The sequence below is a fragment of the Petromyzon marinus genome, unplaced genomic scaffold (assembly GCF_048934315.1).
Source record: "Petromyzon marinus isolate PM22_M1 ecotype Great Lakes invasive population unplaced genomic scaffold, UKy_Petmar_22M1.pri1.0 PM_G_Scaffold_1, whole genome shotgun sequence".
NCBI lineage: Eukaryota > Metazoa > Chordata > Hyperoartia > Petromyzontiformes > Petromyzontidae > Petromyzon > Petromyzon marinus.
In genome coordinates this window covers 2,094,952-2,167,040 of record NW_027422650.1, presented here as the reverse complement: position 1 = coordinate 2,167,040, position 72,089 = coordinate 2,094,952, and positions in this window count along the sequence as shown.

Here is a 72,089-nt window from a genome sequence, read left to right as displayed (position 1 = left end):
TTAATAAGCCTTTTAATAAGCCTATTTAATAAGTCTTTTTAATAAGTTTATTTAATAAGCCTATTTAATAAGTATTTAATGAGCCTATTTAATAAGCCTATTTATTGAGCCTATTTAATAAGCCTATTTTTTGAGCCTATTAATAAGCCTATTTATTGAGCCTATTTAATAAGCCTAATTATTGAGCCTATTTCATAAGACTATTTAATAAGTCTATTTAATAAGCCTAATTAATAAGCCTATTTAATAAGCCTATTCAATAACTCTATTTAATAAGTCTATTTAATAAGCCTATTTAATAAGTATTTAATGAGCCTATTTAAAAAGCCTATTTATTGAGCCTATTTAATAAGCCTATTTATTGAGCCTATTTAATAAGCCTATTTAATAAGCCTATTTATTGAGCCTATTTAATAAGTCTATTTAATAAGCCTATTTAATAAGCCTATTTATTGAGCCTATTTAATAAGCCTATTTAATAAGTCTATTTAATAAGGCGATTTAATAAGCCTATTTAATAAGCCTATTTATTGAGCCTATTTAATAAGTCTATTTAATAAGCCTATTTAATAAGCCTATTTATTGAGCCTATTTAATAAGCCTATTTAATAAGTCTATTTAATAAGGCGATTTAATAAGCCTATTTAATAAGCCTATTTAATAAGCCTATTTATTGAGCCTATTTAATAAGTCAATTTAATAAGCCTATTTAATAAGCCTATTTAATAGATATTTAATGAGCCTATTTAATAAGTCTATTTAATAAGCCTATTTAATAAGCCTATTTAATCAGCATAAGTTGCTGAAATAAGCCTATTTAATAAGCCCAAGTTGCTGAAATAAGCCTATTTAATAAGGCTATTTAATACGCCTAAGTTGCTGAAATAAGCCTATTTAATAAGAGAAAGTTGCTGAAATACGGCTATTTAATAAGCCTAAGTTGCTGAAATAAGCCTATTTAATAAGCCTAAGTTGCTGAAATAAGCCTATTTAATAAGGCTATTTAATAAGCCTATTTAATAAGCCTATTTAATACGCCTATTTAATAAACCTATTTAATAAGTATTTAATGAGCCTATTTAATACGTCTATTTAATAAGCCTTTTTAATAAGCCTATTTAATAAGTCTATTTAATAAGCCTATTTAATAAGCCTATTTATTGAGCCTATTTAATAAGTCAATTTAATAAGCCTATTTAATAAGCCTATTTAATATATATTTAATGAGCCTATTTAATAAGTCTATTTAATAACCCTATTTATTGAGCCTATTTAATAAATCTATTTAATAAGCATATTTAATAAGCCTATTTATTGAGCCTATTTAATAAGTCTATTTATTAAGTCTATTTAATAAGCCTATTTATTAAGCCTATTTAATAAGCCTATTTAATAAACCTATTTATTGAGCCTATTTAATAAGTCTATTTTAATAAGCCTATTTAATGAGTATTTTTTGAGCCTATTTAATAAGTCTATTTAATAAGCCTATTTAATAGGCCTATTTAATAAGTCTAAGTTGCTGAAATAAGACTATTTAATAAGCCTAAGTTGCTGAATAAGCCTATTTCATAAGCCTAAGTTGCTGAAATAAGCCTTTTTAATAAGTCTAAGTTGCTGAAATAAGCCTATTTAATAAGCCTAAGTTGCTGAAATTAGCCTATTTAATAAAGCTATTTAATAAGCCTAAGTTGCTGAATAAGTCTATTTAATAAGTCTAAGTTGCTGAAATAAGGCTATTTAATAAGCCTAAGTTGCTGAAATAAGGCTATTTAATAATTCTAAGTTGCTGAAATAAGCCTATTTAATAAGCCTAAGTTGCTGAAATAAGCCTGTTTAATAAGCCTAAGTTGCTGAAATAAGGCTATTTAATAATTCTAAGTTGCTGAAATAAGCCTATTTAATAAGCCTAAGTTGCTAAAATAAGCCTATTTAATGAGGATATTTAATAAGTCTATTTAATAAGCCTATTTAATAAGCCTATTTAATAAGCCTATTTAATAAGTCTAATTCATAAATCTATTTAATAAGCCTATTTAATAAGTATTTAATGTGCCTATTTAATAAGCCTATTTATTGAGCCTATTTAATAAGCCTATTTATTGAGCCTATTAAATAAGCCTATTTATTGAGCCTATTTAATAAGCCTATTTAGTAAGCCTATTTAATGAGCCTATTTAATAAGCCTATTTAATAAGCCTATTTATTGAGCCTATTTAATAAGCCTATTTAATACGCCTATTTAATAAACCTATTTAATAAGTATTTAATGAGCCTATTTAATAAGTCTATTTAATAAGCCTTTTTAATAAGCCTATTTAATAAGTCTATTTAATAAGCCTATTTAATAAGTCTATTTAATAAGTCTATTTAATAAGCCTATTCAATAAGTATTTAATGAGCCTATTTAATAAGCCTATTTATTGAGCCTATTTAATAAGTCTATTTAATGAGCCTATTTAATTAGCCTATTTATTGAGCCTATTTAACAAGCCTATTTAATAAGTCTATTTAATACGCCTATTTAATAAGCCTATTTAATAAGCCGATTAAATAAGCCTATTTATGAAGCCTATTTAATAAGTCTAATTAATAAATCTATTTAATAAGCCTATTTAATAAGTATTTAATGAGCAAATTTAATAAGCCTATTTATTGAGCCTATTTAATAAGCCTATTTATTGAGCCTATTTAATAAGCCTATTTTTGAGCCTATTTAATAAGCCTATTTATTAAGCCTATTTAATGAGCCTATTTAATAAGCCTATTAAATAAGCCTATTTATTGAGCCTATTTAATAAGCCTATTTAATACACCTATTTAATAAACCTATTTAATAAGTATTTATTGAGCCTATTTAATAAGTCTATTTAATAAGCCTTTTTAATAAGCCTATTTAATAAGTCTATTTAATAAGCCTATTTAATACGTCTATTTAATAAGTCTATTTAATAAGCCTATTTAATAAGTATTTAATGATCCTATTTAATAAGCCTATTTATTGAGCCTATTTAATAAGCCTATTTATTGAGCCTATTTAATTAGCCTATTTATTGAGCCTATTTAATAAACCTATTTAATAAGTATTTAATGAGCCTATTTAATAAGTCTATTTAATAAGCCTTTTTAATAAGCCTATTTAATAAATCTATTTAATAAGCCTATTTAATAAGTCTATTTAATAAGTCTATTTAATAAGCCTATTCAATAAGTATTTAATGAGCCTATTTAATAAGCCTATTTATTGAGCCTATTTAATAAGTCTATTTAATGAGCCTATTTAATTAGCCTATTTATTGAACCTATTTAATAAGCCTATTTATTGAGCCTATTTAACAAGCCTATTTAATAAGTCTATTTAATACGCCTATTTAATAAGCCTATTTAATAAGCCGATTAAATAAGCCTATTTATGAAGCCTATTTAATGAGCCTATTTAATAAGCCTATTTATTGAGCCTATTTAATAAGTCCATTTAATAAGCCTGTTTAATAAACCTATTTAATAAGTATTTAATGAGCCTATTTAATAAGCCTAAGTTGCTGAATAAGCCTATTTAATAAGCCAAAGTTGCTGAAGTAAGCCTATTTAATAAGCCAATTTAATAAGCCTAAGTTGCTGAATAAACCTATTTAATAAGCCTAAGTTGCTGAAATAAGGCTATTTAATAAGCCTAAGTTGCTGAAATAAGCCTATTTAATATGGCTATTTAATAAGTCTAAGTTGCTGAAATAAACCTATTTAATAAGCCTAAGTTGCTAAAATAAGCTTATTTAATGAGGCTATTTAATAAGTCTATTTAATAAGCCTATTTCATAAGCCTATTTAATAAGCCTATTTAATAAGCCTATTTAATACGCCTATTTAATAAACCTATTTAATAAGTATTTAATGAGCCTATTTAATAAGTCTATTTAATAAGCCTTTTAATAAGCCTATTTAATAAGTCTATTTAATAAGTTTATTTAATAAGCCTATTTAATACGTATTTAATGAGCCTATTTAATAAGCCTATTTATTGAGCCTATTTAATAAGCCTATTTTTTGAGCCTATTAATAAGCCTATTTATTGAGCCTATTTAATAAGCCTAATTATTGAGCCTATTTCATGAGACTATTTAATAAGTCTATTTAATAAGCCTAATTAATAAGCCTATTTAATAAGCCTATTCAATAACTCTATTTAATAAGTCTATTTAATAAGCCTATTTAATAAGTATTTAATGAGCCTATTTAAAAAGCCTATTTATTGAGCCTATTTAATAAGCCTATTTATTGAGCCTATTTAATAAGCCTATTTAATAAGCCTATTTATTGAGCCTATTTAATAAGTCTATTTAATAAGCCTATTTAATAAGCCTATTTATTGAGCCTATTTAATAAGCCTATTTAATAAGTCTATTTAATAAGGCGATTTAATAAGCCTATTTAATAAGCCTATTTATTGAGCCTATTTAATAAGTCTATTTAATAAGCCTATTTAATAAGCCTATTTATTGAGCCTATTTAATAAGCCTATTTAATAAGTCTATTTAATAAGGCGATTTAATAAGCCTATTTAATAAGCCTATTTAATAAGCCTATTTATTGAGCCTATTTAATAAGTCAATTTAATAAGCCTATTTAATAAGCCTATTTAATAGATATTTAATGAGCCTATTTAATAAGTCTATTTAATAAGCCTATTTAATAAGCCTATTTAATCAGCGTAAGTTGCTGAAATAAGCCTATTTAATAAGCCCAAGTTGCTGAAATAAGCCTATTTAATAAGGCTATTTAATACGCCTAAGTTGCTGAAATACGGCTATTTAATAAGCCTAAGTTGCTGAAATAAGCCTATTTAATACGCCTAAGTTGCTGAAATAAGCCTATTTAATAAGGCTATTTAATAAGTCTATTTAATAAGCCTATTTAATAAGCCTATTTAATAAGCCTATTTAATAAGCCTATTTAATACGCCTATTTAATTAACCTATTTAATAAGTATTTAATGAGCCTATTTAATACGTCTATTTAATAAGCCTTTTTAATAAGCCTATTTAATAAGTCTATTTAATAAGCCTATTTAATAAGCCTATTTATTGAGCCTATTTAATAAGTCAATTTAATAAGCCTATTTAATAAGCCTATTTAATAGATATTTAATGAGCCTATTTAATAAGTCTATTTAATAAGCCTATTTATTGAGCCTATTTAATAAATCTATTTAATAAGCATATTTAATAAGCCTATTTATTGAGCCTATTTAATAAGTCTATTTATTAAGTCTATTTAATAAGCCTATTTATTAAGCCTATTTAATAAGCCTATTTAATAAACATATTCATTGAGCCTATTTAATAAGTCTATTTTAATAAGCCTATTTAATGAGTATTTTTTGAGCCTATTTAATAAGTCTATTTAATAAGCCTATTTAATAGGCCTATTTAATAAGTCTAAGTTGCTGAAATAAGACTATTTAATAAGCCTAAGTTGCTGAATAAGCCTATTTCATAAGCCTAAGTTGCTGAAATAAGCCTTTTTAATAAGTCTAAGTCGCTGAAATAAGCCTATTTAATAAGCCTAAGTTGCTGAAATTAGCCTATTTAATAAAGCTATTTAATAAGCCTAAGTTGCTGAATAAGTCTATTTAATAAGTCTAAGTTGCTGAAATAATGCTATTTAATAAGCCTAAGTTGCTGAAATAAGGCTATTTAATAATTCTAAGTTGCTGAAATAAGCCTATTTAATAAGCCTAAGTTGCTGAAATAAGCCTGTTTAATAAGCCTAAGTTGCTGAAATAAGGCTATTTAATAATTCTAAGTTGCTGAAATAAGCCTATTTAATAAGCCTAAGTTGCTAAAATAAGCCTATTTAATGAGGATATTTAATAAGTCTATTTAATAAGCCTATTTAATAAGCCTATTTAATAAGCCTATTTAATAATTCTAATTCATAAATCTATTTAATAAGCCTATTTAATAAGTATTTAATGTGCCTATTTAATAAGCCTATTTATTGAGCCTATTTAATAAGCCTATTTATTGAGCCTATTAAATAAGCCTATTTATTGAGCCTATTTAATAAGCCTATTTAGTAAGCCTATTTAATGAGCCTATTTAATAAGCCTATTTAATAAGCCTATTTATTGAGCCTATTTAATAAGCCTATTTAATACGCCTATTTAATAAACCTATTTAATAAGTATTTAATGAGCCTATTCAATAAGTATTTAATGAGCCTATTTAATAAGCCTATTTATTGAGCCTATTTAATAAGTCTATTTAATGAGCCTATTTAATTAGCCTATTTATTGAGCCTATTTAACAAGCCTATTTAATAAGTCTATTTAATACGCCTATTTAATAAGCCTATTTAATAAGCCGATTAAATAAGCCTATTTATGAAGCCTATTTAATAAGTCTAATTAATAAATCTATTTAATAAGCCTATTTAATAAGTATTTAATGAGCAAATTTAATAAGCCTATTTATTGAGCCTATTTAATAAGCCTATTTATTGAGCCTATTTAATAAGCCTATTTTTGAGCCTATTTAATAAGCCTATTTATTAAGCCTATTTAATACGCCTATTTAATAAGCCGATTAAATAAGCCTATTTATGAAGCCTATTTAATGAGCCTATTTAATAAGCCTATTTATTGAGCCTATTTAATAAGTCCATTTAATAAGCCTGTTTAATAAACCTATTTAATAAGTATTTAATGAGCCTATTTGATAAGCCTAAGTTGCTGAATAAGCCTATTTAATAAGCCAAAGTTGCTGAAGTAAGCCTATTTAATAAGCCTAAGTTGCTAAAATAAGCTTATTTAATGAGGCTATTTAATAAGTCTATTTAATAAGCCTATTTCATAAGCCTATTTAATAAGCCTATTTAATAAGCCTATTTAATATGCCTATTTAATAAAGCTATTTAATAAGCCTATTTATTGAGCCTATTTAATAAGCCTATTTATTGAGCCTATTAAATAAGCCTATTTATTGAGCCTATTTAATAAGCCTATTTAGTAAGCCTATTTAATGAGCCTATTTAATAAGCCTATTTAATAAGCCTATTTATTGAGCCTATTTAATAAGCCTATTTAATACGCCTATTTAATAAACCTATTTAATAAGTATTTAATGAGCCTATTTAATAAGTCTATTTAATAAGCCTTTTTAATAAGCCTATTTAATAAGTCTATTTAATAAGCCTATTTAATAAGTCTATTTAATAAGTCTATTTAATAAGCCTATTCAATAAGTATTTAATGAGCCTATTTAATAAGCCTATTTATTGAGCCTATTTAATAAGTCTATTTAATGAGCCTATTTAATTAGCCTATTTATTGAACCTATTTAATAAGCCTATTTATTGAGCCTATTTAACAAGCCTATTTAATAAGTCTATTTAATACGCCTATTTAATAAGCCTATTTAATAAGCCGATTAAATAAGCCTATTTATGAAGCCTATTTAATGAGCCTATTTAATAAGCCTATTTATTGAGCCTATTTAATAAGTCCATTTAATAAGCCTGTTTAATAAACTTATTTAATAAGTATTTAATGAGCCTATTTAATAAGCCTAAGTTGCTGAATAAGCCTATTTAATAAGCCAAAGTAGCTGAAGTAAGCCTATTTAATAAGCCTAAGTTGCTGAATAAACCTATTTAATAAGCCTAAGTTGCTGAAATAAGGCTATTTAATAAGCCTAAGTTGCTGAAATAAGCCTATTTAATATGGCTATTTAATAAGTCTAAGTTGCTGAAATAAACCTATTTAATAAGCCTAAGTTGCTAAAATAAGCTTATTTAATGAGGCTATTTAATAATTCTATTTAATAAGCCTATTTCATAAGCCTATTTATTAAGCCTATTTAATAAGCCTATTTAATATGCCTATTTAATAAACCTATTTAATAAGTATTTAATGAGCCTATTTAATAAGTCTATTTAATAAGCCTTTTAATAAGCCTATTTAATAAGTCTATTTAATAAGTTTATTTAATAAGCCTATTTAATAAGTATTTAATGAGCCTATTTAATAAGCCTATTTATTGAGCCTATTTAATAAGCCTATTTTTTGAGCCTATTAATAAGCCTATTTATTGAGCCTATTTAATAAGCCTAATTATTGAGCCTATTTCATAAGACTATTTAATAAGCCTAATTAATAAGCCTATTTAATAAGCCTATTCAATAACTCTATTTAATAAGTCTATTTAATAAGCCTATTTAATAAGTATTTAATGAGCCTATTTAAAAAGCCTATTTATTGAGCCTATTTAATAAGCCTATTTATTGAGCCTATTTAATAAGCCTATTTAATAAGCCTATTTATTGAGCCTATTTAATAAGTCTATTTAATAAGCCTATTTAATAAGCCTATTTATTGAGCCTATTTAATAAGCCTATTTAATAAGTCTATTTAATAAGGCGATTTAATAAGCCTATTTAATAAGCCTATTTATTGAGCCTATTTAATAAGTCTATTTAATAAGCCTATTTAATAAGCCTATTTATTGAGCCTATTTAATAAGCCTATTTAATAAGTCTATTTAATAAGGCGATTTAATAAGCCTATTTAATAAGCCTATTTAATAAGCCTATTTATTGAGCCTATTTAATAAGTCAATTTAATAAGCCTATTTAATAAGCCTATTTAATAGATATTTAATGAGCCTATTTAATAAGTCTATTTAATAAGCCTATTTAATAAGCCTATTTAATCAGCGTAAGTTGCTGAAATAAGCCTATTTAATAAGCCCAAGTTGCTGAAATAAGCCTATTTAATAAGGCTATTTAATACGCCTAAGTTGCTGAAATAAGCCTATTTAATAAGAGAAAGTTGCTGAAATACGGCTATTTAATAAGCCTAAGTTGCTGAAATAAGCCTATTTAATAAGCCTAAGTTGCTGAAATAAGCCTATTTAATAAGGCTATTTAATAAGGCTATTTAATAAGCCTATTTAATACGCCTATTTAATAAACCTATTTAATAAGTATTTAATGAGCCTATTTAATACGTCTATTTAATAAGCCTTTTTAATAAGCCTATTTAATAAGTCTATTTAATAAGCCTATTTAATAAGCCTATTTAATACGCCTATTTAATAAACCTATTTAATAAGTATTTAATGAGCCTATTTAATACGTCTATTTAATAAGCCTTTTTAATAAGCCTATTTAATAAGTCTATTTAATAAGCCTATTTAATAAGCCTATTTAATAAGCCTATTTAATAAGCCTATTTATTGAGCCTATTTAATAAGCCTATTTATTAAGCCTATTTAATAAGCCTATTTAATAAGCCTATTTAATAAGTCTATTTAATACGCCTATTTAATAAGCCTTTTTAGTAAGCATATTTGATGAGCCTATTTAATAAGCCTATTTATTGAGCCTATTTAATAAGTCTATTTAATAAGCCTGTTTAATAAGCCTATTTAATAAGTATTTATTGAGCCTATTTAATAAGCCTGAGTTGCTGAATAAGCCTATTTAATAAGCCTGAGTTGCTGAAATAAGCCTATTTAATAAGCCTATTTAATGAGCCTAAGTTGCTGAATAAGCCTATTTAATAAGCCTGAGTTGCTGATATAAGCCTATTTAATAAGCCTATTTAATAAGCCTAAGTTGCTGAAATGAGGCTAATTAATAAGTCTAAGTTGCTGAAATGAGCCTATTTAATAAGCCTAAGTTGCTGAAATAAGGCTATTTAATAAGTCTAAGTTGCTGAAATAAGGCTATTTAATAAGCTTAAGTTGCTGAAATGAGCCTATTTAATAAGCCTAAGTTGCTGAAATAAGCTATTTGATAAGTCTAAGTTGCTGAAATAAGCCTATTTAATAAGCCTATTTAATAAGCCTAAGTTGCTGAAATAAGCCTATTTAATAAGCCTATTTAATAAGCCTAAGTTGCTGAATAAGCCTATTTAATAAGCCTGAGTTGCTGAAATAAGCCTATTTAATAAGCCTATTTAATAAGCCTAAGTTGCTGAATAAGCCTATTTAATGAGCCTGAGTTGCTGAAATAAGCCTATTTAATAAGCCTATTTAATAAGCCTAAGTTGCTGAAATGAGCCTATTTAATCAGCGTAAGTTGCTGAAATAAGCCTATTTAATAAGCCCAAGTTGCTGAAATAAGCCTATTTAATAAGGCTATTTAATAAGCCTAAGTTGCTGAAATAAGCCTATTTAATAAGCCTATTTAATAAGCCTAAGTTGCTGAATAAGCCTATTTAATAAGGCTATTTAATAAGCCTAAGTTGCTGAAATAAGCCTATTTAATAAGCCTATTTAATAAGCCTGAGTTGCTGATATAAGCCTATTTAATAAGCCTATTTAATAAGCCTAAGTTGCTGAAATGAGGCTAATTAATAAGTCTAAGTTGCTGAAATGAGCCTATTTAATAAGCCTAAGTTGCTGAAATAAGGCTATTTAATAAGTTTAAGTTGCTGAAATGAGCCTATTTAATAAGCCTAAGTTGCTGAAATAAGCTATTTGATAAGTCTAAGTTGCTGAAATAAGCCTATTTAATAAGCCTATTTAATAAGCCTAAGTTGCTGAAATAAGCCTATTTAATAAGGCTATTTCATAAGCCTAAGTTGCTGAAATAAGGCTATTTAATACGCTTAAGTTGCTGAAATGAGCCTATTTAATAAGCCTAAGTTGCTGAAATAAGCTATTTGATAAGTCTAAGTTGCTGAAATAAGCCTATTTAATAAGCCTAAGTTGCTAAAATAAGCCTATTTAAAGAGGCTATTTAATAAGTCTATTTAATAAGCCTATTTAATAAGCCTATTTAATGAGGCTATTTAATAAGTCTATTTAATAAGCCTATTTAATAAGCCTATTTAATAAGCCTATTTAATATGCCTATTTAATAAGTCTATTTAATAAGTCTATTTAATACGCCTATTTAATAAGTATTTAATGAGCCTATTTAATAAGCCTATTTATTGAGCCTATTTAATGAGCCTATTTATTAATCCTATTTAATAAGCCTATTTAATAAGCCTATTTAATAAGTCTATTTAATACGCCTATTTAATAAGCCTTTTTATTAAGCATATTTGATGAGCCTATTTAATAAGCCTATTTATTGAGCCTATTTAATAAGTCTATTTAATAAGCCTGTTTAATAAGCCTATTTAATAAGTATTTAATGAGCCTATTTAATAAGCCTGAGTTGCTGAATAAGCCTATTTAATAAGCCTGAGTTGCTGAAATGAGGCTAATTAATAAGTCTAAGTTGCTGAAATGAGCCTATTTAATAAGCCTAAGTTGCTGAAATAAGGCTATTTAATAAGTCTAAGTTGCTGAAATAAGGCTATTTAATAAGCTTAAGTTGCTGAAATGAGCCTATTTAATAAGCCTAAGTTGCTGAAATAAGCTATTTGATAAGTCTAAGTTGCTGAAATAAGCCTATTTAATAAGCCTATTTAATAAGTCTAAGTTGCTGAAATGAGCCTATTTAATAAGCCTAAGTTGCTGAAATAAGGCTATTTAATAAGTCTAAGTTGCTGAAATAAGGCTATTTAATACGCTTAAGTTGCTGAAATGAGCCTATTTAATAAGCCTAAGTTGCTGAAATAAGCTATTTGATAAGTCTAAGTTGCTGAAATAAGCCTATTTAATAAGCCTAAGTTGCTAAAATAAGCCTATTTAAAGAGGCTATTTAATAAGTCTATTTAATAAGCCTATTTAATAAGCCTATTTAATGAGGCTATTTAATAAGTCTATTTAATAAGCCTATTTAATAAGCCTATTTATTGAGCCTATTTAATAAGTCTATTTAATAAGCCTGTTTAATAAGCCTATTTAATAAGTATTTAATGAGCCTATTTAATAAGCCTGAGTTGCTGAATAAGCCTATTTAATAAGCCTGAGTTGCTGAAATAAGCCTATTTAATAAGCCTATTTAATAAGCCTAAGTTGCTGAATAAGCCTATTTAATAAGCCTGAGTTGCTGATATAAGCCTATTTAATAAGCCTATTTAATAAGCCTAAGTTGCTGAAATGAGGGTAATTAATAAGTCTAAGTTGCTGAAATGAGCCTATTTAATAAGCCTAAGTTGCTGAAATAAGGCTATTTAATAAGTCTAAGTTGCTGAAATAAGGCTATTTAATAAGCTTAAGTTGCTGAAATGAGCCTATTTAATAAGCCTAAGTTGCTGAAATAAGCCTATTTAATAAGCCTATTTAATAAGCCTAAGTTGCTGAAATAAGCCTATTTAATAAGGCTATTTCATAAGCCTAAGTTGCTGAAATAAGCCTATTTAATAAGTCTAAGTTGCTGAAATGAGCGTATTTAATAAGCCTAAGTTGCTGAAATAAGGCTATTTAATAAGTCTAAGTTGCTGAAATAAGGCTATTTAATACGCTTAAGTTGCTGAAATGAGCCTATTTAATAAGCCTAAGTTGCTGAAATAAGCTATTTGATAAGTCTAAGTTGCTGAAATAAGCCTATTTAATAAGCCTAAGTTGCTAGAATAAGCCTATTTAAAGAGGCTATTTAATAAGTCTATTTAATAAGCCTATTTAATAAGCCTATTTAATATGCCTATTTAATATGCCTATTTAATAAGTCTATTTAATAAGTCTATTTAATACGCCTATTTAATAAGTATTTAATGAGCCTATTTAATAAGCCTATTTATTGAGCCTATTTAATGAGCCTATTTATTAAGCCTATTTAATAAGCCTATTTAATAAGCCTATTTAATGAGTCTATTTAATAAGCCTACTTAATAAGCCTATTTAATAAGCCTATTAAATAAGCCTATTTATTAAGCATATTTGATGAGCCTATTTAATAAGCCTATTTATTGAGCCTATTTAATAAGTCTATTTAATAAGCCTGTTTAATAAGCCTATTTAATAAGTATTTAATGAGCCTATTTAATAAGCCTAAGTTGCTGAATAAGCCTATTTAATAAGCCTGAGTTGCTGAAATAAGCCTATTTAATAAGCCTATTTAATAAGCCTAAGTTGCTGAATAAGCCTATTTAATAAGCCTGAGTTGCTGAAATAAGCCTATTTAATAAGCCTATTTAATAAGCCTAAGTTGCTGAAATGAGGCTAATTAATAAGTCTAAGTTGCTGAAATGAGCCTATTTAATAAGCCTAAGTTGCTGAAATAAGGCTATTTAATAAGTCTAAGTTGCTGAAATAAGGCTATTTAATAAGCTTAAGTTGCTGAAATGAGCCTATTTAATAAGCCTAAGTTGCTGAAATAAGCTATTTGATAAGTCTAAGTTGCTGAAATAAGCCTATTTAATAAGCCTATTTAATAAGCCTAAGTTGCTGAAATAAGCCTATTTAATAAGCCCAAGTTGCTGAAATAAGCCTATTTAATAAGGCTATTTCATAAGCCTAAGTTGCTGAAATAAGCCTATTTAATAAGTCTAAGTTGCTGAAATGAGCCTATTTAATAAGCCTAAGTTGCTGAAATAAGGCTATTTAATAAGTCTAAGTTGCTGAAATAAGGCTATTTAATAAGCTTAAGTTGCTGAAATGAGCCTATTTAATAAGCCTAAGTTGCTGAAATAAGCTATTTGATAAGTCTAAGTTGCTGAAATAAGCCTATTTAATAAGCCTAAGTTGCTAAAATAAGCCTATTTAATGAGGCTATTTAATATGTCTATTTAATAAGCCTATTTAATAAGCCTATTTAATGAGGCTATTTAATAAGTCTATTTAATAAGCCTATTTAATAAGCCTATTTAATAAGCCTATTTAATATGCCTATTTAATAAGTCTATTTAATAAGTCTATTTAATACGCCTATTTAATAAGTATTTAATGAGCCTATTTAATAAGCCTATTTATTGAGCCTATTTAATAAGCCTATTTATTAAGCCTATTTAATAAGCCTATTTAATAAGCCTATTTAATAAGTCTATTTAATAAGCCTACTTAATAAGCCTATTTAATAAGCCTATTAAATAAGCCTATTTATTAAGCATATTTGATGAGCCTATTTAATAAGCCTATTTATTGAGCCTATTTAATAAGTCTATTTAATAAGCCTGTTTAATAAGCCTATTTAATAAGTATTTAATGAGCCTATTTATTAAGCCTAAGTTGCTGAATAAGCCTATTTAAAAAGCCTGAGTTGCTGAAATAAGCCTATGTAATAAGCCTATTTAATAAGCCTAAGTTGCTGAATAAGCCTATTTAATAAGCCTGAGTTGCTGAAATAAGCCTATTTAATAAGCCTATTTAATAAGCCGAAGTTGCTGAAATGAGCCTATTTAATCAGCGTAAGTTGCTGAAATAAGCCTATTTAATAAGCCCAAGTTGCTGAAATAAGCCTATTTAATAAGGCTATTTAATAAGCCTAAGTTGCTGAAATAAGCCTATTTAATAAGTCTAAGTTGCTGAAATGAGCCTATTTAATAAGCCTAAGTTGCTGAAATAAGGCTATTTAATAAGTCTAAGTTGCTGAAATAAGGCTATTTAATAAGTATAAGTTGCTGAAATAAGCCTATTTAAAAAGCCTAAGTTGCTAAAATAAGCCTATTTAATGAGGCTATTTAATAAGTCTATTTAATAAGCCTATTTAATAAGCCTATTTAATAAGCCTATTTAATATGCCTATTTAATAAGTCTATTTAATAAGTCTATTTAATACGCCTATTTAATAAGTATTTAATGAGCCTATTTAATAAGCCTATTTATTGAGCCTATTTAATAAGCCTATTTATTAAGCCTATTTAATAAGCCTATTTAATAAGTCTATTTATTACACCTATTTAATAAGCCTATTTATTAAGCATATTTGATGAGCCTATTTAATAAGCCTATTTATTGAGCCTATTTAATTAGTCTATTTAATAAGCCTGTTTAATAAGCCTATTTAATAAGTATTTAATGAGCCTATTTAATAAGCCTGAGTTGCTGAATAAGCCTATTTAATAAGCCTATTTAATAAGCCTGAGTTGCTGAATAAGCCTATTTAATAAGCCTGAGTTGCTGAAATAAGCCTATTTAATAAGCCTATTTAATAAGTCTAAGTTGCTGAAATAAGGCTATTTAATAAGCTTAAGTTGCTGAAATGAGCCTATTTAATAAGCCTAAGTTGCTGAAATAAGCTATTTGATAAGTCTAAGTTGCTGAAATAAGCCTATTTAATAAGCCTATTTAATAAGCCTAAGTTGCTGAAATAAGCCTATTTAATAAGCCCAAGTTTCTGAAATAAGCCTATTTAATAAGGCTATTTAATAAGCCTAAGTTGCTGAAATAAGCCTATTTAATAAGTCTAAGTTGCTAAAATGAGCCTATTTAATGAGGCTATTTAATAAGTCTATTTAATAAGCCTATTTAATAAGCCTATTTAATAAGCCTATTTAATATGCCTATTTAATAAGTCTATTTAATAAGTCTATTTAATACGCCTATTTAATAAGTATTTAATGAGCCTATTTAATAAGCCTATTTATTGAGCCTATTTAATAAGCCTATTTATTAAGCCTATTTAATAAGCCTATTTAATAAGCCTATTTATTAAGCATATTTGATGAGCCTATTTAATAAGCCTATTTATTGAGCCAATTTAATATGTCTATTTAATAAGCCTGTTTTATAAGCCTATTTAATAAGTATTTAATTAGCCTATTTAATAAGCCTAAGTTGCTTAAAAAGCCTATTTAATAAGCCTAAGTTTCTGAACTAAGCCTATTTAAAAAGGTATATTTAATAAGTCTAAGTTTCTGAAATAAACCTATTTAAAAATGCTATTTAATAAGCCTAAGTTGCTGAAATAAACCTGTTTAATAAGGCTATTTAATAAGCATAAGTTGCTGAAATAAGCTTATTTAATAAGCCTAAGTTGCTGAAATAAGCCTATTTAATAAGGCTATTTAATAAGTCTAAGTTGCTGAAATAAACGTATTTAATAAGCCTAAGTTGCTCAAATAAGCCTATTTAATGAGGCTATTTAATAAGTCCATTTAATAAGCCTATTTAATAAGCCTATTTAATACGCCTATTTAATAAGCCTTTTTAATTAGCCTATTTAATAAAGTCTATTTAAAAAGCCTATTTAATAAGTCTATTTAATAAGTCTATTTAATAAGACTATTTAATAAGTATTTAGTGAGCCTATTTAATAAGCCAATTTATTGAGCCTATTTAATAAGCCTATTTATTGAGCCTATTTAATAAGCCTATTTATTGAGCCTATTTAGTAAGCCTATTTATTGAGCCTATTTAATAAGCCTATTTAATAAGCCTATTTAATACGCCTATTTAATAAGCCTATTTAATAAGCCTATTTATTGAGCCTATTTAATAAGTCTATTTAATAAGCCTATTTATTGAGCCTATTTAATAAGTATTTAATGAGCCTATTTAATAAGTCTATTTAATAAGCCTATTTAATAGGCCTATTTAATAAGTCTAAGTTGCTGAAATAAGCTTATTTAATAAGCCTAAGTTGCTGAAATAAGCCTATATAATAAGGCTATTTAATAAGCATAAGTTGCTGAATTAAGCCTATTTAATAAGCCTATTTAATAAGTCTATTTAATAAGCCTATTTAATAAGCCTATTTAATAAGTATTTAATGAGCCTATTTAATAAGTCTATTTAATAAGCCTATTTAAAGAATATTCAATGAGCCTATTTATTAAGCCTATTTATTGAGCCTATTTAATAAGCCTATTTATTAAGCCTATTTAATAAGCCTATTTAATAAGCCTATTTAACAAGTCTATTTAATAAGCCTATTTAATAAGCCTATTTAATAAACATGTTTAATAAGCCTATTTATTAAGCCGATTTAATGAGCCTATTTAATAAGCCTATTTATTGAGCCTATTTAATAAGTCTATTTAATAAGCCTGTTTAATAAGCCTATTTAATATGTATTTAATGAGCCTATTTAATATAAGTTGCTGAATAAGCCTATTTAATAAGCCTAAGTTGCTGAATACGCCTATTTGATAAGCCTAAGTTGCTGAATACGCCTATTTAATAAGCCTAAGTTGCTGAAATAAGCCTATTTAATAAGCCTGAGTTGCTGAAATAAGCCTATTTAATAAGCCTATTTAATAAGCCTAAGTTGCTGAAATGAGGCTATTTAATAAGTCTAAGTTGCTGAAATGAGCCTATTTAATAAGCCTAAGTTGCTGAAATAAGGCTATTTAATAAGTCTAAGTTGCTGAAATAAGGCTATTTAATAAGCTTAAGTTGCTGAAATGAGCCTATTTAATAAGCCTAAGTAGCTGAAATAAGCTATTTGATAAGTCTAAGTTGCTGAAATAAGCCTATTTAATAAGCCTATTTAATAAGCCTAAGTTGCTGAAATGAGCCTATTTAATAAGCCTAAGTTGCTGAAATGAGCCTATTTAATAAGCCTAAGTTGCTGAAATAAGCTATTTGATAAGTCTAAGTTGCTGAAATAAGCCTATTTAATAAGCCTATTTAATAAGCCTAAGTTGCTGAAATGAGCCTATTTAATAAGCCTAAGTTGCTGAAATAAGCTATTTGATAAGTCTAAGTTGCTGAAATAAGCCTATTTAATAAGCCTAAGTTGCTAAAATAAGCCTATTTAATGAGGCTATTTAATAAGTCTATTTAATAAGCCTATTTAATAAGCCTATTTAATCAGCCTATTTAATAAGCCTATTTAAAGAGTATTCAATGAGCCTATTTATTAAGCCTATTTATTGATCCTATTTAATAAGCCTATTTATTAAGCCTATTTAATAAGCCTATTTAATAAGCCTATTTAATAAGCCTATTTAATAAGCCTATTTATTAAACATATTTAATACGCCTATTTATTAAGGCGATTTAATGAGCCTATTTAATAAGCCTATTTATTGAGCCTATTTAATAAGTCTATTTAATAAGCCTGTTTAATAAGCCTATTGAATAAGTATTTAATGAGCCTATTTAATATAAGTTGCTGAATAAGCCTATTTAATAAGCCTAAGTTGCTGAAATAAGTCTATTTAATAAGCCTATTTAATAAGCCTAAGTTGCTGAATAAGCCTATTTTTATTAAGCCTAATTTGTTGAAATAAGCCTGTTTAATAAGCCCAAGTTGCTGAAATAAGCCTATTTAATAAGGCTATTTAATAAGCCTAAGTTGCTGAAATAAGCCTATTTAATAAGCGTAAGTTGCTGAAATAAGGCTATTCAATAAGTCTAAGTTGCTGAAATAAGACTATTTAATAAGCCTAAGTTGCTGAATAAGCCTATTTAATAAGCCTAAGTTGCTGAAATAAGCCTATTTAATAAGTCTAAGTTGCTGAAATAAGGCTATTTAATAAGCCTATTTAATAAGCCTAAGTTGCTGAATAAGCCTATTTTTATTAAGCCTAAGTTGCTGAAATAAGCCTATTTAATAAGCCCAAGTTGCTGAAATAAGCCTATTTAATAAGGCTATTTAATAAGCCTAAGTTGCTGAAATAAGCCTATTTAATAAGCGTAAGTTGCTGAAATAATGCTATTTAATAGGCCTATCTAATAAGTCTAAGTTGCAGAAATAAGCAAATTTCATAAGCCTATTTAATGAGCCTAAGTTGCTGAAATGTCTATTTAACTAGTCGATTTAATAAGTCTAAGTTGCTAAAATAAGCCTATTTAATAAGGCTATTTAATAAGCCTATGTTGCTGAAATAAGCCTATTTAATAAGGCTATTTAATGAGCCTAAGTTGCTGAAATAAGCCTATTTAAAAAGCCTAAGTTTCTGAACTAAGCCTATTTAAAAAGGTATATTAAATAAGTCTAAGTTTCTGAATAAACCTATTTAAAAATGCTATTTAATAAATCTAAGTTGCTGAAATAAACCTGTTTAATAAGGCTATTTAATAAGCATAAGTTGCTGAAACAAGCTTATTTAATAAGCCTAAGTTGCTGAAATAAGCCTATTTAATAAGGCTATTTAATAAGTCTAAGTTGCTGAAATAAACATATTTAATAAGCCTTAGTTGCTATAATAAGCCAATTTAATGAGGCTATTTAATAAGTCCATTTAATAAGCCTATTTAATAAGCCTATTTAATACGCCTATTTAATACTCCTATTTAATATGCCTTTTTAATGAACTGATTTAATACGTATTTAATGAGCATATTTATTAAGTCTATTTAATAAGCCTTTTTAATAAGCCTATTTAATAAAGTCTATTTAATAAGCCTATTTAATAAGTCTATTTAATAAGTCTATTTAATAAGCCTATTTAATAAGTATTTAATGAGCCTATTTAATAAGCCTATTTATTGAGCCTATTTAAAAAGCCTATTTATTGAGCCTATTTAATAAGCCTATTTATTGAGCCTATTTAGTAAGCCTATTTATTGAGCCTATTTAATAAGCCTATTTAATACGCCTATTTAATAAGCCTATTTAATAAGCCTATTTAATAAGCCTATTTATTGAGCCTATTTAATAAGTCTATTTAATAAGCCTATTTAATAAGCCTATTTAATAAGTATTTAATGAGCCTATTTAATAAGTCTATTTAATAAGCCTATTTTATAGGCCTATTTAATGAGTCTAAGTTGCTGAAATAAGCTTATTTAATAAGCCTAAGTTGCTGAAATAAGCCTATATAATAAGGCTATTTATTAAGCATAAGTTGCTGAATTAAGCCTCTTTAATAAGCCTAAGTTGCTAAAATAAGCCTATTTAATGAGACTATTTGATAAGTCTATTTAATAAGCCTATTTAATAAGCCTATTTAATATGCCTATTTAATGAGCCTATTTAATACGCCGATTTAATAAACCTATTTAATAAGTATTTAATGAGCCTATTTAATAAGCCTATTCATTGAGCCTATTTAATGAGCCTATTCATTGAGCCTATTTAATAAGCCTATTTATTGAGCCTATTTAATAAGCCTATTTATTGAGCCTATTTAATAAGCCTATTTATTGAGCCTATTTAATAAGCCTATTTATTGAGCCTATTTAGTAAGCCTATTTATTGAGCCTATTTAATAAGCCTATTTAATAAGCCTATTTAATAAGCCTATTTAATAAGCCTATTTAATAAGCCTATTTATTGAGCCTATTTAATAAGTCTATTTAATAAGCCTATTTAATAAGCTTATTTAATAAGTATTTAATGAGCCTATTTAATAGGCCTATTTAATAAGTCTAAGTTGCTGAAATAAGCGTATTTAATAAGCCTAAGTTGCTGAAATAAGCCTATATAATAAGGCTATTTAATAAGCATAAGTTTCTGAATTAAGCCTATTTAATAAGCCTAAGTTGTTAAAATAAGCCTATTTAATGAGACTATTTAATAAGTCTATTTAATAAGCCTATTTAATAAGCCTATTTATTGAGCCCATTTCATACGCCTATTTAATAAGTCTATTTAATAAGCCTATTTAATAAGTCTTAGTTGCTGAAATAAGCCTATTTAATAAGCCCAAGTTGCTGAAATAAGCCTATTTAATAAGGCTGTTTAATACACCTAAGTTGCTGAAATAAGCCTATTTCATAAGCCTAAGTTGCTGAAATAAGGCTTTTTAATAAGTCTAAGTTGCTGAAATAAGCCTATTTAATAAGCCTAAGTTGCTAAAATAAGCCTATTTAATAAGGCTATTTAATAAGCCTAAGTTGCTGAATAAGCCTATTTAATAAGTCTACGTTGCTGAGATAAGGCTATTTAATAAGCCTAAGTTGCTGAAATGAGCCTTTTTAATAAGCCTAAGTTGCTGAAATAAGGCTATTTAATAAGTCTAAGTTGCTGAAATAAGCCTATTTAAAAAAGCCTAAGTTGCTAAAATAAGCCTATTTAATGATGCTATTTAATAAGTCTATTTAATAAGCCTATTTAATAAGCCTATTTAATAAGCCTATTTAATATGCCTATTTAATAAGTCTATTTAATAAGTCTATTTAATACGCCTATTTAATAAGTATTTAATGAGCCTATTTAATAAGCCTATTTATTGAGCCTATTTAATAAGCCTATTTAATAAGCCTATTTAATAAGCCTATTTAATAAGCCTATTTATTAAGCATATTTGATGAGCCTTTTTAATAAGCCTATTTATTGAGCCTATTTAATAAGTCTATTTTATAAGCCTGTTTAATAAGCCTATTTAATAAGTATTTAATGAGCCTATTTAATAAGCCTAAGTTGCTGAAAAAGCCTATTTAATAAGCCTAAGTTTCTGAACTAAGCCTATTTAAAAAGGTATATTTAATAAGTCTAAGTTTCTGAAATAAACCTATTTAAAAATGCTATTTAATAAGCCTAAGTTGCTGAAATAAACCTGTTTAATAAGGCTATTTAATAAGCATAAGTTGCTGAAATAAGCTTATTTAATAAGCCTAAGTTGCTGAAATAAGCCTATTTAATAAGGCTATTTAATAAGTCTAAGTTGCTGAAATAAACCTATTTAATAAGCCTAAGTTGCTAAAATAAGCCTATTTAACGAGGCTATTTAATAAGTCCATTTAATAAGCCTATTTAATAAGCCTATTTAATAAGCCTATTTATTAAGCATATTTGATGAGCCTATTTAATAAGCCTATTTATTGAGCCTATTTAATAAGTCTATTTTATAAGCCTGTTTAATAAGCCTATTTAATAAGTATTTAATGAGCCTATTTAATAAGCCTAAGTTGCTGAAAAAGCCTATTTAATAAGCCTAAGTTTCTGAACTAAGCCTATTTAAAAAGGTATATTTAATAAGTCTAAGTTTCTGAAATAAACCTATTTAAAAATGCTATTTAATAAGCCTAAGTTGCTGAAATAAACCTGTTTAATAAGGCTATTTAATAAGCATAAGTTGCTGAAATAAGCTTATTTAATAAGCCTAAGTTGCTGAAATAAGCCTATTTAATAAGGCTATTTAATAAGTCTAAGTTGCTGAAATAAACCTATTTAATAAGCCTAAGTTGCTAAAATAAGCCTATTTAATGAGGCTATTTAATGAGTCCATTTAATAAGTCCATTTAATAAGCCTATTTAATACGCCTATTTAATAAGCCTATTTAATACGCCTATTTAATGAACCTATATAATAAGTATTTAATGAGCCTATTTACTAAGTCTATTTAATAAGCCTTTTTAATAAGCCTATTTAATAAAGTCTATTTAATAAGCCTATTTAATACGTCTATTTAATAAGTCTATTTAATAAGCATATTTAATAAGTATTTAATGAGCCTATTTAATAAGCCTATTTATTGAGCCTATTTAATAAGCCTATTTATTGAGCCTATTTAATAAGCCTATTTATTGAGCCTATTTAGTAAGCCTATTTAATAAGCCTATTTAATAAGCCTATTTAATATGCCTATTTAATAAGCCTATTTAATAAGCCTATTTAATAAGCCTATTTATTGAGCCTATTTAATAAGCCTATTTAATAAGCCTATTTAATAAGCTATTTAATAAGTTTAAGTTGCTGAAATAAGCCTATTTATTAAGCCAAGTTGCTGAAATAAGCCTATTTCATAAGCCTAAGTTGCTGAAATAAGGCTATTTAATAAGCCTAAGTTGCTGAATAAGCCTATTTAATAAGCCTAAGTTGCTGAAATAAGCCTATTTAATAAGTCTAAGTTGCTGAAATAAGGCTATTTAATAAGCCTAAGTTGCTGAAAAAAGCCTATTTAATAAGCCTAAGTTGCTGAAATAAGGCTATTTAATAAGCCTAAGTTGCTGAATAAGCCTATTTAATAAGCCTAAGTTGCTGAAATAAGCCTATTTAATAAGTCTAAGTTGCTGAAATAAGGCTATTTAATAAGTCTAAGTTGCTGAAATAAGCCTATTTAAAAAAGCCTAAGTTGCTAAAATAAGCCTATTTAATGATGCTATTTAATAAGTCTATTTAATAAGCCTATTTAATGAGCCTATTAAATAAGCCTATTTAATGATGCTATTTAATAAGTCTATTTAATAAGTCTATTTAATACGCCTATTTAATAAGTATTTAATGAGCCTATTTAATAAGCCTATTTATGGAGCCTATTTAATAAGCCTATTTAATAAGCCTATTTAATAAGCCTATTTATTAAGCATATTTGATGAGCCTATTTAATAAGCCTATTTATTGAGCCTATTTAATAAGTCTATTTTATAAGCCTGTTTAATAATCCTATTTAATAAGTATTTAATGAGCCTATTTAATAAGCCTAAGTTGCTGAAAAAGCCTATTTAATAAGCCTAAGTTTCTGAACTAAGCCTATTTAAAAAGGTATATTTAATAAGTCTAAGTTTCTGAAATAAACCTATTTAAAAATGCTATTTAATAAGCCTAAGTTGCTGAAATAAACCTGTTTAATAAGGCTATTTAATAAGCATAAGTTGCTGAAATAAGCTTATTTAATAAGCCTAAGTTGCTGAAATAAGCCTATTTAATAAGGCTATTTAATAAGTCTCAGTTGCTGAAATAAACCTATTTAATAAGCCTAAGTTGCTAAAATAAGCCTATTTAATGAGGCTATTTAAGAAGTCAATTTAATAAGTCCATTTAATAAGCCTATTTAATACGCCTATTTAAAAAGCCTATTTAATACGCCTATTTAATAAACCTATATAATAAGTATTTAATGAGCCTATTTACTAAGTCTATTTAATAAGCCTTTTTAATAAGCCTATTTAATAAAGTCTATTTAATAAGCCTATTTAATAAGTCTATTTAATAAGTCTATTTAATAAGCCTATTTAATAAGTATTTAATGAGCCTATTTAATAAGCCTATTTATTGAGCCTATTTAATAAGCCTATTTATTGAGCCTATTTAATAAGCCTATTTATTGAGCCTATTTAGTAAGCCTATTTAATAAGCCTATTTAATAAGCCTATTTAATAAGCCTATTTAATAAGCCTATTTAATAAGCCTATTTAATAAGCCTATTTATTGAGCCTATTTAATAAGCCTATTTAATAAGCCTATTTAATAAGCTATTTAATAAGTCTAAGTTGCTGAAATAATTTTCGATTTAAAGCTTTCGTGACTGCAATGATTCATCTTCTTTGGTTCTTTCGGTAAAGTCACGTAGAATGAGAATAAAATAATAAATTGATAAAATAAAATAACACAATAATATTCTCACGACGTTTCGGCCACAACACAAGCGGCCTTCATCAGGTGAAGGGAGCGAGACTGTCTGGTAGGACAGCGCTGGAGTGAGAGAGCCACGTTCAGATCACGGCTTTTAAGCTGTGTGAGAGGAACAAAGAGCCTTGACGAAGGAATTAGCATAAAATTTAGCATTGAAAAGGCTGAATGATTAGCTTGTGACTGGTCACAGAAATAGCTATGTTAAAAGTTAAAGCATACACATCCGCAGAGGCACCCATTGTTAAAAGGAATTAGCATAGAATTTAGCATTGAAATAGCTAAATTAAGGCATTCGCTTGTAACTGCTACAGAAATAGTTACGTTGAAGTCAGAGCATACACATTCACCGAGGCACTTAGTACAAATCAAAACAGGAGAATTTAGCATTGAAATAACTAGGCGAATTTAGCATTGAAATAACTGGGTGATTTGCTGGTGACTGGTCACAGAATACTATATACTATATAGTGAACCAATAAAAACTAAAATATAAATTACCTTCATGTTATCAATAAACTCTATATTCTCCAATCAGCTAAGCTACCAACCATAAGTCGTTATATATCACAATGCTATATGGCGAAAAAATGGGTGGATTCTTACCCTCAAATTTCCGTACCACGGATAGCTACGGGCCCCGTTCAGACGGACGAGTTCGTCCATGGTCGGAACAGAGGAGGGGGAGAGAGACAGCTGCGAAGCCCTAGTATACTCCATGTTGTAAACCATACCATTAACCGTGGTGTGAGAGGTATTAAGAGGCAATGCTGGCGAAAGAGCTGCGGTCTGAAGGTCATCGTAAAATTACAATTAATTAAGAACAGAAATGATTTAACACATCTTTCCAGTGGTTACTAAGCCTGAATCCATCTTCTCGGTTGAAATTGTCTCTGTGCTTGTATATGTGAATGGCCTCATGAACGAATCTCTCATGGTAGCCAGTTGGTTTGCAAAGAACCTCCGTCTTGGAGAAGTCAATGTCATGTGAGCCCACTGAATTGTAACAGTGATCTGCCACGGCAGAGGAGTTCGTCTTACCGTGTTTCAAGTCTGCTTTATGTTCGCGGATGCGGTCCGAGATATGTCTTTTGGTTTCTCCAATGTAGCTACTACCACAGAGGCACTTTAGTTTGTAAACGCCCGGGTACTGTATGTCTGGAAGAGCATCTTTTACAGATGGAACTAAATCACGGATTTTGTGTACTGTGTTGAATCGGACCTGGATCTTGTGTTTATTCAGGATTTTGGAGATCTTTTTAGTGACCCCTGCAATGTAGGGTAAGGTGATGGTTTTGAGTGGCTCCACAAGAGGATCCTTCTTCATGACTGGAGTGATGGCTTTGCGGATTGTGTAGTCGGAGTAGCCATTAGCCCTGAGAGCCTGGTGTACGTGCTTGAGTTCACTGGTAATGCATTTCCGACCAGGAACACATTACCAGTGAACTCAAGCACGTACACCAGGCTCTCAGGGCTAATGGCTACTCCGACTACACAATCCTCAAAGCCATCACTCCAGTCATGAAGAAGGATCCTCTTGTGGAGCCACTCAAAACCATCACCTTACCCTACATTGCAGGGGTCACTAAAAAGATCTCCAAAATCCTGAATAAACACAAGATCCAGGTCCGATTCAACACAGTACACAAAATCCGTGATTTAGTTCCATCTGTAAAAGATGCTCTTCCAGACATACAGTACCCGGGCGTTTACAAACTAAAGTGCCTCTGTGGTAGTAGCTACATTGGAGAAACCAAAAGACATATCTCGGACCGCATCCGCGAAAATAAAGCAGACTTGAAACACGGTAAGACGAACTCCTCTGCCGTGGCAGATCACTGTTACAATTCAGTGGGCTCACATGACATTGACTTCTCCAAGACGGAGGTTCTTTGCAAACCAACTGGCTACCATGAGAGATTCGTTCATGAGGCCATTCACATATACAAGCACAGAGACAATTTCAACCGAGAAGATGGATTCAGGCTTAGTAACCACTGGAAAGATGTGTTAAATCATTTCTGTTCTTAATTAATTGTAATTTTACGATGACCTTCAGACCGCAGCTCTTTCGCCAGCATTGCCTCTTAATACCTCTCACACCACGGTTAATGGTATGGTTTACAACATGGAGTATACTAGGGCTTCGCAGCTGTCTCTCTCCCCCTCCTCTGTTCCGACCATGGACGAACTCGTCCGTCTGAACGGGGCCCGTAGCTATCCGTGGTACGGAAATTTGAGGGTAAGAATCCACCCATTTTTTCGCCATATAGCATTGTGATATATAACGACTTATGGTTGGTAGCTTAGCTGATTGGAGAATATAGAGTTTATTGATAACATGAAGGTAATTTATATTTTAGTTTTTATTGGTTCACTATATAGTATATAGTATTCTGTGACCAGTCACCAGCAAATCACCCAGTTATTTCAATGCTAAATTCGCCTAGTTATTTCAATGCTAAATTCTCCTGTTTTGATTTGTACTAAGTGCCTCGGTGAATGTGTATGCTCTGACTTCAACGTAACTATTTCTGTAGCAGTTACAAGCGAATGCCTTAATTTAGCTATTTCAATGCTAAATTCTATGCTAATTCCTTTTAACAATGGGTGCCTCTGCGGATGTGTATGCTTTAACTTTTAACATAGCTATTTCTGTGACCAGTCACAAGCTAATCATTCAGCCTTTTCAATGCTAAATTTTATGCTAATTCCTTCGTCAAGGCTCTTTGTTCCTCTCACACAGCTTAAAAGCCGTGATCTGAACGTGGCTCTCTCACTCCAGCGCTGTCCTACCAGACAGTCTCGCTCCCTTCACCTGATGAAGGCCGCTTGTGTTGTGGCCGAAACGTCGTGAGAATATTATTGTGTTATTTTATTTTATCAATTTATTATTTTATTCTCATTCTACGTGACTTTGCTGAAATAAGCCTATTTATTAAGCCCAAGTTGCTGAAATAAGCCTATTTAATAAGGCTGTTTAATAAGCCTAAGTTGCTGAAATAAGCCTATTTCATAAGCCTAAGTTGCTGAAATAAGGCTATTTAATAAGCCTAAGTTGCTGAATAAGCCTATTTAATAAGCCTAAGTTGCTGAAATAAGCCTATTTAATAAGTCTAAGTTGCTGAAATAAGGCTATTTAATAAGCCTAAGTTGCTGAAAAAAGCCTATTTAATAAGCCTAAGTTGCTGAAATAAGGCTATTTAATAAGACTAAGTTGCTGAATAAGCCTATTTAATAAGCCTAAGTTGCTGAAATAAGCCTATTTAATAAGTCTAAGTTGCTGAAATAAGGCTATTTAATAAGCCTAAGTTGCTGAAAAAAGACTATTTAATAAGCCTAAGTTGCTGAATAAGCCTATTTTTATTAAGCCTAAGTTGCTGAAATAAGCCTATTCAATAAGCCCAAGTTGCTGAAATAAGCCTATTTAATAAGGCTATTTAATAAGCCTAAGTTGCTGAAATAAGCCTATTTAATAAGCGTAAGTTGCTGAAATAATGCTATTTAATAAGCCTAAGTTGCTGAAATAAGCCTATTTAATAGGCCTATCTAATAAGTCTAAGTTGCAGAAATAAGAATATTTCATAAGCCTATTTAATGAGCCTAAGTTGCTGAAATGTCTATTTAACTAGTCGATTTAATAAGTCTGAGTTGCTAAAATAAGCCTATTTAATAAGGCTATTTAATAAGCCTATGTTGCTGAAATAAGCCTATTTAATAAGGCTATTTAATGAGCCTAAGTTGCTGAAATAAGCCTATTTAAAAAGCCTAAGTTTCTGAACTAAGCCTATTTAAATAGGTATATTTAATAAGTCTAAGTTTCTGAAATAAACCTATTTAAAAATGCTATTTAATAAATCTAAGTTGCTGAAATAAACCTGTTTAATAAGGCTATTTAATAAGCATAAGTTGCTGAAACAAGCTTATTTAATAAGCCTAAGTTGCTGAAATAAGCCTATTTAATAAGGCTATTTAATAAGTCTAAGTTGCTGAAATAAACATATTTAATAAGCCTAAGTTGCTAAAATAAGCCTATTTAATGAGGCTATTTAATAAGTCCATTTAATAAGCCTATTTAATAAGCCTATTTAATACGCCTATTTAATAAGCCTATTTAATACGCCTATTTAATAAACCGATTTAATAAGTATTTAATGAGCATATTTATTAAGTCTATTTAATAAGCCTTTTTAATAAGCCTATTTAATAAAGTCTATTTAATAAGCCTATTTAATAAGTCTATTTAATAAGTCTATTTAATAAGCCTATTTATTGAGCCTATTTAGTAAGCCTATTTAATAAGCCTATTTATTGAGCCTATTTAATAAGCCTATTTATTGAGCCTATTTAATAAGCCTATTTATTGAGCCTATTTAGTAAGCCTATTTATTGAGCCTATTTAATAAGCCTATTTAATAAGCCTATTTAATAAGCCTATTTAATAAGCCTATTTAATAAGCCTATTTATTGAGCCTATTTAATAAGTCTATTTAATAAGCCTATTTAATAAGCCTATTTAATAAGTATTTAATGAGCCTATTTAATAAGTCTATTTAATAAGCCTATTTTATAGGCCTATTTAATAAGTCTAAGTTGCTGAAATAAGCTTATTTAATAAGCCTAAGTTGCTGAAATAAGCCTATATAATAAGGCTATTTAATAAGCATAAGTTGCTGAATTAAGCCTATTTAATAAGCCTAAGTTGCTAAAATAAGCCTATTTAATGAGGCTATTTAATAAGTCCATTTAATAAGCCTATTTAATAAGCCTATTTAATACGCCTATTTAATAAGCCTATTTAATACGCCTATTTAATAAACCGATTTAATAAGTATTTAATGAGCATATTTATTAAGTCTATTTAATAAGCCTTTTTAATAAGCCTATTTAATAAAGTCTATTTAATAAGCCTATTTAATAAGTCTATTTAATAAGTCTATTTAATAAGCCTATTTATTGAGCCTATTTAGTAAGCCTATTTAATAAGCCTATTTATTGAGCCTATTTAATAAGCCTATTTATTGAGCCTATTTAATAAGCCTATTTATTGAGCCTATTTAGTAAGCCTATTTATTGAGCCTATTTAATAAGCCTATTTAATAAGCCTATTTAATAAGCCTATTTAATAAGCCTATTTATTGAGCCTATTTAATAAGTCTATTTAATAAGCCTATTTAATAAGCCTATTTAATAAGTATTTAATGAGCCTATTTAATAAGTCTATTTAATAAGCCTATTTTATAGGCCTATTTAATAAGTCTAAGTTGCTGAAATAAGCTTATTTAATAAGCCTAAGTTGCTGAAATAAGCCTATATAATAAGGCTATTTAATAAGTCTAAGTTGCTGAAATAAACCTATTTAATAAGCCTAAGTTGCTAAAATAAGCCTATTTAATGAGGCTATTTAATAAGTCTATTTAATAAGCCTATTTAATAAGCCTATTTATTGAGCCTATTTAATAAGTCTATTTAATAAGCCTATTTAATAAGCCTATTTAATAAGTATTTAATGTGCCTATTTAATAGGCCTATTTAATAAGTCTAAGTTGCTGAAATAAGCTTATTTAATAAGCCTAAGTTGCTGAAATAAGCCTATATAATAAGGCTATTTAATAAGCATAAGTTGCTGAAATAAGCCTATTTAATAAGCCCAAGTTGCTGAAATAAGCCTATTTAATAAGGCTGTTTAATAAGCCTAAGTTGCTGAAATAAGCCTATTTAATAAGCCTAAGTTGCTAAAATAAGCCTATTTAATAAGGCTATTTAATAAGCCTAAGTTGCTGAATAAGCCTATTTAATAAGTCTACGTTGCTGAGATAAGGCTATTTAATAAGCCTAAGTTGCTGAAATGAGCCTTTTTAATAAGCCTAAGTTGCTGAAATAAGGCTATTTAATAAGTCTAAGTTGCTGAAATAAGCCTATTTAAAAAGCCTAAGTTGCTAAAATAAGCCTATTTAATGAGGCTATTTAATAAGTCTATTTAATAAGCCTATTTAATAAGCCTATTTAATAAGCCTATTTAATATGCCTATTTAATAAGTCTATTTAATAAGTCTATTTAATACGCCTATTTAATAAGTATTTAATTAGCCTATTTAATAAGCCTATTTATTGAGCCTATTTAATAAGCCTATTTAATAAGCCTATTTAATAAGCCTATTTAATAAGCCTATTTATTAAGCATATTTGATGAGCCTATTTAATAAGCCTATTTATTGAGCCTATTTAATAAGTCTATTTTATAAGCCTGTTTAATAAGCCTATTTAATAAGTATTTAATGAGCCTATTTAATAAGCCTAAGTTGCTGAAAAAGCCTATTTAATAAGCCTAAGTTTCTGAACTAAGCCTATTTAAAAAGGTATATTTAATAAGTCTAAGTTTCTGAAATAAACCTATTTAAAAATGCTATTTAATAAGCCTAAGTTGCTGAAATAAACCTGTTTAATAAGGCTATTTAATAAGCATAAGTTGCTGAAATAAGCTTATTTAATAAGCCTAAGTTGCTGAAATAAGCCTATTTAATAAGGCTATTTAATAAGTCTAAGTTGCTGAAATGAACCTATTTAATAAGCCTAAGTTGCTAAAATAAGCCTATTTTATGAGGCTATTTAATAAGTCCATTTAATAAGCCTATTTAATAAGCCTATTTAATACGCCTATTTAATAAGCCTATTTAATACGCCTATTTAATAAACCTATATAATAAGTATTTAATGAGCCTATTTACTAAGTCTATTTAATAAGCCTTTTTAATAAACCTATTTAATAAAGTCTATTTAATAAGCCTATTTAATAAGTCTATTTAATAAGTCTATTTAATACGCCTATTTAATAAGTATTTAATGAGCCTATTTAATAAGCCTATTTATTGAGCCTATTTAATAGGCCTATTTAATAAGCCTATTTAATAAGCCTATTTAATAAGCCTATTTATTAAGCATATTTGATGAGCCTATTTAATAAGCCTATTTATTGAGCCTATTTAATAAGTCTATTTTAAAAGCCTGTTTAATAAACCTATTTAATAAGTATTTAATGAGCCTATTTAATAAGCCTAAGTTGCTGAAAAAGCCTATTTAATAAGCCTAAGTTTCTGAACTAAGCCTATTTAAAAAGGTATATTTAATAAGTCTAAGTTTCTGAAATAAACCTATTTAAAAATGCTATTTAATAAGCCTAAGTTGCTGAAATAAACCTGTTTAATAAGGCTATTTAATAAGCATAAGTTGCTGAAATAAGCGTATTTAATAAGCCTAAGTTGATGAAATAAGCCTATTTAATAAGGCTATTTAATAAGTCTAAGTTGCTGAAATAAACCTATTTAATAAGCCTAAGTTGCTAAAATAAGCCTATTTAATGAGGCTATTTAATAAGTCCATTTAATAAGCCTATTTAATAAGCCTATTTAATACGCCTATTTAATAAGCCTATTTAATACGCCTATTTAATAAACCTATATAATAAGTATTTAATGAGCCTATTTACTAAGTCTATTTAATAAGCCTTTTTAATAAGCCTATTTAATAAAGTCTATTTAATAAGCCTATTTAATAAGTCTATTTAATAAGTCTATTTAATAAGCCTATTTAATAAGTATTTAATGAGCCTATTTAATATGCCTATTTATTGAGCCTATTTTTTATAAGCCTATTTAACAAGCCTATTTAATAAGCCTATTTATTGAGCCTATTTAATAAGCCTTTTTAATAAGCCTATTTAATAAGCTATTTAATAAGTCTAAGTTGCTGAAATAAGCCTATTTAATAAGCCCAAGTTGCTGAAATAAGCCTATTTAATAAGGCTGTTTAATAAGCCTAAGTTGCTGAAATAAGCCTATTTCATAAGCCTAAGTTGCTGAAATAAGGCTATTTAATAAGCCTAAATTGCTGAATAAGCCTATTTAATAACCCTAAGTTGCTGAAATAAGCCTATTTAATAAGTCTAAGTTGCTGAAATAAGGCTATTTAATAAGCCTAAGTTGCTGAAAAAGCCTATTTAATAAGCCTAAGTTGCTGAAATAAGTCTATTTAATAAGCCTATTTAATAAGCCTAAGTTGCTAAAATAAGCCTATTTAATGAGGCTATTTAATAAGTCCATTTAATAAGCCTATTTAATAAGCCTATTTAATACGCCTATTTAATAAGCCTATTTAATACGCCTATTTAATAAACCTATATAATAAGTATTTAATGAGCCTATTTACTAAGTCTATTTAATAAGCCTTTTTAATAAGCCTATTTAATAAAGTCTATTTAATAAGCCTATTTAATAAGTCTATTTAATAAGTCTATTTAATACGCCTATTTAATAAGTATTTAATGAGCCTATTTAAAAAGCCTATTTATTGAGCCTATTTAATAAGCCTATTTAATAAGCCTATTTAATAAGCCTATTTAATAAGCCTATTTATTAAGCATATTTGATGAGCCTATTTAATAAGCCTATTTATTGAGCCTATTTAATAAGTCTATTTTATAAGCCTGTTTAATAAACCTATTTAATAAGTATTTAATGAGCCTATTTAATACGCCTAAGTTGCTGAAAAAGCCTATTTAATAAGCCTAAGTTTCTGAATTAAGCCTATTTAAAAAGGTATATTTAATAAGTCTAAGTTTCTGAAATAAACCTATTTAAAAATGCTATTTAATAAGCATAAGTTGCTGAAATAAGCGTATTTAATAAGCCTAAGTTGATGAAATAAGCCTATTTAATAAGGCTATTTAATAAGTCTAAGTTGCTGAAATAAACCTATTTAATAAGCCTAAGTTGCTAAAATAAGCCTATTTAATGAGGCTATTTAATAAGTCCATTTAATAAGCCTATTTAATAAGCCTATTTAATACGCCTATTTAATAAGCCTATTTAATACGCCTATTTAATAAACCTATATAATAAGTATTTAATGAGCCTATTTACTAAGTCTATTTAATAAGCCTTTTTAATAAGCCTATTTAATAAAGTCTATTTAATAAGCCTATTTAATAAGTCTATTTAATAAGTCTATTTAATAAGCCTATTTAATAAGTTTTTTTTAGCATAAAAATAGCATTTTTAAATAGGTTTATTTCAGCAACTTAGACTTATTAAATATACCTTTTTAAATAGGCTTAGTTCAGAAACTTAGGCTTATTAAATAGGCTTATTTCAGCAACTTAGGCTCATTAAATAGCCTCATTAAATAGGCTTATTTCAGCAACTTAGGCTTATTAATTAGGCTTATTTCAGCAACTTAAACTTATTAAATAGCCTTATTTCAGCAACGTAGGCTTATTAAATAGCCTTATTTCAGCAACTTAGACTTATTAAATAGGCTTATTCAGCAACTTAGACTTATTAAATAGGCCTATTAAATAGGCTTATTAAATAGACTTATTTCAGCAACTTAGACTTATTAAATAGGCCTATTAAATAGGCTTATTAAATAGACTTATTAACTAGGCTCATTAAATACTTATTAAATAGGCTTATTAAATAGGCTTATTAAATAGACTTATTAAATAGGCTCAATAAATAGGCATATTAAATAGGCTTATTAAATAGGCTCAATGAATAGGCTTATTAAATAGGCTTATTAAATAGGCTTATTAAATAGACTTATTAAATAGGCTTATTAAATAGGCTCAATAAATAGGCTTATTAAATAGGCTCAATAAATAGGCTTATTAAATAGGCTCAATAAATAGGCTTATTAAATAGGCTAAAAAAAGAGGCTTATTAAATAGGCTCATTAAATAGGCTTATTTTAGCAACTTAGGCTTATTAAATAGGTTTATTTCAGCAACTTAGACTTATTAAAGAGCCTTATTAAATAGGCTTATTTCAGCAACGTAGGCTTATTAAATAAGCTTATTTCAGCAACTTATGCTTATTAAATAGCCTTATTAAACAGGTTTATTTCAGCAACTTAGGCTTATTAAATAGCCTTATTAAATAGGCTTATTTCAGCAACTTAGACTTATTAAATAGGTTTATTCAGCAACTTAGGATTATTAAATAGGCTTATTCAGCAACTTAGGCTTATTAAATTGGCTTTTTTCAGCAACTTAGGCTTATTAAGTAGGCTCATTCAGAAACTTAGGCTTATTAAATAGGCTTATTTCAGCAACTTAGACTTATTAAATAGGCCTATTAAATAGGCTTATTAAATAGGCTTATTTCAGCAACTTAGGCTTATTAAATAGCATTTTTAAATAGGTTTATTTCAGCAACTTAGACTTATTAAATATACCTTTTTAAAATAGGCTTAGTTCAGAAACTTAGGCTTATTAAATAGGCTTATTTCAGCAACTTAGGCTCATTAAATAGCCTTATTAAATAGGCTTATTTCAGCAACTTAGGCTTATTAAATAGGCTTATTTCAGCAACTTAAACTTATTAAATAGCATTATTTCAGCAACTCAGGCTTATTAAATAGCCTTATTTCAGCAACTTAGACTTATTAAATAGGCTTATTCAGCAACTTAGGCTTATTAAATAGCCTTATTAAATAGGCTTATTTCAGCAACTTAGACTTATTAAATAGGTTTATTCAGCAACTTAGGCTTATTAAATAGGCTTATTCAGCAACTTAGGCTTATTAAATAGGCTTATTTCAGCAACTTAGGCTTATTAAATAGGCTCATTCAGCAACTTAGGCTTATTAAATACGCTTATTTCAGCAACTTAGACTTATTAAATAGGCCTAATAAATAGGCTTATTAAATAGGCTTATTTCAGCAAATTAGACTTATTAAATAGGCCTATTAAATAGGCTTATTTCAGCAACTTAGGCTTATTAAATAGGCGTATTAAATAGGCTTATTTCAGCAACTTAGGCTTATTAAATAGGCTTATTTCAGCAACTTAGACTTATTAAATAGCCTTATTTCAGCAACTTACGCTTATTAAATAGGCTTATTTCAGCAACTTAGGCTTATTAAATAGCCTAATTAAGTAGGCTTATTTCAGCAACTTGGGCTTATTAAATAGGCTTATTTCAGCAACTTACGCTGATTAAAAAGGATCATTTCAGCAACTTAGACTTATTAAATAGGCGTATTAAATAGGCTGATTAAATAGGCTTATTTCAGCAACTTAGACTTATTAAATAGGCCTATTAAATAGGCTTATTAAATAGGCTTATTTCAGCAACTTAAACTTATTAAATAGCATTATTTCAGCAACTCAGGCTTATTAAATAGCCTTATTTCAGCAACTTAGACTTATTAAATAGGCTTATTCAGCAACTTAGGCTTATTAAATAGCCTTATTAAATAGGCTTATTTCAGCAACTTAGACTTATTAAATAGGTTTATTCAGCAACTTAGGCTTATTAAATAGGCTTATTCAGCAACTTAGGCTTATTAAATAGGCTTATTTCAGCAAATTAGGCTTATTAAATAGGCTCATTCAGCAACTTAGGCTTATTAAATACGCTTATTTCAGCAACTTAGACTTATTAAATAGGCCTAATAAATAGGCTTATTAAATAGGCTTATTTCAGCAAATTAGACTTATTAAATAGGCCTATTAAATAGGCTTATTTCAGCAACTTAGGCTTATTAAATAGGCTTATTAAATAGGCTTATTTCAGCAACTTAGGCTTATTAAATAGGCTTATTTCAGCAACTTAGACTTATTAAATAGCCTTATTTCAGCAACTTACGCTTATTAAATAGGCTTATTTCAGCAACTTAGGCTTATTAAATAGCCTAATTAAGTAGGCTTATTTCAGCAACTTGGGCTTATTAAATAGGCTTATTTCAGCAACTTACGCTGATTAAAAAGGATCATTTCAGCAACTTAGACTTATTAAATAGGCGTATTAAATAGGCTGATTAAATAGGCTTATTTCAGCAACTTAGACTTATTAAATAGGCCTATTAAATAGGCTTATTAAATAGGCTTATTTCAGCAACTTAAACTTATTAAATAGCATTATTTCAGCAACTCAGGCTTATTAAATAGCCTTATTTCAGCAACTTAGACTTATTAAATAGGCTTATTCAGCAACTTAGGCTTATTAAATAGCCTTATTAAATAGGCTTATTTCAGCAACTTAGACTTATTAAATAGGTTTATTCAGCAACTTAGGCTTATTAAATAGGCTTATTCAGCAACTTAGGCTTATTAAATAGGCTTATTTCAGCAACTTAGGCTTATTAAATAGGCTCATTCAGCAACTTAGGCTTATTAAATACGCTTATTTCAGCAACTTAGACTTATTAAATAGGCCTAATAAATAGGCTTATTAAATAGGCTTATTTCAGCAAATTAGACTTATTAAATAGGCCTATTAAATAGGCTTATTTCAGCAACTTAGGCTTATTAAATAGGCTTATTAAATAGGCTTATTTCAGCAACTTAGGCTTATTAAATAGGCTTATTTCAGCAACTTAGACTTATTAAATAGCCTTATTTCAGCAACTTACGCTTATTAAATAGGCTTATTTCAGCAACTTAGGCTTATTAAATAGCCTAATTAAGTAGGCTTATTTCAGCAACTTGGGCTTATTAAATAGGCTTATTTCAGCAACTTACGCTGATTAAAAAGGATCATTTTAGCAACTTAGACTTATTAAATAGGCGTATTAAATAGGCTGATTAAATAGGCTTATTTCAGCAACTTAGACTTATTAAATAGGCCTATTAAATAGGCTTATTAAATAGACTTATTAAATAGGCTCATTAAATACTTATTAAATAGGCTTATTAAATAGGCTTATTAAATAGACTTATTAAATAGGCTCAATAAATAGGCATATTAAATAGGCTTATTAAATAGGCTCAATAAATAGGCTTATTAAATAGGCTTATTAAATAGGCTTATTAAAAAGACATATTAAATAGGCTTATTAAATAGGCTCAATAAATAGGCTTATTAAATAGGCTCAATAAATAGGCTTATTAAATAGGCTCAATAAATAGGCTTATTAAATAGGCTCAATAAATAGGCTTATTAAATAGGCTTTTTAAAAAGGCTTATTAAATAGACGTATTAAATAGGCTCATTAAATACTTATTAAATATGTTTATTAAATAGGCATATTAAATAGGCTTATTAAATAGGCTTATTAAATAGGCTTATTAAATAGACATTAAATAGACTAATTAAATAGGCTTATTTTAGCAACTTAGGCTTATTAAATAGGTTTATTTCAGCAACTTAGACTTATTAAATAGCCTTATTAAATAGGCTTATTTCAGCAACTTACGCTTATTAAATAGCATTTTTAAATAGGTTTATTTCAGCAACTTAGACTTATTAAATATACCTTTTTAAATAGGCTTAGTTCAGAAACTTAGGCTTATTAAATAGGCTTATTTCAGCAACTTAAGCTCATTAAATAGCCTCATTAAATAGGCTTATTTCAGCAACTTAGGCTTATTAAATAGCATTTTTAAATAGGTTTATTTCAGCAACTTAGACTTATTAAATATACCTTTTTAAATAGGCTTAGTTCAGAAACTTAGGCTTATTAAATAGTCTTATTTCTGCAACCTAGGCTCATTAAATAGCCTCATTAAATAGGCTTATTCAGCAACTTAGGCTTATTAAATAGCCTTATTAAATAGGCTTATTTCAGCAACTTAGACTTATTAAATAGGTTTATTCAGCAACTTAGGCTTATTAAATAAGCTTATTTCAGCAACTTATGCTTATTAAATAGCCTTATTAAACAGGTTTATTTCAACAACTTAGGCTTATTAAATAGCATTTTTAAATAGGTTTATTTCAGCAACTTAGACTTATTAAATATACCTTTGTAAATAGACTTAGTTCAGAAACTTAGGCTTAGTAAATAGTCTTATTTCAGCAACTTAGGCTCATTAAATAGCCTTATTAAATAGCCTTATTCAGCAACTTAGGCTTATTAAATAGCCTTATTAAATAGGCTTATTTCAGCAACTTAGGCTTATTAAATAGGCTCATTCAGAAACTTAGGCTTATTAAATAGGCTTATTCAGCAACTTAGGCTTATTAAATAGGCTTATTTCAGCAACTTAGGCTTATTAAATAGGCTCATTCAGAAACTTAGGCTTATGAAATAGGCTTATTTCAGCAACTTAGACTTATTAAATAGGCCTATTAAATAGGCTTATTAAATAGGCTTATTTCAGCAACTTAGACTTATTAAATAGGCCTATTAAATAGGCTTATTAAATAGACTTATTAACTAGGCTCATTAAATACTTATTAAATAGGCTTATTAAATAGGCTTATTAAATAGACTTATTAAATAGGCTCAATAAATAGGCTTATTAAATAGGCTTATTAAATAGGCTCAATAAATAGGCTTATTAAATAGGCTTATTAAATAGGCTTATTAAATAGACTTATTAAATAGGCTTATTAAATAGGCTCAATAAATAGGCTTATTAAATAGGCTTATTAAATAGACTTATTAAATAGGCTTATTAAATAGGCTCAATAAATAGGCTTATTAAATAGGCTCAATAAATAGGCTTATTAAATAGGCTCAATAAATAGGCTTATTAAATAGGCTCAATAAATAGGCTTATTAAATAGGCTCATTAAATACTTGTTAAATAGGCTTATTAAATAGACTTATTAAATAGACTTATTAAATAGGCTTATTAAATAGGCTAAATAAATAGGCTTATTAAATAGGCTTATTAAATAGGCTCAATAAATAGGCTTATTAAATAGGCTTATTAAATAGGCTTATTAAATAAGCTTATTAAATAGGCTCAATAAATAGGCTTATTAAATAGGCTCAATAAATAGGCTTATTAAATAGGCTCAATAAAAAGGCTTATTAAATAGGCTTATTAAATAGGCTTATTAAATAGGCTTATTAAATAGGCTTATTAAATAGGCTCAATAAATAGGCTTATTAAATAGGCTCAATAAATAGGCTTATTAAATAGGCTTATTAAATAGGCTTATTAAATAGACTTATTAAATAGGCTTATTAAATAGGCTCAATAAATAGGCTTATTAAATAGGCTCAATAAATAGGCTTATTAAATAGGCTCAATAAATAGGCGTATTAAATAGGCTCAATAAATAGGCTTATTAAATAGGCTCATTAAATACTTATTAAATAGGCTTATTAAATAGACTTATTAAATATACTTATTAAATAGGCTTATTAAATAGACTTATTAAATAGGCTTATTAAAAAAGGCTTATTAAATAGACATATTAAATAGGCTCATTAAATACTTATTAAATATGTTTATTAAATAGGCGTATTAAATAGGCTTATTAAATAGCCTCATTAAATACTTATTAAATAGGCTTATTAAATAGGCTTATTAAATAGGCTTATTTCAGCAACTTAGGCTTATTGAATAGCCTTATTAAATAGGCTTATTTCAGCAACTTAGACTTATTAAATAGGTTTATTCAGAAACTTAGGCTTATTAAATAGGCTTATTTCAGCAACTTAGACTTATTAGATAGGCCTATTAAATAGGCTTATTAAATAGGTTTATTTCAACATCTTAGACTTATTAAATAGGCCTATTAAATAGGCTTATTAAATAGACTTATTAAATAGGCTCATTAAATACTTATTAAATAGGCTTATTAAATAGGCTTATTAAATAGACTTATTAAATAGGCTCAATAAATAGGCATATTAAATAGGCTTATTAAATAGGCTCAATGAATAGGCTTATTAAATAGGCTTATTAAATAGGCTTATTAAATAGACTTATTAAATAGGCTTATTAAATAGGCTCAATAAATAGGCTTATTAAATAGGCTCAATAAATAGGCTTATTAAATAGGCTCAATAAATAGGCTTATTAAATAGGCTAAAAAAATAGGCTTATTAAATAGGCTCATTAAATAGGCTTATTTTAGCAACTTAGGCTTATTAAATAGGTTTATTTCAGCAACTTAGACTTATTAAAGAGCCTTATTAAATAGGCGTATTAAATAGGCTTATTAAATAGGCTTATTAAATAGGCTTATTAAATAGACTTATTAAATAGCCTCATTAAATAGACTTATTTTAGCAACTTAGGCTTATTAAATAGGTTTATTTCAGCAACTTAGACTTATTAAATAGCCTTATTAAATAGGCTTATTTCAGCAACTTAGGCTTATTAAATAAGCTTGTTTCAGCAACTTATGCTTATTAAATAGCCTTATTAAACAGGTTTATTTCAGCAACTTAGGCTTATTAAATAGCATTTTTAAATAGGTTTATTTCAGCAACTTATACTTATTAAATACACCTTTTTAAATAGGCTTAGTTCAGAAACTTAGGCTTATTAAATAGTCTTATTTCAGTAACTTAGGCTCATTAAATAGCCTCATTAATTAGGCTTATTCAGCAACTTAGGCTTATTAAATAGCCTTATTAAAAAGGCTTATTTCAGCAAGTTAGACTTATTAATTAGGTTTATTCAGCAACTTAGGCTTATTAAATAGGCTTATTCAGCAACTTAGGCTTATTAAATAGGCTTATTTCAGCAACTTAGGCTTATTAAATAGGCTCATTCAGAAACTTAGGCTTATTAAATAGGCTTATTTCAGCAACTTAGGCTTATTAAATAGGCTTATTCAGCAACTTAGGCTTATTAAATAGCCTTATTTCAGCAACTTAGACTTATTAAATAGGCTTATTCAGCAACTTAGGCTTATTAAATAGCCTTATTAAATAGGCTTATTTCAGCAACTTAGGCTTATTAAATAAGCTTATTTCAGCAACTTATGCTTATTAAATAGCCTTATTAAACAGGTTTATTTCAACAACTTAGGCTTATTAAATAGCATTTTTAAATAGGTTTATTTCAGCAACTTAGACTTATTAAATATACCTTTTTAAATAGACTTAGTTCAGAAACTTAGGCTTAGTAAATAGTCTTATTTCAGCAACTTAGGCTCATTAAATAGCCTTATTAAATAGCCTTATTCAGCAACTTAGGCTTATTAAATAGGCTCATTCAGAAACTTAGGCTTATTAAATAGGCTTATTCAGCAACTTAGGCTTATTAAATAGGCTTATTTCAGCAACTTAGGCTTATTAAATAGGCTCATTCAGAAACTTAGGCTTATGAAATAGGCTTATTTCAGCAACTTAGACTTATTAAATAGGCCTATTAAATAGGCTTATTAAATAGGCTTATTTCAGCAACTTAGACTTATTAAATAGGCCTATTAAATAGGCTTATTAAATAGACTTATTAACTAGGCTCATTAAATACTTATTAAATAGGCTTAGTAAATAGGCTTATTAAATAGACTTATTAAATAGGCTCAATAAATAGGCTTATTAAATAGGCTTATTAAATAGGCTCAATAAATAGGCTTATTAAATAGGCTTATTAAATAGGCTTATTAAATAGACTTATTAAATAGGCTTATTAAATAGGCTCAATAAATAGGCTTATTAAATAGGCTTATTAAATAGACTTATTAAATAGGCTTATTAAATAGGCTCAATAAATAGGCTTATTAAATAGGCTCAATAAATAGGCTTATTAAATAGGCTCAATAAATAGGCTTATTAAATAGGCTCAATAAATAGGCTTATTAAATAGGCTCATTAAATACTTGTTAAATAGGCTTATTAAATAGACTTATTAAATAGACTTATTAAATAGGCTTATTAAATAGGCTAAATAAATAGGCTTATTAAATAGGCTTATTAAATAGGCTCAATAAATAGGCTTATTAAATAGGCTTATTAAATAGGCTTATTAAATAAGCTTATTAAATAGGCTCAATAAATAGGCTTATTAAATAGGCTCAATAAATAGGCTTATTAAATAGGCTCAATAAAAAGGCGTATTAAATAGGCTTATTAAATAGGCTTATTAAATAGGCTTATTAAATAGGCTTATTAAATAGGCTCAATAAATAGGCTTATTAAATAGGCTCAATAAATAGGCTTATTAAATAGGCTTATTAAATAGGCTTATTAAATAGACTTATTAAATAGGCTTATTAAATAGGCTCAATAAATAGGCTTATTAAATAGGCTCAATAAATAGGCTTATTAAATAGGCTCAATAAATAGGCGTATTAAATAGGCTCAATAAATAGGCTTATTAAATAGGCTCATTAAATACTTATTAAATAGGCTTATTAAATAGACTTATTAAATATACTTATTAAATAGGCTTATTAAATAGACTTATTAAATAGGCTTATTAAAAAAGGCTTATTAAATAGACATATTAAATAGGCTCATTAAATACTTATTAAATATGTTTATTAAATAGGCGTATTAAATAGGCTTATTAAATAGCCTCATTAAATACTTATTAAATAGGCTTATTAAATAGGCTTATTAAATAGGCTTATTTCAGCAACTTAGGCTTATTGAATAGCCTTATTAAATAGGCTTATTTCAGCAACTTAGACTTATTAAATAGGTTTATTCAGAAACTTAGGCTTATTAAATAGGCTTATTTCAGCAACTTAGACTTATTAGATAGGCCTATTAAATAGGCTTATTAAATAGGCTTATTTCAACATCTTAGACTTATTAAATAGGCCTATTAAATAGGCTTATTAAATAGACTTATTAAATAGGCTCATTAAATACTTATTAAATAGGCTTATTAAATAGGCTTATTAAATAGACTTATTAAATAGGCTCAATAAATAGGCATATTAAATAGGCTTATTAAATAGGCTCAATGAATAGGCTTATTAAATAGGCTTATTAAATAGGCTTATTAAATAGACTTATTAAATAGGCTTATTAAATAGGCTCAATAAATAGGCTTATTAAATAGGCTCAATAAATAGGCTTATTAAATAGGCTCAATAAATAGGCTTATTAAATAGGCTAAAAAAATAGGCTTATTAAATAGGCTCATTAAATAGGCTTATTTTAGCAACTTAGGCTTATTAAATAGGTTTATTTCAGCAACTTAGACTTATTAAAGAGCCTTATTAAATAGGCTTATTTCAGCAACTTAGGCTTATTAAATAAGCTTATTTCAGCAACTTATGCTTATTAAATAGCCTTATTAAACAGGTTTATTTCAGCAACTTAGGCTTATTAAATAGCATTTTTAAATAGGTTTATTTCAGCAACTTAGACTTATTAAATATACCTTTTTAAATAGACTTAGTTCAGAAACTTAGGCTTAGTAAATAGTCTTATTTCAGCAACTTAGGCTCATTAAATAGCCTTATTAAATAGCCTTATTCAGCAACTTAGGCTTATTAAATAGCCTTATTAAATAGGCTTATTTCAGCAACTTAGGCTTATTAAATAGGCTCATTCAGAAACTTAGGCTTATTAAATAGGCTTATTCAGCAACTTAGGCTTATTAAATAGGCTTATTTCAGCAACTTAGGCTTATTAAATAGGCTCATTCAGAAACTTAGGCTTATTAAATAGGCTTATTTCAGCAACTTAGACTTATTAAATAGGCCTATTAAATAGGCTTATTAAATAGACTTATTAACTAGGCTCATTAAATACTTATTAAATAGGCTTATTAAATAGGCTTATTAAATAGACTTATTAAATAGGCTCAATAAATAGGCTTATTAAATAGGCTTATTAAATAGGCTCAATAAATAGGCTTATTAAATAGGCTTATTAAATAGGCTTATTAAATAGACTTATTAAATAGGCTTATTAAATAGGCTCAATAAATAGGCTTATTAAATAGGCTTATTAAATAGACTTATTAAATAGGCTTATTAAATAGGCTCAATAAATAGGCTTATTAAATAGGCTCAATAAATAGGCTTATTAAATAGGCTCAATAAATAGGCTTATTAAATAGGCTCAATAAATAGGCTTATTAAATAGGCTCATTAAATACTTGTTAAATAGGCTTATTAAATAGACTTATTAAATAGACTTATTAAATAGGCTTATTAAATAGGCTAAATAAATAGGCTTATTAAATAGGCTTATTAAATAGGCTCAATAAATAGGCTTATTAAATAGGCTTATTAAATAGGCTTATTAAATAAGCTTATTAAATAGGCTCAATAAATAGGCTTATTAAATAGGCTCAATAAATAGGCTTATTAAATAGGCTCAATAAAAAGGCATATTAAATAGGCTTATTAAATAGGCTTATTAAATAGGCTTATTAAATAGGCTTATTAAATAGGCTCAATAAATAGGCTTATTAAATAGGCTCAATAAATAGGCTTATTAAATAGGCTTATTAAATAGGCTTATTAAATAGACTTATTAAATAGGCTTATTAAATAGGCTCAATAAATAGGCTTATTAAATAGGCTCAATAAATAGGCTTATTAAATAGGCTCAATAAATAGGCGTATTAAATAGGCTCAATAAATAGGCTTATTAAATAGGCTCATTAAATACTTATTAAATAGGCTTATTAAATAGACTTATTAAATATACTTATTAAATAGGCTTATTAAATAGACTTATTAAATAGGCTTATTAAAAAAGGCTTATTAAATAGACATATTAAATAGGCTCATTAAATACTTATTAAATATGTTTATTAAATAGGCGTATTAAATAGGCTTATTAAATAGCCTCATTAAATACTTATTAAATAGGCTTATTAAATAGGCTTATTAAATAGGCTTATTTCAGCAACTTAGGCTTATTGAATAGCCTTATTAAATAGGCTTATTTCAGCAACTTAGACTTATTAAATAGGTTTATTCAGAAACTTAGGCTATTAAATAGGCTTATTTCAGCAACTTAGACTTATTAGATAGGCCTATTAAATAGGCTTATTAAATAGGCTTATTTCAACATCTTAGACTTATTAAATAGGCCTATTAAATAGGCTTATTAAATAGACTTATTAAATAGGCTCATTAAATACTTATTAAATAGGCTTATTAAATAGGCTTATTAAATAGACTTATTAAATAGGCTCAATAAATAGGCATATTAAATAGGCTTATTAAATAGGCTCAATGAATAGGCTTATTAAATAGGCTTATTAAATAGGCTTATTAAATAGACTTATTAAATAGGCTTATTAAATAGGCTCAATAAATAGGCTTATTAAATAGGCTCAATAAATAGGCTTATTAAATAGGCTAAAAAAATAGGCTTATTAAATAGGCTCATTAAATAGGCTTATTTTAGCAACTTAGGCTTATTAAATAGGTTTATTTCAGCAACTTAGACTTATTAAAGAGCCTTATTAAATAGGCTTATTTCAGCAACTTAGGCTTATTAAATAAGCTTATTTCAGCAACTTATGCTTATTAAATAGCCTTATTAAACAGGTTTATTTCAGCAACTTAGGCTTATTAAATAGCATTTTTAAATAGGTTTATTTCAGCAACTTAGACTTATTAAATATACCTTTTTAAATAGGCTTAGTTCAGAAACTTAGGCTTATTAAATAGTCTTATTTCTGCAACCTAGGCTCATTAAATAGCCTCATTAAATAGGCTTATTCAGCAACTTAGGCTTATTAAATAGCCTTATTAAATAGGCTTATTTCAGCAACTTAGACTTATTAAATAGGTTTATTCAGCAACTTAAGATTATTAAATAGGCTTATTCAGCAACTTAGGCTTATTAAATTGGCTTTTTTCAGCAACTTAGGCTTATTAAGTAGGCTCATTCAGAAACTTAGGCTTATTAAATAGGCTTATTTCAGCAACTTAGACTTATTAAATAGGCCTATTAAATAGGCTTATTAAATAGGCTTATTTCAGCAACTTAGGCTTATTAAATAGCATTTTTAAATAGGTTTATTTCAGCAACTTAGACTTATTAAATATACCTTTTTAAATAGGCTTAGTTCAGAAACTTAGGCTTATTAAATAGGCTTATTTCAGCAACTTAGGCTCATTAAATAGCCTTATTAAATAGGCTTATTTCAGCAACTTAGGCTTATTAAATAGCCTTATTAAATAGGTTTATTTCAGCAACTTAGGCTTATTAAATAGCCTTATTAAATAGGCTTATTAAATAGACTTATTAAATAGACTCATTAAATACTTATTAAATAGGCTTATTAAGTAGGCTTATTAAATAGACTTATTAAATAGGCTCAATAAATAGGCTTATTAAATAGGCTTATTAAATAGACTTATTAAATAGGCTTATTAAATAGGCTCAATAAATAGGCTTATTAAATAGGCTTATTAAATAGACTTATTAAATAGGCTTATTAAATAGGCTCAATAAATAGGCTTATTAAATAGGCTCAATAAATAGGCTTATTAAATAGGCTCAATAAATAGGCTTATTAAATAGGCTCAATAAATAGGCTTATTAAATAGGCTCATTAAATACTTGTTAAATAGGCTTATTAAATAGACTTATTAAATAGACTTATTAAATAGGCTTATTAAATAGGCTAAATAAATAGGCTTATTAAATAGGCTTATTAAATAGGCTCAATAAATAGGCTTATTAAATAGGCTTATTAAATAGGCTTATTAAATAAGCTTATTAAATAGGCTCAATAAATAGGCTTATTAAATAGGCTCAATAAATAGGCTTATTAAATAGGCTCAATAAAAAGGCGTATTAAATAGGCTTATTAAATAGGCTTATTAAATAGGCTTATTAAATAGGCTTATTAAATAGGCTCAATAAATAGGCTTATTAAATAGGCTCAATAAATAGGCTTATTAAATAGGCTTATTAAATAGGCTTATTAAATAGACTTATTAAATAGGCTTATTAAATAGGCTCAATAAATAGGCTTATTAAATAGGCTCAATAAATAGGCTTATTAAATAGGCTCAATAAATAGGCGTATTAAATAGGCTCAATAAATAGGCTTATTAAATAGGCTCATTAAATACTTATTAAATAGGCTTATTAAATAGACTTATTAAATATACTTATTAAATAGGCTTATTAAATAGACTTATTAAATAGGCTTATTAAAAAAGGCTTATTAAATAGACATATTAAATAGGCTCATTAAATACTTATTAAATATGTTTATTAAATAGGCGTATTAAATAGGCTTATTAAATAGCCTCATTAAATACTTATTAAATAGGCTTATTAAATAGGCTTATTAAATAGGCTTATTTCAGCAACTTAGGCTTATTGAATAGCCTTATTAAATAGGCTTATTTCAGCAACTTAGACTTATTAAATAGGTTTATTCAGAAACTTAGGCTTATTAAATAGGCTTATTTCAGCAACTTAGACTTATTAGATAGGCCTATTAAATAGGCTTATTAAATAGGCTTATTTCAACATCTTAGACTTATTAAATAGGCCTATTAAATAGGCTTATTAAATAGACTTATTAAATAGGCTCATTAAATACTTATTAAATAGGCTTATTAAATAGGCTTATTAAATAGACTTATTAAATAGGCTCAATAAATAGGCATATTAAATAGGCTTATTAAATAGGCTCAATGAATAGGCTTATTAAATAGGCTTATTAAATAGGCTTATTAAATAGACTTATTAAATAGGCTTATTAAATAGGCTCAATAAATAGGCTTATTAAATAGGCTCAATAAATAGGCTTATTAAATAGGCTCAATAAATAGGCTTATTAAATAGGCTAAAAAAATAGGCTTATTAAATAGGCTCATTAAATAGGCTTATTTTAGCAACTTAGGCTTATTAAATAGGTTTATTTCAGCAACTTAGACTTATTAAAGAGCCTTATTAAATAGGCTTATTTCAGCAACTTAGGCTTATTAAATAAGCTTATTTCAGCAACTTATGCTTATTAAATAGCCTTATTAAACAGGTTTATTTCAGCAACTTAGGCTTATTAAATAGCATTTTTAAATAGGTTTATTTCAGCAACTTAGACTTATTAAATATACCTTTTTAAATAGGCTTAGTTCAGAAACTTAGGCTTATTAAATAGTCTTATTTCTGCAACCTAGGCTCATTAAATAGCCTCATTAAATAGGCTTATTCAGCAACTTAGGCTTATTAAATAGCCTTATTAAATAGGCTTATTTCAGCAACTTAGACTTATTAAATAGGTTTATTCAGCAACTTAGGATTATTAAATAGGCTTATTCAGCAACTTAGGCTTATTAAATTGGCTTTTTTCAGCAACTTAGGCTTATTAAGTAGGCTCATTCAGAAACTTAGGCTTATTAAATAGGCTTATTTCAGCAACTTAGACTTATTAAATAGGCCTATTAAATAGGCTTATTAAATAGGCTTATTTCAGCAACTTAGGCTTATTAAATAGCATTTTTAAATAGGTTTATTTCAGCAACTTAGACTTATTAAATATACCTTTTTAAATAGGCTTAGTTCAGAAACTTAGGCTTATTAAATAGGCTTATTTCAGCAACTTAGGCTCATTAAATAGCCTTATTAAATAGGCTTATTTCTGCAACTTAGGCTTATTAAATAGGCTTATTTCAGCAACTTAAACTTATTAAATAGCATTATTTCAGCAACTCAGGCTTATTAAATAGCCTTATTTCAGCAACTTAGACTTATTAAAAAGGCTTATTCAGCAACTTAGGCTTATTAAATAGCCTTATTAAATAGGCTTATTTCAGCAACTTAGGCTTATTAAATAGGCTTATTTCAGCAACTTAGACTTATTAAATAGCCTTATTTCAGCAACTTACGCTTATTAAATAGGCTTATTTCAGCAACTTAGGCTTATTAAATAGCCTAATTAAGTAGGCTTATTTCAGCAACTTGGGCTTATTAAATAGGCTTATTTCAGCAACTTACGCTGATTAAAAAGGATCATTTCAGCAACTTAGACTTATTAAATAGGCGTATTAAATAGGCTGATTAAATAGGCTTATTTCAGCAACTTAGACTTATTAAATAGGCCTATTAAATAGGCTTATTAAATAGGCTTATTTCAGCAACTTAAACTTATTAAATAGCATTATTTCAGCAACTCAGGCTTATTAAATAGCCTTATTTCAGCAACTTAGACTTATTAAATAGGCTTATTCAGCAACTTAGGCTTATTAAATAGCCTTATTAAATAGGCTTATTTCAGCAACTTAGACTTATTAAATAGGTTTATTCAGCAACTTAGGCTTATTAAATAGGCTTATTCAGCAACTTAGGCTTATTAAATAGGCTTATTTCAGCAACTTAGGCTTATTAAATAGGCTCATTCAGCAACTTAGGCTTATTAAATACGCTTATTTCAGCAACTTAGACTTATTAAATAGGCCTAATAAATAGGCTTATTAAATAGGCTTATTTCAGCAAATTAGACTTATTAAATAGGCCTATTAAATAGGCTTATTTCAGCAACTTAGGCTTATTAAATAGGCGTATTAAATAGGCTTATTTCAGCAACTTAGGCTTATTAAATAGGCTTATTTCAGCAACTTAGACTTATTAAATAGCCTTATTTCAGCAACTTACGCTTATTAAATAGGCTTATTTCAGCAACTTAGGCTTATTAAATAGCCTAATTAAGTAGGCTTATTTCAGCAACTTGGGCTTATTAAATAGGCTTATTTCAGCAACTTACGCTGATTAAAAAGGATCATTTCAGCAACTTAGACTTATTAAATAGGCGTATTAAATAGGCTGATTAAATAGTCTTATTTCAGCAACTTAGACTTATTAAATAGGCCTATTAAATAGGCTTATTAAATAGGCTTATTTCAGCAACTTAAACTTATTAAATAGCATTATTTCAGCAACTCAGGCTTATTAAATAGCCTTATTTCAGCAACTTAGACTTATTAAATAGGCTTATTCAGCAACTTAGGCTTATTAAATAGCCTTATTAAATAGGCTTATTTCAGCAACTTAGACTTATTAAATAGGTTTATTCAGCAACTTAGGCTTATTAAATAGGCTTATTCAGCAACTTAGGCTTATTAAATAGGCTTATTTCAGCAACTTAGGCTTATTAAATAGGCTCATTCAGCAACTTAGGCTTATTAAATACGCTTATTTCAGCAACTTAGACTTATTAAATAGGCCTAATAAATAGGCTTATTAAATAGGCTTATTTCAGCAAATTAGACTTATTAAATAGGCCTATTAAATAGGCTTATTTCAGCAACTTAGGCTTATTAAATAGGCTTATTTCAGCAACTTAGACTTATTAAATAGCCTTATTTCAGTAACTTACGCTTATTAAATAGGCTTATTTCAGCAACTTAGGCTTATTAAATAGCCTAATTAAGTAGGCTTATTTCAGCAACTTGGGCTTATTAAATAGGCTTATTTCAGCAACTTACGCTGATTAAAAAGGATCATTTTAGCAACTTAGACTTATTAAATAGGCGTATTAAATAGGCTGATTAAATAGGCTTATTTCAGCAACTTAGACTTATTAAATAGGCCTATTAAATAGGCTTATTAAATAGACTTATTAAATAGGCTCATTAAATACTTATTAAATAGGCTTATTAAATAGGCTTATTAAATAGACTTATTAAATAGGCTCAATAAATAGGCATATTAAATAGGCTTATTAAATAGGCTCAATAAATAGGCTTATTAAATAGGCTTATTAAATAGGCTTATTAAAAAGACATATTAAATAGGCTTATTAAATAGGCTCAATAAATAGGCTTATTAAATAGGCTCAATAAATAGGCTTATTAAATAGGCTCAATAAATAGGCTTATTAAATAGGCTCAATAAATAGGCTTATTAAATAGGCTCAATAAATAGGCTTATTAAATAGGCTCATTAAATACTTATTAAATAGGCTTATTAAATAGACTTATTAAATAGACGTATTAAATAGGCTTATTAAATAGACTTATTAAATAGGCTTTTTAAAAAGGCTTATTAAATAGACGTATTAAATAGGCTCATTAAATACTTATTAAATATGTTTATTAAATAGGCATATTAAATAGGCTTATTAAATAGGCTTATTAAAAAGGCTTATTAAATAGACATTAAATAGACTAATTAAATAGGCTTATTTTAGCAACTTAGGCTTATTAAATAGGTTTATTTCAGCAACTTAGACTTATTAAATAGCCTTATTAAATAGGCTTATTTCAGCAACTTACGCTTATTAAATAGCATTTTTAAATAGGTTTATTTCAGCAACTTAGACTTATTAAATATACCTTTTTAAATAGGCTTAGTTCAGAAACTTAGGCTTATTAAATAGGCTTATTTCAGCAACTTAAGCTCATTAAATAGCCTCATTAAATAGGCTTATTTCAGCAACTTAGGCTTATTAAATAGGCTTATTTCAGCAACTTAAACTTATTAAATAGCCTTATTTCAGCAACATAGGCGTATTAAATAGCCTTATTTCAGCAACTTAGACTTATTAAATAGGCTTATTCAGCAACTTAGGCTTATTAAATAGCCTTATTAAATAGGCTTATTTCAGCAACTTAGACTTATTAAATAGGTTTATTCAGCAACATAAGCTTATTATATAGGCTTATTCAGCAACTTAGGCTTATTAAATAGGCTTATTTCAGCAACTTATGCTTAGTAAATAGGCTCATTCAGCAACTTAGGCTTATTAAATAGGCTTATTTCAGCAACTTAGACTTATTAAATAGGCCTATTAAATAGGCTTATTAAATAGGCTTATTTCAGCAACTTAGACTTATTAAATAGGCCTATTAAATAGGCTTATTAAATAGGCTTATTAAATAGGCTTATTTCAGCAACTTAGGCTTAGTAAATAGGCTTATTAAATAGGCTTATTTCAGCAACTTAGGCTTATTAAATAGGCTTATTTCAGCAACTTAGACTTATTAAATCGCCTTATTTCAGCAACTTACACTTATTAAATAGGCTTATTTCAGCAACTTAGGCTTATTAAATAGCCTAATTAAGTAGGCTTATTTCAGCAACTTGGGCTTATTAAATAGGCTTATTTCAGCAACTTACGCTGATTAAAAAGGCTTATTTCAGCAACTTAGACTTATTAAATAGCCTTATTTCAGCAACTTAGACTCATTAAATAGGCTTATTTCAGCAACTTAAACTTATTAAATAGCCTTATTTCAGCAACATAGGCTTATTAAATAGCCTTATTTCAGCAACTTAGACTTATTAAATAGGCTTATTCAGCAACTTAGGCTTATTAAATAGCCTTATTAAATAGGCTTATTTCAGCAACTTAGACTTATTAAATAGGTTTATTCAGCAACATAAGCTTATTATATAGGCTTATTCAGCAACTTAGGCTTATTAAATAGGCTTATTTCAGCAACTTAGGCTTAGTAAATAGGCTCATTCAGCAACTTAGGCTTATTAAATAGGCTTATTTCAGCAACTTAGGCTTATTAAATAGGCTTATTTCAGCAACTTAGACTTATTAAATAGCCTGATTTCAGCAACTTACGCTTATTAAATAGGCTTATTTCAGCAACTTAGGCTTATTAAATAGCCTAATTAAGTAGGCTTATTTCAGCAACTTGGGCTTATTAAATAGGCTTATTTCAGCAACTTACGCTGATTAAAGGGATCATTTCAGCAACTTAGACTTATTAAATAGGCGTATTAAATAGGCTGATTAAATAGGCTTATTTCAGCAACTTAGACTTATTAAATAGGCCTATTAAATAGGCTTATTAAATAGGCTTATTTCAGCAACTTAAACTTATTAAATAGCATTATTTCAGCAACTCAGGCTTATTAAATAGCCTTATTTCAGCAACTTAGACTTATTAAATAGGCTTATTCAGCAACTTAGGCTTATTAAATAGCCTTATTAAATAGGCTTATTTCAGCAACTTAGACTTATTAAATAGGTTTATTCAGCAACTTAGGCTTATTAAATAGGCTTATTCAGCAACTTAGGCTTATTAAATAGGCTTATTTCAGCAACTTAGGCTTATTAAATAGGCTCATTCAGCAACTTAGGCTTATTAAATACGCTTATTTCAGCAACTTAGACTTATTAAATAGGCCTAATAAATCGGCTTATTAAATAGGCTTATTTCAGCAAATTAGACTTATTAAATAGGCCTATTAAATAGGCTTATTTCAGCAACTTAGGCTTATTAAATAGGCTTATTAAATAGGCTTATTTCAGCAACTTAGGCTTATTAAATAGGCTTATTTCAGCAACTTAGACTTATTAAATAGCCTTATTTCAGCAACTTACGCTTATTAAATAGGCTTATTTCAGCAACTTAGGCTTATTAAATAGCCTAATTAAGTAGGCTTATTTCAGCAACTTGGGCTTATTAAATAGGCTTATTTCAGCAACTTACGCTGATTAAAAAGGATCATTTTAGCAACTTAGACTTATTAAATAGGCGTATTAAATAGGCTGATTAAATAGGCTTATTTCAGCAACTTAGACTTATTAAATAGGCCTATTAAAAAGGCTTATTAAATAGACTTATTAAATAGGCTCATTAAATACTTATTAAATAGGCTTATTAAATAGGCTTATTAAATAGACTTATTAAATAGGCTCAATAAATAGGCATATTAAATAGGCTTATTAAATAGGCTCAATAAATAGGCTTATTAAATAGGCTTATTAAATAGGCTTATTAAAAAGACATATTAAATAGGCTTATTAAATAGGCTCAATAAATAGGCTTATTAAATAGGCTCAATAAATAGGCTTATTAAATAGGCTCAATAAATAGGCTTATTAAATAGGCTCAATAAATAGGCGTATTAAATAGGCTCAATAAATAGGCTTATTAAATAGGCTCATTAAATACTTATTAAATAGGCTTATTAAATAGACTTATTAAATAGACGTATTAAATAGGCTTATTAAATAGACTTATTAAATAGGCTTTTTAAAAAGGCTTATTAAATAGACGTATTAAATAGGCTCATTAAATACTTATTAAATATGTTTATTAAATAGGCATATTAAATAGGCTTATTAAATAGGCTTATTAAAAAGGCTTATTAAATAGACATTAAATAGACTAATTAAATAGGCTTATTTTAGCAACTTAGGCTTATTAAATAGGTTTATTTCAGCAACTTAGACTTATTAAATAGCCTTATTAAATAGGCTTATTTCAGCAACTTACGCTTATTAAATAGCATTTTTAAATAGGTTTATTTCAGCAACTTAGACTTATTAAATATACCTTTTTAAATAGGCTTAGTTCAGAAACTTAGGCTTATTAAATAGGCTTATTTCAGCAACTTAAGCTCATTAAATAGCCTCATTAAATAGGCTTATTTCAGCAACTTAGGCTTATTAAATAGGCTTATTTCAGCAACTTAAACTTATTAAATAGCCTTATTTCAGCAACATAGGCGTATTAAATAGCCTTATTTCAGCAACTTAGACTTATTAAATAGGCTTATTCAGCAACTTAGGCTTATTAAATAGCCTTATTAAATAGGCTTATTTCAGCAACTTAGACTTATTAAATAGGTTTATTCAGCAACATAAGCTTATTATATAGGCTTATTCAGCAACTTAGGCTTATTAAATAGGCTTATTTCAGCAACTTAGGCTTAGTAAATAGGCTCATTCAGCAACTTAGGCTTATTAAATAGGCTTATTTCAGCAACTTAGACTTATTAAATAGGCCTATTAAATAGGCTTATTAAATAGGCTTATTTCAGCAACTTAGACTTATTAAATAGGCCTATTAAATAGGCTTATTAAATAGGCTTATTAAATAGGCTTATTTCAGCAACTTAGGCTTAGTAAATAGGCTTATTAAATAGGCTTATTTCAGCAACTTAGGCTTATTAAATAGGCTTATTTCAGCAACTTAAACTTATTAAATCGCCTTATTTCAGCAACTTACACTTATTAAATAGGCTTATTTCAGCAACTTAGGCTTATTAAATAGCCTAATTAAGTAGGCTTATTTCAGCAACTTGGGCTTATTAAATAGGCTTATTTCAGCAACTTACGCTGATTAAAAAGGCTTATTTCAGCAACTTAGACTTATTAAATAGCCTTATTTCAGCAACTTAGACTCATTAAATAGGCTTATTTCAGCAACTTAAACTTATTAAATAGCCTTATTTCAGCAACATAGGCTTATTAAATAGCCTTATTTCAGCAACTTAGACTTATTAAATAGGCTTATTCAGCAACTTAGGCTTATTAAATAGCCTTATTAAATAGGCTTATTTCAGCAACTTAGACTTATTAAATAGGTTTATTCAGCAACATAAGCTTATTATATAGGCTTATTCAGCAACTTAGGCTTATTAAATAGGCTTATTTCAGCAACTTAGGCTTAGTAAATAGGCTCATTCAGCAACTTAGGCTTATTAAATAGGCTTATTTCAGCAACTTAGACTTATTAAATAGGCCTATTAAATAGGCTTATTAAATAGGCTTATTTCAGCAACTTAGACTTATTAAATAGGCCTATTAAATAGGCTTATTAAATAGGCTTATTAAATAGGCTTATTTCAGCAACTTAGGCTTAGTAAATAGGCTTATTAAATAAGCTTATTTCAGCAACTTAGGCTTATTAAATAGGCTTATTTCAGCAACTTAGACTTATTAAATAGCCTTATTTCAGCAACTTACGCTTATTAAATAGGCTTATTTCAGCAACTTAGGCTTATTAAATAGCCTAATTAAGTAGGCATATTTCAGCAACTTGGGCTTATTAAATAGGCCTATTAAATAGGCTTATTAAATAGGCTTATTAAATAGGCTTATTTCAGCAACTTAGGCTTAGTAAATAGGCTTATTAAATAGGCTTATTTCAGCAACTTAGGCTTATTAAATAGGCTTATTTCAGCAACTTAGACTTATTAAATAGCCTTATTTCAGCAACTTACGCTTATTAAATAGGCTTATTTCAGCAACTTAGGCTTATTAAATAGCCTAATTAAGTAGGCTTATTTCAGCAACTTGGGCTTATTAAATAGGCTTATTTCAGCAACTTAGGCTCATTAAATAGCCTCATTAAATAGGCTTATTTCAGCAACTTAGGCTTATTAAATAGGCTTATTTCAGCAACTTAAACTTATTAAATAGCCTTATTTCAGCAACATAGGCTTATTAAATAGCCTTATTTCAGCAACATAGGCTTATTAAATAGCCTTATTTCAGCAACTTAGACTTATTAAATAGGCTTATTTCAGCAACTTAGACTTATTAAATAGCCTTTTTTCAGCAACTTAGGCTTATTAAATAGGCTTATTTCAGCAACTTAGTCTTATTAAATAGCCTTATTTCAGCAACTTAGACTTATTAAATAGGTTTATTTCAGCAACTTAGGCTTATTAAGTAGGCTTATTTCAGGAACTTAGACTTATTAAATAGGCCTATTAAATAGGCTTATTAAATAGGCTTATTTCAGCAACTTAGACTAATTAAATAGGCCTATTAAATAGGCTGTAAATAGGCTTATTAAATAGGCTTATTTCAGCAACTTAGGCTTATTAAATAGGCTTATTTCAGCAACTTAGACTTATTAAATAGCCTTATTTCAGCAACTTACGCTTATTAAATAGGCTTATTTCAGAAACTTAGGCTTATTAAATAGCCTAATTAAGTAGGCTTATTTCAGCAACTTGGGCTTATTAAATAGGCTTATTTCAGCAACTTACGCTGATTAAAAAGGCTTATTTCAGCAACTTAGACTTATTAAATAGCCTTATTTCAGCAACTTAGACTCATTAAATAGGCTTATTTCAGCAACTTATGCTTATTAAATATACTTATTTCAGCAACTTAGGCTTATTAAATAGGCTTATTTCAGGAACTTAGACTTATTAAATAGCCTTATTTTTTACAACTTAGGCTTATTAAATAGGCTTATTTCAGCAACTTAGGCTTATTAAATAGCCTCATTTCAGCAACTTAGATTTATTAAATAGGCTTATTTCAGCAACTTAGGCTTATTAAATAGCCTAATTAAGTAGGCTTATTTCAGAAACTTAGGCTTATTAAATAGGCTTATTTCAGCAACTTAGGCTCATTAAATAGCCTCATTAAATAGGCTTATTTCAGCAACTTAGGCTTATTAAATAGGCTTATTTCAGCAACTTAAACTTATTAAATAGCCTTATTTCAGCAACATAGGCTTATTAAATAGCCTTATTTCAGCAACTTAGACTTATTAAATAGGCTTATTCAGCAACTTAGGCTTATTAAATAGCCTTATTAAATAGGCTTATTTCAGCAACTTAGACTTATTAAATAGGTTTATTCAGCAACATAAGCTTATTATATAGGCTTATTCAGCAACTTAGGCTTATTAAATAGGCTTATTTCAGCAACTTAGGCTTAGTAAATAGGCTCATTCAGCAACTTAGGCTTATTAAATAGGCTTATTTCAGCAACTTAGACTTATTAAATAGGCCTATTAAATAGGCTTATTAAATAGGCTTATTTCAGCAACTTAGACTTATTAAATAGGCCTATTAAATAGGCTTATTAAATAGGCTTATTAAATAGGCTTATTTCAGCAACTTAGGCTTAGTAAATAGGCTTATTAAATAGGCTTATTTCAGCAACTTAGGCTTATTAAATAGGCTTATTTCAGCAACTTAGACTTATTAAATAGCCTTATTTCAGCAACTTACGCTTATTAAATAGGCTTATTTCAGCAACTTAAACTTATTAAATAGCCTTATTTCAGCAACATAGGCTTATTAAATAGCCTTATTTCAGCAACTTAGACTTATTAAATAGGCTTATTCAGCAACTTAGGCTTATTAAATAGGCTTATTTCAGGAACTTAGACTTATTAAATAGCCTTATTTTTCACAACTTAGGCTTATTAAATAGGCTTATTTCAGCAACTTAGGCTTATTAAATAGCCTCATTTCAGCAACTTAGATTTATTAAATAGGCTTATTTCAGCAACTTAGGCTTATTAAATAGGCTTATTCAGCAACTTAGGCTTATTAAATAGGCTTATTTCAGCAACTTAGGCTTATTAAATAGGCTCATTCAGAAAAATAGGCTTATTAAATAGGCTTATTTCAGCAACTTAGACTTATTAAATAGGCCTATTAAATAGGCTTATTAAATAGACTTATTAAATAGGCTCATTAAATACTTATTAAATAGGCTTATTAAATAGGCTTATTAAATAGACTTATTAAATAGGCTCAATAAATAGGCTTATTAAATAGGCTTATTAAATAGGCTCAATAGATAGGCTTATTAAATAGGCTCAATAAATAGGCTCAATAAATAGGCTTATTAAATAGGCTCAATAAATAGGCTTATTAAATAGGCTCATTAAATACTTGTTAAATAGGCTTATTAAATAGACTTATTAAATAGACTTATTAAATAGGCTTATTAAATAGACTTATTAAATAGGCTTATTAAAAAGGCTTATTAAATAGACTTATTAAATAGACTTATTAAATAGGCTTATTAAATAGACTTATTAAATAGGCTTATTAAAAAGGCTTATTAAATAGACTTATTAAATAGGCTCATTAAATACTTATTAAATATGTTTATTAAATAGGCGTATTAAATAGGCTTATTAAATAGGCTTATTAAATAGACTAATTAAATAGGCTTATTTTAGCAACTTAGGCTTATTAAATAGGTTTATTTCAGCAACTTAGACTTATTAAATAGCCTTATTAAATAGGCTTATTTCAGCAACTTACGCTTATTAAATAGCATTTTTAAATAGGTTTATTTCAGCAACTTAGACTTATTAAATATACCTTTTTAAATAGGCTTAGTTCAGAAACTTAGGCTTATTAAATAGGCTTATTTCAGCAACTTAAGCTCATTAAATAGCCTCATTAAATAGGCTTATTCAGCAACTTAGGCTTATTAAATAGGCTTATTTCAGCAACTTAGGCTTATTAAATAGGCTCATTCAGAAAAATAGGCTTATTAAATAGGCTTATTTCAGCAACTTAGACTTATTAAATAGGCCTATTAAATAGGCTTATTAAATAGACTTATTAAATAGGCTCATTAAATACTTATTAAATAGGCTTATTAAATAGGCTTATTAAATAGACTTATTAAATAGGCTCAATAAATAGGCTTATTAAATAGGCTTATTAAATAGGCTCAATAGATAGGCTTATTAAATAGGCTCAATAAATAGGCTTATTAAATAGGCTCAATAAATAGGCTTATTAAATAGGCTCAATAAATAGGCTTATTAAATAGGCTCATTAAATACTTGTTAAATAGGCTTATTAAATAGACTTATTAAATAGACTTATTAAATAGGCTTATTAAATAGACTTATTAAATAGGCTTATTAAAAAGGCTTATTAAATAGACTTATTAAATAGACTTATTAAATAGGCTTATTAAATAGACTTATTAAATAGGCTTATTATAAAGGCTTATTAAATAGACTTATTAAATAGGCTCATTAAATACTTATTAAATATGTTTATTAAATAGGCGTATTAAATAGGCTTATTAAATAGGCTTATTAAATAGACTAATTAAATAGGCTTATTTTAGCAACTTAGGCTTATTAAATAGGTTTATTTCAGCAACTTAGACTTATTAAATAGCCTTATTAAATAGGCTTATTTCAGCAACTTACGCTTATTAAATAGCATTTTTAAATAGGTTTATTTCAGCAACTTAGACTTATTAAATATACCTTTTTAAATAGGCTTAGTTCAGAAACTTAGGCTTATTAAATAGGCTTATTTCAGCAACTTAGGCTCATTAAATAGCCTCATTAAATAGGCTTATTTCAGCAACTTAGGCTTATTAAATAGGCTTATTTCAGCAACTTAAACTTATTAAATAGCCTTATTTCAGCAACATAGGCTTATTAAATAGCCTTATTTCAGCAACTTAGACTTATTAAATAGGCTTATTCAGCAACTTAGGCTTATTAAATAGCCTTATTAAATAGGCTTATTTCAGCAACTTAGACTTATTAAATAGGTTTATTCAGCAACATAAGCTTATTATATAGGCTTATTCAGCAACTTAGGCTTATTAAATAGGCTTATTTCAGCAACTTAGGCTTAGTAAATAGGCTCATTCAGCAACTTAGGCTTATTAAATAGGCTTATTTCAGCAACTTAGACTTATTAAATAGACCTATTAAATAGGCTTATTAAATAGGCTTATTTCAGCAACTTAGACTTATTAAATAGGCCTATTAAATAGGCTTATTAAATAGGCTTATTAAATAGGCTTATTTCAGCAACTTAGGCTTATTAAATAGGCTCATTCAGAAAAATAGGCTTATTAAATAGGCTTATTTCAGCAACTTAGACTTATTAAATAGGCCTATTAAATAGGCTTATTAAATAGACTTATTAAATAGGCTCATTAAATACTTATTAAATAGGCTTATTAAATAGGCTTATTAAATAGACTTATTAAATAGGCTCAATAAATAGGCTTATTAAATAGGCTTATTAAATAGGCTCAATAGATAGGCTTATTAAATAGGCTCAATAAATAGGCTTATTAAATAGGCTCAATAAATAGGCTTATTAAATAGGCTCAATAAATAGGCTTATTAAATAGGCTCATTAAATACTTGTTAAATAGGCTTATTAAATAGACTTATTAAATAGACTTATTAAATAGGCTTATTAAATAGACTTATTAAATAGGCTTATTAAAAAGGCTTATTAAATAGACTTATTAAATAGACTTATTAAATAGGCTTATTAAATAGACTTATTAAATAGGCTTATTATAAAGGCTTATTAAATAGACTTATTAAATAGGCTCATTAAATACTTATTAAATATGTTTATTAAATAGGCGTATTAAATAGGCTTATTAAATAGGCTTATTAAATAGACTAATTAAATAGGCTTATTTTAGCAACTTAGGCTTATTAAATAGGTTTATTTCAGCAACTTAGACTTATTAAATAGCCTTATTAAATAGGCTTATTTCAGCAACTTACGCTTATTAAATAGCATTTTTAAATAGGTTTATTTCAGCAACTTAGACTTATTAAATATACCTTTTTAAATAGGCTTAGTTCAGAAACTTAGGCTTATTAAATAGGCTTATTTCAGCAACTTAGGCTCATTAAATAGCCTCATTAAATAGGCTTATTTCAGCAACTTAGGCTTATTAAATAGGCTTATTTCAGCAACTTAAACTTATTAAATAGCCTTATTTCAGCAACATAGGCTTATTAAATAGCCTTATTTCAGCAACTTAGACTTATTAAATAGGCTTATTCAGCAACTTAGGCTTATTAAATAGCCTTATTAAATAGGCTTATTTCAGCAACTTAGACTTATTAAATAGGTTTATTCAGCAACATAAGCTTATTATATAGGCTTATTCAGCAACTTAGGCTTATTAAATAGGCTTATTTCAGCAACTTAGGCTTAGTAAATAGGCTCATTCAGCAACTTAGGCTTATTAAATAGGCTTATTTCAGCAACTTAGACTTATTAAATAGACCTATTAAATAGGCTTATTAAATAGGCTTATTTCAGCAACTTAGACTTATTAAATAGGCCTATTAAATAGGCTTATTAAATAGGCTTATTAAATAGGCTTATTTCAGCAACTTAGGCTTAGTAAATAGGCTTATTAAATAGGCTTATTTCAGCAACTTAGGCTTATTAAATAGGCTTATTTCAGCAACTTAGACTTATTAAATAGCCTTATTTCAGCAACTTACGCTTATTAAATAGGCTTATTTCAGCAACTTAGGCTTATTAAATAGCCTAATTAAGTAGGCTTATTTCAGCAACTTGGGCTTATTAAATAGGCTTATTTCAGCAACTTACGCTGATTAAAAAGGCTTATTTCAGCAACTTAGACTTATTAAATAGCCTTATTTCAGCAACTTAGACTCATTAAATAGGCTTATTTCAGCAACTTATGCTTATTAAATATACTTATTTCAGCAACTTAGGCTTATTAAATAGGCTTATTTCAGGAACTTAGACTTATTAAATAGCCTTATTTTTCACAACTTAGGCTTATTAAATAGGCTTATTTCAGCAACTTAGGCTTATTAAATAGCCTCATTTCAGCAACTTAGATTTATTAAATAGGCTTATTTCAGCAACTTAGGCTTATTAAATAGGCTTATTCAGCAACTTAGGCTTATTAAATAGGCTTATTTCAGCAACTTAGGCTTATTAAATAGGCTCATTCAGAAAAATAGGCTTATTAAATAGGCTTATTTCAGCAACTTAGACTTATTAAATAGGCCTATTAAATAGGCTTATTAAATAGACTTATTAAATAGGCTCATTAAATACTTATTAAATAGGCTTATTAAATAGGCTTATTAAATAGACTTATTAAATAGGCTCAATAAATAGGCTTATTAAATAGGCTTATTAAATAGGCTCAATAGATAGGCTTATTTAATAGGCTTATTAAATAGGCTTATTAAATAAACTTATTAAATAGGCTTATTAAATAGGCTTATTAAATACGCTTATTAAAAAGGCTTATTAAATAGGCTCAATAAATATGCTTATTAAATAGGCTCAATAAATAGGCTTATTAAATAGGCTCATTAAATACTTATTAAATAGGCTTATTAAATAGACTTATTAAATAGGCTTATTAAATAGGCTTATTAAATACGCTTATTAAAAAGGCTTATTAAATAGGCTCAATAAATATGCTTATTAAATAGGCTCAATAAATAGGCTTATTAAATAGGCTCAATAAATAGGCTTATTAAATAGGCTCAATAAATAGGCTCATTAAATAGGCTCATTAAATACTTATTAAATAGGCTTATTAAATAGACTTATTAAATAGGCTTATTAAAAAGGCTTATTAAATAGACTTATTAAATAGGCTCATTAAATACTTATTAAATATGTTTATTAAATAGGCGTATTAAATAGGCTTATTAAATAAGCTTATTAAATAGGCTTAATAAATAGGCTTATTAAATAGACTTATTAAATAGCCTCATTAAATAGGCTTATTTTAGCAACTTAGGCTTATTAAATAGGTTTATTTCAGCAACTTAGACTTATTAAATAGCCTTATTAAATAGGCTTATTTCAGCAACTTAGGCTTATTAAATAAGCTTATTTCAGCAACTTATGCTTATTAAATAGCCTTATTAAACAGGTTTATTTCAGCAACTTAGGCTTATTAAATAACATTTTTAAATAGGTTTATTTCAGCAACTTAGACTTATTAAATATACCTTTTTAAATAGGCTTAGTTCAGAAACTTAGGCTTATTAAATAGGCTTATTTCAGCAACTTAGGCTTATTAAATAGCCTTATTTCAGCAACTTAGACTTATTAAATAGGCTTATTCAGCAACTTAGGCTTATTAAATAGCCTTATTAAATAGGCTTATTTCAGCAACTTAGACTTATTAAATAGGTTTATTCAGCAACTTATGCTTATTAAATAGGCTTATTCAGCAACTTAGGCTTATTAAATAGGCTTATTTCAGCAACTTAGACTTATTAAATAGGCCTATTAAATAGGCTTATTAAATAGGCTTATTTCAGCAAATTAGACTTATTAAATAGGCCTATTAAATAGGCTTATTAAATAGGCTTATTTCAGAAACTTAGGCTTATTAAATAGGCTTATTAAATAGGCTTATTTCAGCAACTTAGGCTTATTAAATAGGCTTATTTCAGCAACTTAGACTTATTAAATAGCCTTATTTCAGCAACTTACGCTTATTAAATAGGCTTATTTCAGCAACTTAGGCTTATTAAATAGCCTAATTAAGTAGGCTTATTTCAGCAACTTGGGCTTATTAAATAGGCTTATTTCAGCAACTTACGCTGATTAAAAAGGCTTATTTCAGCAACTTAGACTTATTAAATAGGCGTAATAAATAGGCTGATTAAATAGGCTTATTTTATCAACTTAGACTTATTAAATAGGCCTATTAAATAGGCTTATTTCAGCAACTTAGACTTATTAAATAGGCCTATTAAATAGGCTTATTAAATAGACTTATTAAATAGGCTCATTAAATACTTATTAAATAGGCTTATTAAATAGGCTTATTAAATAGACTTATTAAATAGGCTCAATAAATAGGCATATTAAATAGGCTTATTAAATAGGCTCAATAAATAGGCTTATTAAATAGGCTCAATAAATAGGCTTATTAAATAGGCTCAATAAATAGGCTTATTAAATAGGCTCAATAAATAGGCTTATTAAATAGGCTCAATAAATAGGCTTATTAAATAGGCTCATTAAATACTTATTAAATAGGCTTATTAAATAGACTTATTAAATAGACGTATTACATAGGCTTATTAAATAGACTTATTAAATAGGCTTTTTAAAAAGGCTTATTAAATAGACGTATTAAATAGGCTCATTAAATACTTATTAAATATGTTTATTAAATAGGCGTATTAAATAGGCTTATTAAATAGGCTTATTAAATAGGCTTAATAAATAGGCTTATTAAATAGACTTATTAAATAGACTAATTAAATAGGCTTATTTTAGCAACTAAGGCTTATTAAATAGGTTTATTTCAGCAACTTAGACTTATTAAATAGCCTTATTAAATAGGCTTATTTCAGCAACTTAGGCTTATTAAATAAGCTTATTTCAGCAACTTATGCTTATTAAATAGCCATATTAAACAGGTTTATTTCAGCAACTTAGGCTTATTAAATAGCATTTTTAAATAGGTTTATTTCAGCAACTTAGACTTATTAAATATACCTTTTTAAATAGGCTTAGTTCAGAAACTTAGGCTTATTAAATATGCTTATTTCAGCAACTTAGGCTCATTAAATAGCCTCATTAAATAGGTTTATTTCAGCAACTTAGGCTTATTAAATAGGCTTATTTCAGCAACTTAAACTTATTAAATAGCCTTATTTCAGCAACGTAGGCTTATTAAATAGCCTTATTTCAGCAATTTAGTCTTATTAAATAGGCTTATTCAGCAACTTAGGCTTATTAAATAGCCTTATTAAATAGGCTTATTTCAGCAACTTAGACTTATTAAATAGGTTTATTCAGCAACTTAAGCTTATTAAATAGGCTTAATCAGAAACTTAGGCTAATTAAATAGGCTTATTTCAGCAACTTAGGCTTATTAAATAGGCTCATTCAGCAACTTAGGCTTATTAAATAGGCTTATTTCAGCAACTTAGACTTATTAAATAGGCCTATTAAATAGGCTTATTAAATAGGCTGATTTCAGCAACTTAGACTTATTAAATAGGCCTATTAAATAGGCTTATTAAATAGGCTTATTAAATAGGCTTATTTCAGCAACTTAGGCTTAGTAAATAGGCTTATTAAATATGCTTATTTCAGCAACTTAGGCTTATTAAATAGGCTTATTTCAGCAACTTAGACTTATTAAATAGCCTTATTTCAGCAACTTACGCTTATTAAATAGGCTTATTTCAGCAACTTAGGCTTATTAAATAGCCTAATTAAGTAGGCTTATTTCAGCAACTTGGGCTTATTAAATAGACTTATTTCAGCAACTTACGCTGATTAAAAAGGCTTATTTCAGCAACTTAGACTTATTAAATAGCCTTATTTCAGCAACTTAGACTCATTAAATAGGCTTATTTCAGCAACTTATGCTTATTAAATATACTTATTTCAGCAACTTAGGCTTATTAAATAGGCTTATTTCAGGAACTTAGACTTATTAAATAGGCTTATTAAATAGGCTTATTAAATAGGCTTATTAAATAGGCTTATTAAATAGACTTATTAAATAGCCTCATTAAATAGGCTTATTTTAGCAACTTAGGCTTATTAAATAAGTTTATTTCAGCAACTTAGACTTATTAAAAAGCCTTATTAAATAGGCTTATTCAGCAACTTAGGCTTATTAAATAGGCTTATTTCAGCAACTTAGGCTTATTAAATAGCCTCATTTCAGCAACTTAGACTTATTAAATAGGCTAATTTCAGCAACTTACGCTTATTAAATAGGCTTATTCAGCAACTTAGGCTTATTAAATAGGCTTATTTCAGCAACTTAGGCTTATTAAATAGGCTCATTCAGAAACTTAGGCTTATTAAATAGGCTTATTTCAGCAACTTAGACTTATTAAATAGGCCTATTAAATAGGCTTATGAAATAGACTTATTAAATAGGCTCATTAAATACTTATTAAATAGGCTTATTAAATAGGCTTATTAAATAGACTTATTAAATACTTATTAAATAGGCTCAATAAATAGGCTTATTAAATAGGCTTATGAAATAGACTTATTAAATAGGCTCATTAAATACTTATTAAATAGGCTTATTAAATAGGCTTATTAAATAGACTTATTAAATACTTATTAAATAGGCTCAATAAATAGGCGTATTAAATAGGCTCAATAAATAGGCTTATTAAATAGACTTATTAAATAGGCTCAATAAATAGGCTTATTAAATAGGCTTATTAAATAGGCTCAATAGATAGGCTTATTAAATAGGCTTATTAAATAGGCTTATTAAATAGACTTATTAAATAGGCTTATTAAATAGGCTCAATAAATAGGCTTATTAAATAGGCTCAATAAATAGGCTCAATAAATAGGCTTATTAAATAGGCTCAATAAATAGGCTTATTAAATAGGCTCATTAAATACTTATTAAATAGGCTTATTAAATAGACTTATTAAATAGGCTTATTAAATAGGCTTATTAAATACGCTTATTAAAAAGGCTTATTAAATAGGCTCAATAAATATGCTTATTAAATAGGCTCAATAAATAAGCTTATTAAATAGGCTCAATAAATAGGCTTATTAAATAGGCTCAATAAATAGGCTCATTAAATAGGCTCATTAAATACTTATTAAATAGGCTTATTAAATAGACTTATTAAATAGGCTTATTAAAAAGGCTTATTAAATAGACTTATTAAATAGGCTCATTAAATACTTATTAAATATGTTTATTAAATAGGCATATTAAATAGGCTTATTAAATAGGCTTATTTCAGCAACTTAGGCTCATTAAATAGCCTCATTAAATAGGTTTATTTCAGCAACTTAGGCTTATTAAATAGGCTTATTTCAGCAACTTAAACTTATTAAATAGCCTTATTTCAGCAACGTAGGCTTATTAAATAGCCTTATTTCAGCAATTTGTCTTATTAAATAGGCTTATTCAGCAACTTAGGCTTATTAAATAGCCTTATTAAATAGGCTTATTTCAGCAACTTAGACTTATTAAATAGGTTTATTCAGCAACTTAAGCTTATTAAATAGGCTTAATCAGCAACTTAGGTTTATTAAATAGGCTTATTTCAGCAACTTAGGCTTATCAAATAGGCTCATTCAGCAACTTAGGCTTATTAAATAGGCTTATTTCAGCAACTTAGACTTATTAAATAGGCCTATTAAATAGGCTTATTAAATAGGCTGATTTCAGCAACTTAGACTTATTAAATAGGCCTATTAAATAGGCTTATTAAATAGCCTAATTAAATAGGCTTATTTCAGCAACTTAGGCTTAGTAAATAGGCTTATTAAATATGCTTATTTCAGCAACTTAGGCTTATTAAATAGGCTTATTTCAGCAACTTAGACTTATTAAATAGCCTTATTTCAGCAACTTACGCTTATTAAATAGGCTTATTTCAGCAACTTAGGCTTATTAAATAGCCTAATTAAGTAGGCTTATTTCAGCAACTTGGGCTTATTAAATAGGCTTATTTCAGCAACTTACGCTGATTAAAAAGGCTTATTTCAGCAACTTAGACTTATTAAATAGCCTTATTTCAGCAACTTAGACTCATTAAATAGGCTTATTTCAGCAACTTATGCTTATTAAATATACTTATTTCAGCAACTTAGGCTTATTAAATATGCTTATTTCAGGATCTTAGACTTATTAAATAGCCTTATTTTTCACAACTTAGGCTTATTAAATAGGCTTATTTCAGCAAATTAGGCTTATTAAATAGCCTCATTTCAGCAACTTAGACTTATTAAATAGGCTTATTTCAGCAACTTAGGCTTATTAAATAGGCTTATTCAGCAACTTAGGCTTATTAAATAGGCTTATTTCAGCAACTTAGGCTTATTAAATAGGCTCATTCAGAAACTTAGGCTTATTAAATAGGATTATTTCAGCAACTTAGACTTATTAAATAGGCCTATTAAATAGGCTTATGAAATAGACTTATTAAATAGGCTCATTAAATACTTATTAAATAGGCTTATTAAATAGGCTTATTAAACAGACTTATTAAATACTTATTAAATAGGCTCAATAAATAGGCTTATTAAATAGGCTTATGAAATAGACTTATTAAATAGGCTCATTAAATACTTATTAAATAGGCTTATTAAATAGGCTTATTAAATAGACTTATTAAATACTTATTAAATAGGCTCAATAAATAGGCTTATTAAATAGGCTCAATAAATAGGCTTATTAAATAGACTTATTAAATAGGCTCAATAAATAGGCTTATTAAATAGGCTTATTAAATAGGCTCAATAGATAGGCTTATTAAATAGGCTTATTAAATAGGCTTATTAAATAGACTTATTAAATAGGCTTATTAAATATGCTCATTAAATAGGCTTATTAAATAGGCTCAATAAATAGGTTTATTAAATAGGCTCAATAAATAGGCTTATTAAATAGGCTCAATAAATAGGCTTATTAAATAGGCTCATTAAATACTTATTAAATAGGCTTATTAAATAGACTTATTAAATAGGCTTATTAAATAGGCGTATTAAATACGCTTATTAAAAAGGCTTATTAAATAGGTTCAATAAATATGCTTATTAAATAGGCTCAATAAATAAGCTTATTAAATAGGCTCAATAAATAGGCTTATTAAAAAGGCTCAATAAATAGGCTCATTAAATAGGCTCATTAAATACTTATTAAATAGGCTTATTAAATAGACCTATTAAATAGGCTTATTAAAAAGGCTTATTAAATAGACTTATTAAATAGGCTCATTAAATACTTATTAAATATGTTTATTAAATAGGCGTATTAAATAGGCTTATTAAATAAGCTTATTAAATAGGCTTAATAAATAGGCTTATTAAATAGGCTCAATAAATAGGCTTATTAAATAGGCTCATTAAATACTTATTAAATAGGCTTATTAAATAGACTTATTAAATAGGCTTATTAAATAGGCTTATTAAATACGCTTATTAAAAAGGCTTATTAAATAGGCTCAATAAATATGCTTATTAAATAGGCTCAATAAATAAGCTTATTAAATAGGCTCAATAAATAGGCTTATTAAATAGGCTCAATAAATAGGCTCATTAAATAGGCTCATTAAATACTTATTAAATAGGCTTATTAAATAGACTTATTAAATAGGCTTATTAAAAAGGCTTATTAAATAGACTTATTAAATAGGCTCATTAAATACTTATTAAATATGTTTATTAAATAGGCATATTAAATAGGCTTATTAAATAGGCTTATTTCAGCAACTTAGGCTCATTAAATAGCCTCATTAAATAGGTTTATTTCAGCAACTTAGGCTTATTAAATAGGCTTATTTCAGCAACTTAAACTTATTAAATAGCCTTATTTCAGCAACGTAGGCTTATTAAATAGCCTTATTTCAGCAATTTGTCTTATTAAATAGGCTTATTCAGCAACTTAGGCTTATTAAATAGCCTTATTAAATAGGCTTATTTCAGCAACTTAGACTTATTAAATAGGCTTATTCAGCAACTTAGGCTTATTAAATAGCCTTTTTAAATAGGCTTATTTCAGCAACTTAGACTTATTAAATAGGTTTATTCAGCAACTTAGGCTTATTAAATAGGCTTATTCAGCAACTTAGGCTTATTAAATAGGCTTATTTCAGCAACATAGGCTTATTAAATAGGCTCATTCAGCAACTTAGGCTTATTAAATAGGCTTATTTCAGCAACTTAGACTTATTAAATAGGCCTATTAAATAGGCTTATTAAATAGGCTTATTTCAGCAACTTAGACTTATTAAATAGGCCTATTAAATAGGCTTATTAAATAGGCTTATTAAATAGGCTTATTTCAGCAACTTAGGCTTATTTAATAGGCTTATTAAATGGGCTTATTTCAGCAACTTAGGCTTATTAAATAGGCTTATTTCAGCAACTTAGACTTATTAAATAGCCTTATTTCAGCAACTTACGCTTATTAAATAGGCTTATTTCAGCAACTTAGGCTTATTAAATAGCCTAATTAAGTAGACTTATTTCAGCAACTTGGGATTATTAAAAATGCTTATTTCAGCAACTTAGACTTATTAAATAGCTTTATTTCAGAAACTTAGACTCATCAAATAGGTTTATTTCAGCAACTTATGCTCATTAAATATACTTATTTCAGCAACTTAGGCTTATTAAATAGGCTTATTTCAGCAACTTAGGCTTATTAAATAGCCTTATTTCAGCAACTTAAACTTATTAAATAGGCTTATTTCAGCAACTTAGGCTTATTAAATAGGCTTATTCAGCAACTTAGGCTTATTAAATAGGCTTATTTCAGCAACTTAGGCTTATTAAATAGGCTCATTCAGAAACTTAGGCTTATTAAATAGGCTTATTTCAGCAACTTAGACTTATTAAATAGGCTCATTCAGAAACTTAGGCTTATAAAATAGGCTTATTTCAGCAACTTAGACTTATTAAATAGGCCTATTAAATAGGCTTATTAAATAGGCTTATTTCTGCAACTTAGACTTATTAAATAGGCCTATTAAATAGGCTTATTAGATAGACTTATTAAATAGGCTCATTAAATACTTATTAATTAGGCTTATTAAATAGGCTTATTAAATAGACTTATTAAATAGGCTCAATAAATAGGCTTATTAAATAGGCTTATTAAATAGGCTCAAAAAATAGGCTTATTAAATAGGCTTATTAAATAGGCTTATTAAATAGACTTATTAAATAGGCTTATTAAATAGGCTCAATAAATAGGCTTATTAAATAGGCTCAATAAATAGGCTTATTAAATAGGCTCAATAAATAGGCTTATTAAATAGGCTCAATAAATAGGCTTATTAAATAGGCGCATTAAATACTTATTAAATAGGCTTATTAAATAGACTTATTAAATAGCCTTATTAAATAGGCTTATTTCAGCAACTTAGGCTTATTAAATAAGCTTATTTCAGCAACTTATGCTTATTAAATAGCCTTATTAAACAGGTTTATTTCAGCAACTTAGGCTTATTAAATAGCATTTTTAAATAGGTTTATTTCAGCAACTTAGACTTATTAAATATACCTTTTTAAATAGGCTTAGTTCAGAAACTTAGGCTTATTAAATAGGCTTATTTCAGCAACTGAGGCTCATTAAATAGCCTTATTAAATAGGCTTATTTCAGCAACTTAGGCTTATTAAATAGGCTTATTTCAGCAACTTAGGCTTATGAAATAGCCTTATTTCAGCAACTTAGACTTATTAAATAGGCTTATTCAGCAACTTAAGCTTATTAAATAGCCTTATTAAATAGGCTTATTTCAGCAACTTAGACTTATTAAATAGGTTTATTCAGCAACTTAGGCTTATTAAATAGGCTTATTCAGCAACTTAGGCTTATTAAATAGGCTTATTTCAGCAACTTAGGCAAATTAAATAGGCTCATTCAGCAAATTAGGCTTATTAAATAGGCTTATTTCAGCAACTTAGACTTATTAAATAGGCCTATTAAATAGGCTTATTAAATAGGCTTATTTCAGCAACTTAGACTTATTAAATAGGCCTATTAAATAGGCTTATTAAATAGGCTTATTAAATAGGCTTATTTCAGCAACTTAGGCTTATTAAATATGCTTATTAAATGGGCTTATTTCAGCAACTTAGGCTTATTAAATAGGCTTATTTCAGCAACTTAGACTTATTAAATAGACTTATTTCAGCAACTTACTCTGATTAAAAAGGCTTATTTCAGCAACTTAGACTTATTAAATAGCCTTATTTAAGCAACTTAGACTCATTAAATAGGTTTATTTCAGCAACTTATGCTTATTAAATATACTTATTTCAGCAACTTAGGCTTATTAAATAGGCTTATTTCAGCAACTTAGACTTATTAAATAGCTTTATTTCAGCAACTTAGGCTTATTAAATAGGCTTATTTCAGCAACTTAGGCTTATTAAATAGCCTTATTTCAGCAACTTAAACTTATTAAATAGGCTTATTTCAGCAACTGAGGCTTATTAAATAGGCTTATTCAGCAACTTAGGCTTATTAAATAGGCTTATTTCAGCAACTGAGGCTTATTAAATAGGCTCATTCAGAAACTTAGGCTTATTAAATAGGCTTATTTCAGCAACTTAGACTTATTAAATAGGCCTATTAAATAGGCTTATTAAATAGGCTTATTTCAGCAACTTAGACTTATTAAATAGGCCTATTAAATAGGCTTATTAAATAGACTTATTAAATAGGCTCATTAAATACTTATTAATTAGGCATATTAAATAGGCTT